Source organism: Oncorhynchus keta, chromosome 11, assembly GCF_023373465.1.
Source record: "Oncorhynchus keta strain PuntledgeMale-10-30-2019 chromosome 11, Oket_V2, whole genome shotgun sequence".
Taxonomy (NCBI): domain Eukaryota; kingdom Metazoa; phylum Chordata; class Actinopteri; order Salmoniformes; family Salmonidae; genus Oncorhynchus; species Oncorhynchus keta.
In genome coordinates, this window is record NC_068431.1 from 36,295,706 (window position 1) to 36,355,825 (window position 60,120).

Consider the following 60,120-nt stretch of genomic DNA (forward strand, 5'->3'; position numbering starts at 1 on the left):
CGGACACACGCGCGCGAGCGGTCTAGTCAACATGTTATACAGTAATAATGACAACTTCCAGGGAACGTCCTCCAACCCATCAGAGCTCTTGCACTCAATGAACTGACATATCCACCCAATCAAAGGATCAGAAAATGTATCCAGCACTGAAAGCATAAACTACAGCTGGGATAGCACTGCAGTGCAAAACATGTGGTGAGTAGTTGACTCAAAGGGGGAGAAAGACAGTAGACAACCGTTTAGAACAAATTAATTTCTTCCAAAATGAAGGAGTTTCAATTACATAGCTAGCAAATGCAGCTAGCTAGTTTAGTCTACTGAAACGCCCTGCTCAAACAAAGGGATGTTATGTTAGCTAGCTGGCTATGCCCATCCAATAAAACACTGGAACTCTTCCAAGTCAAGGTATGCTTTTGGTTTTACTAATTTATTGCAACTGGGGCCCACCGGTGTAACTGCTTACTGACTGTACACTGTACTGCATGATTGTAGCGGGTTTACTAACGCATTAGTTCTATTAGCTATGCTGACTACGACATTACTTTAGCTAATATGGTGACAACAATGTAGGCTGTGTGTAGCGGTTTGGCTTGGAAATCTTTTTTCGCCTGGTCACATACAGCTGATGTGTTGTGCACTGAAGTCCACAAGCAACTGGACAAGGTAAGAGGAGAGAGCATAGTTGCGAAAAGGAAAACAACGTGGCTACTATGAAAGTGAACTGTGTTTAAGTGTGATCAGGGGTGTATTCATTCCGCCGATTCTGTAGAAAAACGTTTCTTAAAACGGAAAACAAAATGGGGATAAACATACCTGAATATGTCCAATAGAAACTTGTTTGTAACTGTTGGACTAATGATTACACCCCATATCAAATCAAATCAAATGTATTTATATAGCCCTTCGTACATCAGCTGATATCTCAAAGTGCTGTACAGAAACCCAGCCTAAAACCCCAAACAGCAAACAATGCAGGTGTAGAAGCACGGTGGCTAGGAAAAACTCCCTAGAAAGTCCAAGACTTAGGAAGAAACCTAGAGAGGAACCAGGCTATGTGGGGTGGCCAGTCCTCTTCTGGCTGTGCCGGGTGGAGATTATAACAGAACATGGCCAAGATGTTCAAATGTTCATAAATGACCAGCATGGTCGAATAATAATAAGGCAGAACAGTTGAAACTGGAGCAGCAGCACGGCCAGGTGGACTGGGGACAGCAAGGAGTCATCATGTCCTGAGGCATGGTCCTAGGGCTCAGGTCCTCCGAGAGAAAGAAAGAAAGAGAGAAGTAGAGAGAGCACACTTAAATTCACACAGGACACCGAATAGGACAGGAGAAGTACTCCAGATATAACAAACTGACCCTAGCCCCCCTGACACATAAACTACTGCAGCATAAATACTGGAGGCTGAGACATGAGGGGTCAGGAGACACTGTGGCCCCATCTGAGGATACTCCCGGACAGGGCCAAACAGGAAGGATATAACCCCACTCACTTTGCCAAAGCACAGCCCCCACACCACTGGAGGGATATCTTCAACCACCAACTTACCATCCTGAGACAAGGCTGAGTATAGCCCACAAAGATCTCCGTCACGGCACAACCCAGGAGGGGGGTGAAATAGTGAATCAACCCACCCCTCCCAGGGACGGTATGAGAGCCCCAGTAAGCCAGTGACTCAGCCCCTGTAATAGGGTTAGAGGCAGAGAATCCCAGTGGAAAGAGGGGAACCGGCCAGGCAGAGACAGCAAGGGCGGTTCGTTGCTCCAGAGCCTTTCCGTTCACCTTCCCACTCCTGGGCCAGACTACACTCAATCATATGACCCACTGAAGAGATACGTCTTCAGTAAAGACTTAAAGGTTGAGACCGAATTTGCGTCTCTGACATGGATAGGCAGACCGTTCCATAAAAATGGAGCTCTATAGGAGAAAGCCCTGCCTCCAGCTGTTTGCTTAGAAATTCTAGGGACCGTAGCGTACGTGTAGGTATGTATGGCAGGACCAAATCAGAGAGATAGGTAGGAGCAAGCCCATGGAATGCTTTGTAGGTTAGCAGTAAAACCTTGAAATCAGCCCTTGCTTTGACAGGGAGCCAGTGTAGGGAGGCTAGCACTGGAGTAATATGATCACATTTTTTGGTTCTGGTCAGGCTTCTAGCAGCCGTATTTAGCACTAACTGAAGTTTATTTAGTGCTTTATCCAGGTAGCCAGAAAGTAGAGCATTGCAGTAGTCTAACCTAGAAGTGACAAAAGCATGGATTAATTTTTCTGCATCATTTTTGGACAGAAAGTTTCTGATTTTTGCAATGTTACGTAAGATGGAAAAAAGCGGTCCTGATGGTCTTGATATGTTCTTCAATAGAGAGATCAGGGTCCAGAGTAACGCCGAGGTCCTTCACAGTTTTATTTGAGACGACTGTTCAACCATTAAGATTAATTGTCAGATTCAACAGAAGATCTCTTTGTTTCTTGGGACCTAGAACAAGCATCTCTGTTTTGTCCGAGTTTAAAAGTAGAACGTTTGCAGCCATCTACTTCCGTATGTCTGAAACACATGCTTCTAGTGAGGGCAATTTTGGGGCTTCACCATGTTTAATTGAAATGTACAGCTGTGTGTCATCCGCATAGCAGTGAAAGTTAACATTATGTTTTCGAATGACATCCCCAAGAGGTAAAATATATAGTAAAAACAATAGTGGTCCTAAAACGGAACCTTGAGGAACACCGAAATTTACAGTTGATTTGTCAGAGGACAAACCATTCACAGAGACAAACTGATATCTTTCCGACAGATAAGATCTAAACCAGGCCAGAACTTGTCCGTGTAGACCAATTTGGGTTTCCAATCTCTCCAAAAGAATGTGGTGATCGATGGTATCAAAAGCAGCACTAAGGTCGAGGAGCACGAGGACAGATGCAGAGCCTCGGTCTGATGCCATTAAAAGGTAATTTACCACCTTCACAAGTGCAGTCTCAGTGCTATGATGGGGTCTAACACCAGACTGAAGCATTTCGTATACATTGTTTGTCTTCAGGAAGGCAGTGAGTTGCAACAGCCTTTTCTAAAATGTTTGAGAGGAATGGAAGATTCGATATAGGCCGATAGTTTTTTATATTTTCTGGGTCAAGGTTTGGCTTTTTCAAGAGATGTTTTATTACTGCCACTTTTAGTGAGTTTGGTACACATCCGGTGGATAGAGAGCTAGATATCAGCTAGATGCAGGCAAGAGTGTGCAAGGTGGTATTGAATATCACTGTGTCCATGTGTCACCTCAATTTTTCTCTTGTCCTGTGTGCACCTATGTTGTAAACTTTCATTCATAGGTTGTAGCAACCTCATGATGGGTATAGGTAACATTTGAGTATCATGTTGTAATGCTGTTACAACGCTGTTACATTGAACTGGGTGAATGGAATATGTGACACTCTTCCAATATGCTGTAATGGATTACATGTAAGGGATTACAAAAAAACTGTCATTTTAATACTTTACATTACCAGCAAAAATTGTGTAATCAGATTACAGATACTTTTGAAAAACTATTACTTCGAGGATAACTTTTATATTCAGAAAGCATGTTTGCAGAAAAAAATGACACTTCTATTTTCTCAATGACATTCAAATCAGCATTGAAAAAAGGCACAAGTTTATATTTGTTCTGCCTGAGGAAGTCTGACCTCAAATCAGGGACCACTATGATGACACACCAAATGTGTTTGATGGATCGCGGGAAAAGAGCAGGAATAGGCTTTTACAGGCCACAGTCCAAGCTATATTTTCCAATGGTGCAATTGATGTCGTCATCCAGTGATTATTCAATTTGCCAACTCTGGTTTTGGCACATGCGCTCTAGCCAACAACTCGCAGTGCGGGTAGGCTACCTACATTATGAGATTATTCTGGATAAAAACGAGATTATTTGTCAGAATAAGAACCTATTTATTGGAAAGCAGCATCAAACTCACTCACCACCCTGTGAAGTTCATCTGTAGTTTAATAATCTGCATGCGTTCGCAAGTCGATGTGCGAGGACCACACAACATATCATCGCGTGACTCCAAATTTACTTCGATATGATGGTTATTATATCAATATTTGCGCATAAAAGCGTTCCCACTGCCATTTCTCCATAATTGAATTTTACCGACACAAAAAGAGCCCACCATGTTGAAGAACAAATTGAATGTCGGCATTTATACAATTTTACCGGCATCTCATGTTTCCGTAAACCGAATCGTCAGTTTTTGTTCATGCGCCATGTAATTCATCTTCATGAAATTGTCGGATGGAAACGTGGTTAGTGACCTCCGAACAAACAAATATTTTCGTGGGCGAGAAAAACCTCTCGCTTCGCCTCTTTCGTCTCTGACTACACTCAGTAGAACGTTTGGTAGCGTTGTGACAGACGCTGTGTTCAGTCTAAATACATGCAAGTACTGACAAGGTTTCTTGCCAATTTTACGTTTTAAAATTATGCCAACAGCAATCGCAACCTCCAACAAGTCGTTTAAATACTTTCCCATTAGAACTTCAGAGTAAAGACGGCAATGGAAAGGTGGAATAGTCACGTGCGCGCTGGACTGTTCCAGAGAGATTGTACACAAAATGACCCATTCACTGGTGTCTTCAACACCTGTAAATTGTCAGAGTTATCTGTGGATTTATTACATTTGAATAATGAGTTATTTGTGAATATATTTGCCAACATGTTGTGATTGTCTCTTTTCAGTGTCCAAATTAGCAGAGTGGCTTGACTTAAGGGAGACATTTTGGGATGAGTTACAGAGACCCAGGTAGGAGTGCCAGCTGGAACAGAGTAAAGGTCAGACTAGGCTAGGAGATGGAAACACCTAGAGAAAATCCAGAATTGTGCAAATGTGTTGTAATGCAAACAATGCATGCTATTGATCTGGAAAGATCAACTGACATACAAACCTAATGTTTGATTTGATGTCCATCAGCATTCTCTGACCATATATCAATATGTTCCACAGTTCTGAAGGATATGGTGGAATGACAGATGACCACAGAGAATTACACCTCATCCTCAGAGAGAGTGAACATATAACAGAAAAGGTGACTGTCAATTATCTTACTGGATCCAGTCCCACTCAACCCATATTTCTTGGTCAGTTTCAAGATTCTTGTGCACTTTTCCATAGATTGTGGAAAGAGAGTTGTGGGTGCTGCTGCTACAATGGTTCCATTCAATGTCATCCAGTCAATTGGATTCTCTGATGTCTTCGCTTGTGCTGCATCTGGCAACCCAGCCCTTACATAGTGGCCTTGTACACAAGATTGCTTCTCCTTGCCTTTCCTGCCCAGAATATCTTATTTTTGACCTGCCCTTACCAGTCCAATCTTCCTCTTCTTCCTCCCCAGCTCTCTCAGACAGTTTCTGACCTGACCACCCTCATGTACCTGAAAGAAGCAGAGCTTCAATACTGCCACTCACAGTAAGTGATCAACCATTGAAATCTGTTCATACATTAATGTTATGGTACAGTCATCTATATGATTTAATAATGGATCCATGACATTGTCTACAAAGATACTGAAACTGAGAGGGATCTTAGTTGTGAGGTTGTCTGATATAAACTTACATAGACTCATGTCACCATCTTCTATTAGAGTCTCCCGCTATCAGAAGGAAGCTGTCACTCAAGCTCGGGGGGCCAACATTCTGCAGGCCAGCCTATCAGAGCGTTAGTTTGAATTGGAGACCCAATCAAAGGAGTTGGCAGTCCTGCGGTTGGAGCAGCGGGAGTTGAGGGGCTTGCAGCCTGGAGAGAGAAAGAGGGGCACAGGAGAGGTGACAGAGCAAGGGTTCTATAATTAGTTTGAATACTTAGAACATTTAAACTCCTAGCCTCTTCCCCTTGAGGTAAAGTAATATATCTAGGAGTAACCGAAAGGTTGCTGGTTAAATCCCTGAGCCGACTATGTGCTAAAAATCTGCCATTGTGCGCTTGAGCAAGGAATTTAACCCTATTTGCTCCTGTAAGTCGCTCTGAATAAGAGTGTCTGCTAAATTACTAAAATGTACAAATGTAAATGTGGTTGGGGCTAAGAGAGATGTGTGTAGTACTCGACGTGGATAGAGGTACAGTGATTGAATGTTTTCCCCCACCAGATGGCGTCGTTTCACCCATCTGCTCAACAAGCACCTCCGTAGAACGATGCTGCGACCAGGTGAGCAGACCAACTCCTGGATGACTGGTAGGCCTTCAACAGAACCAGTAACTGCCATACAGAGTAAGACTTCCAATAGCCTTAAATTATCCTCATTGGGGGGTTGCTATTGTAGTTCTGATTGCATACTCTAATCACAGTGACGTGTAGTGATACGTATGCATAACTGCCCACTGTCCATTCTCCTGTCTTTTCTCTGTAAGGAGACAAACAGACACAGAACACACAGCAGTGTCAGGCACTCGCTTGCGTCCCAACTAATATGCGTTCTCTAATTCTCTCCTTCTCTTTCTTTCTCTGTCTCGGAGGACCTGAGCCCTAGGACCGTGCCCCAGGACTACCTGACATGATGACTCCTTGCTGTCCCCAGTCCACCTGACTGTGCTGCTGCTCCAGTTTCAACTGTTCTGCCTTATTATTATTCGACCATGCTGGTCATTTATGAACATTTGAACATCTTGGCCATGTTCTGTTATAATCTCCACCCGGCACAGCCAGAAGAGGACTGGCCACCCCACATAGCCTGGTTCCTCTCTAGGTTTCTTCCTAGGTTTTGGCCTTTCTAGGGAGTTTTTCCTAGCCACCGTGCTTCTACACCTGCATTGCTTGCTGTTTGGGGTTTTAGGCTGGGTTTCTGTACAGCACTTTGAGATATCAGCTGATGTACGAAGGGCTATATGAATACATTTGATTTGATTTAGATTTGATTTAATATCAAGCTCTGCTTTGCCCAGAGGAGGATGGTGCACACTGCCCAGGGTGGACCTTGACACATTTTCCCAAAACTTCCTGTACTAAAACAGACCTTGAATGTGGCTCAAATGTTTTTTTTTACATGTTTATCTATTGAAAGATATTGATTTGAATCAATGTATCTATAGGTAAAGCTAATTATAAACCACTGTAATACTGTTGTGAATTTCAGATACTGTATGTACAGGCTTATTTAAGTGAGTACCTAAGACCTAACTCAATGTTTTATTTAAAATACTACGAGCAATAAAGTAAAACTTCTGTCATGTTTTTCACTTCACTTAGACACCACTCTCTGTCCTGTGACTGCTTTCTGTTTTTATGTGCGACCATCCTTTAATGGTCACTCACTGGCCCACAGAGGAGCTTACCTAACTACACATTTCTGCAAAGTAGGTATAAATGTGTCAGTGGCACTTTGAGCCCCAAATGGTGAAGCATGATGCCATTTTGATAACTTCTGACAAGCTACTGTGCAAAACAAATTTAACGCAAACACACATTGTAGATAAAGAAATTCAACTTCTGACGAGGAAGTCATCTGAGCCCATGTTTGGATACTTGACTTCATCAGTCAGATTAACTTCTCCTCCGTCTTTGGGTGTGAGACTTGATAGAACGTACACGAAAATGAGTATCTACTAGAGAATTTAATTCATTTTGCCTTTAATTTTAAAAAAAATCTGAAAAAAGGCAAACAAAAGTATTAAATGATTGAGAATAATCATAGTCAATGATACAGTAGTAATAATATTAATAGTTCTGTCATGTTCCATCAAAATCATATCAGCATACTTTCTGTAGACATTAAGACTCTCCCGCAGCTCAGTGGCAGCACTTTCAAATATTCACACTTAGAGCTGCAAACAGGTAACCCATAGATGCACAACAACAATCACAGATCATAGTTCACAACACTGCTGAAAAACATGCTCCATTGGTGTCGCTGTTGCTCTACAAAGCTCTGACACCAATGATGAATCTCAAACTGACCCCTAGCTAGCCTGTCACTAGGCACTTCTAGGATTGGATAGGTATAAATATTATAGTAATTGATTCACCCTGCCTTCTCATTGGCTAGTTGGAATTTCCCCACATTACTTATCTATCCAATCCTTTCAGATCTACAGGAGAAGAGCAAGGGGCCAGTTTGGGATTCAGCACAAAAGTGAATGGAATCTGATGTAGAAATTATTTGAAAAAGAATCTGATGAATGTCAGTGGTGCATTGAGATTAACTGACAATGAGGAGTATCACTAGGCTATACAGTGCAGGTCCAGTGTGTGCAAGTTTATTGTAAGTGGGAGCGTATCGTCTGTCCTTTTTATTGTAGAAGAGAGTGAATCATAGATACCTCTATTCTTCCCTTAAAACATGAAGGTTTTTACAGAATGAATGACAGGGTAGAAATTCAGGAATGTCAAGATGGGGCAGATGAAAGGGTTGCCTAAATTACATCACCAAACCAAAGTGTGTCAGTCTGTGTGTTTGCCCTTCTCTCGGTATGTTTACAGGTACTCTCTAAACCTCGTTTTATATCAATGATCAATACATGATCAATATGATCAATATTTGTAGAAATAATTACATTTAAATCACTATTGGTGGAAAAAGAGCGATAAAGCCTCCTTCCTTTTAATGGCACTCCCTCGGCGTGGACAGCCATGGCACATCATCCCTCTTTATGACATTTAAATCTACTTTTTATCCATTATAGCACTTATTACACCGCTCCTAAAAACTGCTGGCCAAATGACAACTGTGGATCTGTCAGCATTGCCATGGTACAATATTACATCAACATTTACATGGTGCTGGGTTTTCACTTGTGTTTGCCACCCCCATAACAACAACCACTGCAGACAGCGAGAACGCAAAACAGAGAACATGTACAAGAAAAGTGGCTTAAGCAAGACAAAAGAACACCGCAAGCAACATAGGGAAGACCACGAGGCCACCACACCTCTCCATCCACATGCCTTCATCCCACCGTGTGTGTGTAAGAGTTTGCGCAAGTGTGTGTGCGTGAGCTCTAACAGTCCTCATCGTCTGCCATTCCTTTGAGCCGCAGGCGGGCAAAGTCCTCGAACACAAAGTCGTCATCTTGGGAGAAACTACTGCAGGACGACAAGAAACAAGGAAACATGGCAGAAGTGTGAGTGTTTTAGATCTTTGGGAATAGTCTTAGGGTGTCTTTGGCTGCATTTACACCGGCAGCCCAATTCTGATATTTTTTTCACTTATTGGTCTTTTGCCAATAATTGGGCAAAAGATCAGAATTAGGCTGCCTGTGTAAACGGAGTAAAGAAGCAGTGATTACAATGGTCAGACAGACCAGATTAATACTCACTTTGATTCAAATTCTATCAGGTTGGTGTCGATGGGAGGGTCCGACTCCGGCACAGCTGTTAGAACACACAGATAATGACATGTCAGTGCGATGTCACCATGGCAACTCCATAGTAATTTACAGGCAGGAAATACCAGAGTGAGATTATGTATTTGATGTGCTTGTGTATGTGAGGGACTGTTGTTCCCTGCCCACAAGGCTGAACTAAACTACTGACAGATACTTCACAAGACTGTGTCCATTGTCAATTCCTCTTCACTTATAGGATAAGTAGAGTCTCCACTAATTCACTGCTTCCCAATCACACAAAAAAGCAAGCCCCTTGAGGGACTCTAAAGTGCTCATCTTCCTTAATTTGAACTGATCGGAACATTTGAATATGTGAATGTAACAAGGTGGAAGAATATGGTGGAAGCTTGCCAGAGGATTTGTTCAACTCTCAATTCACTGCAAATGAAGGGAAGGAGACGAACCCGAAATACTGAGATAAAGACCTGATAGTGGGCTTATGGAGAGGTGGTGGGAGTCTGTAGGTACCTGACTGTGGGCGGGATATGGGCAGTTCTGTGGGTTTGGGGTGCATTAAGACAAAGGGCAGCTCCACCGACACATCTCTGGAAAAACACAGAACATAAACAACATTTATTAAGATCAATAATTATTATTATGCATGCATATATATTATAAGACATTTAGCAGACGCTTTATTCCAAAGCGACTTAGTCATGCGCGCATACATTAAGTATGGGGGTCCCGGGAATTGTATATTTCCTGAGCTTTCTTATTAAACCTTATAATTCATTTTTTTTCTGTCTTTTGCCATTTATGAATATGTTGTTCAATGCGTTTCTATGGGCTTTAGTAGTAAAGGCCAAATTCAATACTTGTTTTATATTTATATGCAGTAATCGTTTTATACCTAAAGGGGTCCTACAATTCCAAAACAAATAGCTAAATTATCTATGTTATGACCACCGTAAAACAATTAAACATGTCAGCTTAGAACCGAGAAGATTAGGGTGTTTCTCAATTTTTCATACTACCGTGCTCCACACTCTCATAATCAAGAGTGTATTCTCAGATCATGTTCTTGTGAAGGCGAAAGTGTGGGAAAACCCCCATAAAACAATACATTTGAGAAGCACTCGCACTCTCCCTACTGTATTACCTCACACTTTACCTCTCCATTCACTGAACCTTCTTCCAGCCAGGACAATGGCAACAATAGATTAAACAAGATATATACACAAAGCAAACATTTCACTTCATAATAATCAACTAGATATGTGAATCGTAATAATGTAGTTAAACAGGCAAAATTGACCTAAAACTAATGTTATGCAAGGTAGATGTACATTTTTCATGGGTAGCTACCAATTCTTCATGGCTAGCTAGCCAGTTAGCCCTATTGACTTACCCATTCACTGAACTGTTTTCCAATCATGAAAACAATGGCAATAGAGACGAAACAAGATAAACACAAAGCAAACGTTTTACTTCATAACTAACAGCTAGCTATATGTGAATCATACTAATGTAGCTAACCAGATAGTTTAACAGTTGTCACTACAGTCCCTGGTTCGAATCCAGGCTGAATCACATCCGGACGTAATTGGGAGTTGGGCGGCGCACCATTGGCCCAGCGTCATCCGGGATTGGCCGGGGTAGGCCTCCGTTGCAAATAAAAATTTGTTCTTAACTGACTTGCCTCGTTAAATAAAAGGTTAAATAATCAAATAAATAAAATCAAGCAAAAATTACCTAAAACTAATATTATACAAGATAGATGTCAATTCTAGCTAACAATTCTTTGTGGCCATCTAACAGTACTAGTAGCTAGCCAGTATACGGTACATAGGCAGGAAAACATGCCAAAAGTAATACAGCATGTATTTATTAACATATCAAGATAAAATATTGTAGTCAGGAAATATATGAGATGTGAACAGGCAACATTTCATTCTGTCACTTCAGCTCAAATAATGCCCGCCATTGATTTCAAGAAATGTGGCATAATTTTTAACGTGGTTGCGTCATAATTCTTTGCATACTTTCCGTTGAAGCTTGTGTTGATGCATGCTTCAAAATATGTACAAATGGAGTACGCATTCAAGAAGTGCCCTCTGTGCTCTGTTTCACATACTTTGATTTGAACTCATACTCCGACCCTCAAGTGCTCCAATTTGCGTGTTTGGAGGTAGTATGTATTTTGAGAAACACCCTTAGACTGAGGTTTTTAAATTAAAAGAAGCCTAGTTAATATATGAAGTTTAAAAAGTAATGCGTAAGGAAAACACTGCAGTGTGTACCTGCACAGAACCCCCCCACAACAACGTATTGATATTGACCAGACTCATGTGGAACTCACCCTCCACGAGAGATGACCAGTTTTACTTTGACCCTGTAGGAGACCAGGATTCCAAGGACCTCCTTGTTAGTTACATCCTTAACACTGAAACACAAACATGAGAGAAAGAGAGGGTGGTGAAAAAGGTTCTCAGTAAGGGATGGGATCTTGCATCTTCTAGGGTGCTGCGTTCGAAAATAAATCAGAATAAATGCATTTATGAGCTCAATCACTCCCTTAGCATGTGTAAAGTCACATTCTGGCCAAGTTACAGTATATGTGGTGTGTGACATATTGCTGAGGCCAAGCTAGAGAGAGAGTAATTATTATCTAACATGGTTCTGGATGCCAGACTACAGTGTTTGTGTGTGTGAGTCATCATACATGGTGCTGGAGGCCAGGTTGGTGTCCTCATGTTTGAGCTTTCCGTCCAGGGCCAGGCCCCTCTTCTCACGGTTCTTGTCTAGCGTGGGTGTGAGGGTGTACACCTTACAGAACGTGGAGCTAGACGACACCTGGTCACTGAGGAGAGGAACACACACCTATCAGCACACCTGGGACATAACTGGAATATCAATAGATCTGGACGAGAAGGTATGGAAAAACACCTGATCACAAGCTAGAAGTTATTAAGAGATGCCTTGGAAATCTGAAAAATGATAATGGCATGAACAGGAAAGGAAAGGATGGGGGAGGGAGAGCAAGCCCGAGCCAGAACTGTACAGGAGCCATACTTGCTGGATGAGGCTGTGGGCCTGGAAGAGGACTTTTTAGCTAACTTAGCTATAAACACGATACTATTTTTCTTTCTTGCATGTATAAAATATTAAAGGTTAACAGAAAGCAAGAGGAAATTGGTGAAAAAACAAAAGAAGAAGTGAACAATATCTGACATGTGGGTTATCGTTCTGGCTTCAGGAATGGCGGTTCAAATCCACTCTCTTCCCTCCTGTTGCTACACTTCAGTTGGGCTTTGCAGATGGATGCCACCAACGCCACCGAGCAAGGCAGACACAGTCAAACTAGATCCGAGAACAATCTAAGATCTGCTACGTAGCCCCTGAGAAAGCTCCGACCCAAAGAAACACGCGCACACACACACAAGCTTTACACAGCGTCATTCCAGCTAACAGCAAATCCCCAGGTGCTACCAGCCACAATGCATGACTGGCTATACTGCAGTAGTTCAGAACTACCAGAGGATGGGGGATGTGCTCAGGGTAACAGACAGTGCTTCACCACTCTTTTTGACATACACAAAATTACAGGGTGTTTCTCTGCTATCTAAAGTAGCCTCAAATTTTTATGAACAGGTTACCAATGTAGGCTCTGCTTTGGGTACTTGTTGTTTCTCATTCCCACAGTTTCCATGTTTTGTCCTCTACCAGTAGCATAGAAGGAACTTTGTTTAGAATTCCAAACTCAACATTTTGTTGTTCCTTGCCAGACCAGGGTAAATGTTGTTTCAACATTTGTTCATCCTAAAATACTGGTATACAATGGCAGAACGGCGCCAGAAATCAAACATGGTATAACTAAACCTTTAATGCTCACCAACATAGTCTATATATACCATGCCGTCTGGTGCTGCAGCGGTCAGCAGGTTATTGTCATGCAAAAGACTGGCCGTCTCACAGACTGTTAATTAACAATCATGTTAAATTAACATCTCCAGGCTCCACTCAGACAAGTAGCCTACAAGCCTCTGACGCACACCTTTGGAACATCGACATTTTAAAAAGTTGAATAAAACTAATTGAATATACACCATAACAATAAATGTATTTATTTTAGGAAGGTCTAAAAAAAAACTAAAAACATTATGATTTGAAATAAATGCATTTCAGAAGAACAGAATATAAATTGGCCTGCTGTGTGTTATCTGGCTATAAAATTATTATTTTTTGAATTAAAAAATATGCCATAAGATGTAGGCTTGTTCATTGAGCAGACAATATATGCGTATAAGTCCCGAGAACATCATATGATTTTATAGTAAGAAGAATATAATTGAACTTAGCTGATAAAAATAGACTGGATAATATTCCCATTCCGGAGCGAGAGAGTGCGCATAATGAAGTGGCTATGTTGAGCGTAAAAGTGATTATTTGAAACAGGTCCTATGCGCTAGGTTTAGAGTTATTTGGCAACTTTAGTTGTGAATGATACAAACCTTAAAATGATTTAGAAATCAAAAATATATGGGCTGTATGATCCGACTATAGGCTATTGATGATTTGAGAAAGTCGCAACAACAAAAAAGCTTGAGTTCTGCTCATTACCTCAGGCTGCATTCGCTATTCTCTCATCAAGTGATCATATTTCCACCAATCAGACTATTCTGAATATGAACTCGTCTTTACTAATATGTCAAATTAGTTGTGATTTATAATAGCCCATTATCAAACAAGCAATACAAAAAATACATGTCATCCGTATGCACTGGAATAGCGAATGGAGGCCACTTTCCTGCCGGTCCGGTTTTCACTCATGTTGGGTAGACTATTCCAGTCATTTCGCTGCAACACAGGTGATATTCAGCCCAAACTCTGTGCTCTCCAACCCTGTTCCTGGTTTGGGAACATCGATAGTAACATGTTTTCACAACTAAACATACTTCATTAAACTGTTATAACAGCCCCTCTCTCTGCGCGCTGGAGAAAGGAATAAAGGAGAGGAGATTGAAACTCACGGTGGTGAGATATTTTGTAGCTCAAGGTAATGTGTCAGTCCATTATTATAATTTGTTTAAATTCCCTATTACTTGGCTACTCAAAATCTACAACAAATGTACTATAATTAGTCTAAATCTGAATTTCTTTAATTTAAGATACACTGATTATGTACCAAATATATAATGAATCAGTATTTATGTTTTTTCTGCCATGCATAATATGTAGTTGGCTATTTAATGGCACAATCTTTATTTAAATTCAAATCAAAATCAAATCAAACTTTATTTGTCACATACACATGGTTAGCAGATGTTAATGCGAGTGTAGTGAAATGCTTGTGCTTCTAGTTCCGACAATGCAGTGATAACCAACAAGTAATCTAACTAACAATTCCAAAACTACTGTCTTATACACAGTGTAAGGGGATAGAGAATATGTACATAAGGATTTATGAATGAGTGATGGTACAGGGCAGCATACAGTAGATGGTATCGAGTACAGTATATACATATGAGATGAGTATGTAGACAAAGTAAACAAAGTGGCATAGTTAAAGTGGCTAGTGATACATGTATTACATAAGGATGCAGTCGATGATATAGAGTACAGTATATATGTATGCATATGAGATGAATAATGTAGGGTAAGTAACATTATATAAGGTAGCATTGTTTAAAGTGGCTAGTGATATATTTACATCATTTCCCATCAATTCCCATTATTAAAGTGGCTGGAGTTGGGTCAGTGTCAATGACAGTGTGTTGGCAGCAGCCACTCAATGTTAGTGGTGGCTGTTTAACAGTCTGATGGCCTTGAGATAGAAGCTGTTTTTCAGTCTCTCGGTCCCAGCTTTGATGCACCTGTACTGACCTCGCCTTCTGGATGATAGCGGGGTGAACAGGCAGTGGTTCGGGTGGTTGATGTCCTTGATGATCTTTATGGCCTTCCTGTAACATTGGTTGGTGTAGGTGTCCTGGAGGGCAGGTAGTTTGCCCCCGGTGATGCGTTGTGCAGACCTCACTACCCTCTGGAGAGCCTTATGGTTGAGGGCGGAGCAGTTGCCGTACCAGGCGGTGATACAGCCCGCCAGGATGCTCTCGATTGTGCATCTGTAGAAGTTTGTGAGTGCTTTTGGTGACGAGCCGAATTTCTTCAGCCTCCTGAGGTTGAAGAGGCGCTGCTGCGCCTTCTTCACAACGCTGTCAGTGTGAGTGGACCAATTCAGTTTGTCTGTGATGTGTATGCCGAGGAACTTAAAAACTTGCTACCCTCTCCACTACTGTTCCATCGATGTGGATAGGGGGGTGTTCCCTCTGCTGTTTCCTGAAGTCCACAATCATCTCCTTAGTTTAGTTGACGTTGAGTGTGAGGTTATTTTCCTGACACCACACTCCGAGGGCCCTCACCTCCTCCCTGTAGGCCGTCTCGTCGTTGTTGGTAATCAAGCCTACCACTGTTGTGTCGTCCACAAACTTGATGATTGAGTTGGAGGCGTGCGTGGCCACGCAGTCGTGGGTGAACAGGGAGTACAGGAGAGGGCTCAGAACGCACCCTTGTGGGGCCCCGTGTTGAGGATCAGCGGGGAGGAGATGTTGTTGCCTACCCTCACCACCTGGGGGCGGCCCGTCAGGAAGTCCAGTACCCAGTTGCACAGGGCGGGTCGAGACCCAGGGTCTCGAGCTTGATGACGAGCTTGGAGGGTACTATGGTGTTGAATGCCGAGCTGTAGTCGATGAACAGCATTCTCACATAGGTATTCCTCTTGTCCAGGTGGGTTAGGGCAGTGTGCAGTGTGGTTGAGATTGCGTCGTCTGTGGACCTATTTGGGTGGTAAGCAAATTGGAGTGGGTCTAGGGTGTCAGGTAGGGTGGAGGTGATATGGTCCTTGACTAGTCTCTCAAAGCACTTCATGATGACGGAAGTGAGTGCTACAGGGCGGTAGTCGTTTAGCTCAGTTACCTTAGCTTTCTTGGGAACAGGAACAATGGTGGCCCTCTTGAATCATGTGGGAACAGCAGACTGGTATAGGGATTGATTGAATATGTCCGTAAACACACCGGCCAGCTGGTCTGCGCATGCTCTGAGGGCGCGGCTGGGGATGCCGTCTGGGCCTGCAGCCTTGCGAGGGTTAACACGTTTAAATGTCTTACTCACCTCGGCTGCAGTGAAGGAGAGACCGCATGTTTTCGTTGCAGGCCGTGTCAGTGGCACTGTATTGTCCTCAAAGCGTGCAAAAAAGTTATTTAGTCTGCCTGGGAGCAAGACATCCTGGTCCGTGACTGGGCTGGGTTTCTTCTTGTAGTCCGTGATTGACTGTAGACCCTGCCACATGCCTCTTGTGTCTGAGCCGTTGAATTGAGATTCCACTTTGTCTCTGTACTGACGCTTAGCTTGTTTAATAGCCTTGCGGAGGGAATAGCTGCACTGTTTATATTCGGTCATGTTACCAGACACCTTGCCCTGATTAAAAGCAGTGGTTCGCGCTTTCAGTTTCACGCGAATGCTGCCATCAATCCACGGTTTCTGGTTAGGGAATGTTTTTATCGTTGCTATGGGAACGACATCTTCAACGCACGTTCTAATGAACTCGCACACCGAATCAGCGTATTGGTCAATATTTGTATCTGACGCAATACGAAACATGTCCCAGTCCACGTGATGGAAGCAGTCTTGGAGTGTGGAGTCAGCTTGGTCGGACCAGCGTTGGACAGACCTCAGCGTGGGAGCCTCTTGTTTAAGTTTCTGTCTGTAGGCAGGGATCAACAAAATGGAGTCGTGGTCAGCTTTTCCGAAAGGGGGGTGGGGCAGGGCCTTATATGCGTCGCGGAAGTTAGAGTAACAATGATCCAAATTCAGGGAGATTTGGGGCTCATATATAGGCCTATGCATAAGCTCTAATATGCATATGTATGATTTGAATTCATCATCACCTTAGAAAGCGCTGTCCATTTTGTTGTGTTAGGCTTTGAAACAACATCCACAACGACCATGTTTTTCACTCAGTTTCAACCTATTGTTGAACTTCTTTCTTCAAATTGATCAAGCACAGTGAGGTAAGTTGTAAAAGCACCTTCTGTCTTGATGATAAGTGTTTGATGTGATTTTCGATTACATTTGCATAGATGTCAGAGTGGTTGGAGCAGTGGTTCCCAACCTTTTTTGGTTACTGTACCATCCATTTAATTTTGCTCTGCCCAGAGTACCCCCTCATGTAGATTTGACCAATCAGTCTTCCAGTACCCCCTGTGGATAGGCCAAGTACCCCCAGGGGTCCTAGTACCCCTGGTTGGGAACCGCTGGGCTAGAGGAACAATAGAGCCCTGAGTACCAGGCCATTAGCCACCTGATGATGGTTAGGGAGTTGGGTAAGCTACTACTAATGCATGTCCAGTGTGCATAAAAAGAGATTACCCTGACTCAACGTTCATGTAGGATTTTACTGTGGTCATGACTCATGACTGCCAGTGTGGCAGTAATACGTCACCGCAACAGCCCTAGGTGTGATGTATAAAAGGAAACAGGCAAAGTGGAAATAAAGGAACTGAGGAGTGATAGGTATAATAGTCAGGTAAAATACTCACTCTGCCTCCACCTGAGCCACTGGACACTTGTACTGAGCCGTACTGAACAGACAGATATCAGCATACTGTCGCACTGGGGAGAGGGAAAGAAAGAGTTAACCACACACATACAAAAGAAAACATACAAAAGAAAACAGAGGAGAGAAGAGCGAATAGAGCCTAGAGTCATAAAATAACAATTGATACAACTTTGATGAAAGACAGGTACCTGAGATTTTGACTCGTTTGACAGTCTTGGTGGAGTTGTTGGTGACGTGAACATTCACGCTGATGGGTTCTCCATGGTAGTAGAGTTCTTTATCCAGAGAGGCCTCCAGGTGTAGTGAGCGGTCCGACATGAGGAAGCTCCGTGTGGTCTCCACCATGGGCTGAGGCCCAGGCTTCTCTGGGGCATACTGCACCTTACGGATTACTAGCCGCACAGAGTTCCTACACAACACACACGTTACAGATCACCGCCGTTGCTGACTAACTAAAAACATAGAGAAATGCACAGACATGCATATCACATGTTTTCAAGGATTACAGACCCTAAAAAGCTCCTGCAGAAGACACAGAGTAAAATGGCTTTTGTACCGTTTGTGAATCTTCTCCTCTATCGATTTGGCACAGAACGCCCGGATCTCAAAGTCTACCCCACATGCCTAAAGAGGGAAAGGTGGAGGAAAGGCGAAGCGACATGGACATAAACGATCAAATCGGCATTATTAGCGTCATGTGGGTGTGTATTGTTGACTCTAAAGGTATGGAAATTGCTGAGTTTAGATATCCGTCATATAATGTGTAAGTTTGCATGAAGTGATGCTCAAGCGTCTTTACCTTCCCGGTGTCTTCTGGTCCTGGCTGTAAGGTGACTGAGCACGGCAGGTTCTGGGGAATCTGAGAGAGACACAAATTTGCCATATTTTACAGACTCAAAGTATATGTATGTTCATGTGTGTGTGTGGTTGTGTGTGTTTACTTGACTCACTGTGAAGTAGAAGGGGTGTGCCTGCTGGCCCAATTTCTTCAGTAGTCTTTCCTGCAAGCGACTGTTGGCTTTGCGTTCCTCTGCGATTGGAGGAAAGGCCTGGAAGGTGGAGATGTACAGATCCTTCCGGAAGGACAGGCCCAGCACATCCAGGTCCTCACGGCCATAGCGGAATGCACACGTCAGAGTCACAAACACTGGGGAGAAGGAGGAGGGGTTTGAACATCAGAAGAGGTTGATATAAAATGGCAAAAAAAATAGAGGAGACAAAACAGTGGGGAGAATGAGGAAGATGCCAACTCATACCTTTCCTTTCTTTCAGATAGTCGGGGTCCACTAGAATCACACCATCTGTGAGAAAGGAAAATGTAAAGAGGTAAGGTTTTGATTAGACAATATTAATTGTTTGAAACACAGAGTTTACGAACAATAAAATGAGGCAGTTTTATGAGAGTCCCATGATGCTCTCACCAGTAAACTCATTGACCATCCAGCACTTACCGACTGGGTCCACCTGGTCAAGGTGATCCACAAAGTCTCTCTTTCCCAGGTATACTGTGACCTGCAGAAAGGAGGGAGGGAAGTGGAGGACTTTATACAAATGTGAAAGTGTCACAATTAATAACATAAACCATCAAAGGATACAACTAGTCATGCAATACTCATGTCCTTTACCTTGCAGTTGGGGCTTGATTTCTTGAAGACTCTGACAAAAGGACACAGGAGATAGAAAGTGAGAGAGAAAGAAAGAAAGAGAGATTTGGTCAAGTAAGAAGCTATAGCCTATAAAGTATGGGGTGTAACTTTCACACCTCTGGTGTGTAATCATTAGTCCAAACAGTTGCAAAATGTAATGTTTTGCTACTAGAATTAGTGTTTTAATTGGACAAATTAAGGTAGGTCACTCCTCATTTTGTTTGATTCCATTTAAGAAACATTTAGCCACCGAATCCACATAATGAATATGCCCCTGGTGTTCGTCCAGTTTGTCCTCTATCCTGTCCCAGAGGTGTAGGGTTAGACCCAATATCCTGCATCTGGACAGGAAACTCTCTCCCAGCAAATAGAGGCCATTTCCTGCTGCCGACTGCCACAAACACAACAGGACAAAAAAAACTCCTTCCTCATTTCACGAGGAATATCTAGAAAGGAGTATTGATACATACTATGTGTACTCTTTACACCTATTACAGCATGCAGAAAAAAAATTCTGTTCAACAATAGTTTCTGAACTAAATTCTCAGAGAGCACTTTCACTATCACAGACTAGGCCTACACACACCCTATGCATACCTAACCTAGGTACGCAAACACACATACTTGTGAGAGGTTCATGGAATGTGGCAAGGTGTAACACAGTGTGTGCGTGCATATAGGAGGAAAGAGGATATTAACTGGCGAGCATTGAACGACTGTAGTCCTGTCATAAATGGGATATCTAGGCTAAATTTGCATAGAAACTCATCCCAGTGACTGCTGATAACTGATAAGGACAAGTCAACAACTCCTTAACATTAGGAGAATGAAGAGGGACCACTGACTACTAGTCCATTTCTGACCAGGACTAGTGGAGGAAGGTTAACACTTTATCCTTTCCCACCAGTGGTGGAGAACATGAGCACACTAACAGCATATGGTAGTAAGTTTGACTTGGGATATAATTTAACCATAGTGAGTGTGTAGTGGACACAGGACAGGGCATGTCTTGTCGCACATGCTCAGTTTGAATCTCATTGGCCTAGTGCTCTGCTGACTCTTCATTTACGAGCCAGTGCTACATTTTATACCTCCTGACTAGTTACCATCCAAACCCCTGACCCCTCAAAAACACCACGCCACTTGCTCACGAACATCCATCAGGAGGTCGTCATCACTGCTGCTGATGCTTCAGAAACCACAAGAGAAACACCTATTAACTTGCCCTTGACCCTAAATCTCAAAACACTGAACCTAAACACCAATCTGACCGTTTACGCCAAACCTTCTACATGAAAGTGACCCTGTCCACTGCACAATAACCAATAAATAAAATCTATGAAACATGTCAGTAGAGAACCATGCTGCATTCTCCAAATATATTCCACATTATTTATAGTCACTTGCAGAGGACATCGATCCAGAATAACCTAGTGGAGAAGTACAGCTGCTCAGAGTCAGACTGTACATACTGATGAAGATACAAGCAGCTGATTACCAAGAGCAAAATACTTTGAAGTTATCAAAGGTGTCAGGCCGGCAAGTGTATGAATAGCTGCATCTTTGTCCTGGCCTGATATGGACAGCACACAACAGTGGCTATACAACATGCCTATATACAGTAATCACGTGTATATGGCACATGGTATCAATAGCTGGATAGACTGTCTGTGTTTGTTTGTTTACATGCAGGATATTTATCTATGCATGAAATAACACTGGGCGATTAAAATGTACATCAAATAGATGTCACTGAGGGCCAAATAAACATACTGCTAATTAGCCAGGACTCAAAACAGTACATCAATCATGCATATCAGCTCATTCGTTCATTTTGAGCAAGCTACAGTAACGTTAGTTGTTGGATGCGAGTTGTACCTAAACCCACACACACCACGGGGGCCATCGTAACACCGTTTACCCCACCCTGCAGCTAGCTAGAACATGCTTACTAAAACTGTTGCAATTGAAGTGAAACTAGCTAGTTGTCTAGTTAAACTAGAAATTATGTTATCGTCATCAAGGTGTAGGTAAAACAGGGATATTCCGGTGGATTGCGAAGAGTCTTCCGCCCGAAGAGTTCTAGCTCGCTAACTACCTTTGCTAACATTAGCTAGCTAGGAAACATATGGGTCTGGCTAACAACAACACAAACACTGCTCTCGAAATCCTACGACTATGGTCGTTTTGGCTGAATGGTCTCTAACGTTTAATTAGATAGCTAGTTGCTATTCTTGCCTTGGTAAGTATGGACCAATCTGATGTTGATGTAAGGGGAACAGACTGGTCTCAAGTGCTGCTAAGATGCTAGCGTAACTAGCTCCCCGTGCTCGTGCCTTCACACACACAACAACACACACACTGACAAGGGAGTAGAAAATACGAGATTGCGGGGGAATGAATCCTTACCTGGTGCCCGCCTTGTCCCCCATCTCCTCGGCAGGCTTTCGGTATATAGGTGGCAAAAGAACAAGCCGTGTGTATTTCTGTGAATTGTTATCTGTTTATTTTATGGTGTATTTTACTCCACCCTTGCAAGCTATCTGGCGCTGGCTTCCGTTCCTTTTCGCTTCCGCAAAAGCAGGAACTCATCCGATCCGTGCAGTTCTGATAAAGACGCGCTTTTGGGAACAGTGCAGCATTGCGCAATAGCTACGCACTCTCAGAATGCCCTACGCCAAAATGGTACGCTTTTTGGGACGTAAAGTTAGAGCGTTGCAGATTGAATTGCATTGTGTATACAGTGCATTTGGAAAGTATTCAGACCCTTTGACTTTTTACATTTTGTTATGTTACAGCCTTATTATTTTACTTGTTATTTTACTACTGCTCTATAATTATTTGTTGCTTTTATTTCTTATTCCTCTTTTTTTAAACTGCCATTTTGGTTAGGTCTTGTAAGTAAGCATTTCACTGTAAGGTCTACAACACCTGTTGTATTCTGCGCATGTGACAAATACACTTAGATTTTTAATGTTTTTCCTCATCTATCTACACACAATACCCCATAATAATACTGTGAAAACAGGCTTTTAGACATGTTTGCAAATGTATCACAAATACAAAACTGAAATACCTTATTTACGTAAGTATTCAGACCCTTTGCTATGAGAATCGAAATTGAGCTCAGGTGCATCCTGTTTCCATTGCTCATCCTTGAGATGTTTCTACAACTTGATTGGAGTTCACCTGTGGTAAATTCAACTGATTGGACATGATTTGGAAAGGTACACACCAGTCTTTATAAGGTCCCACAGTTGACAGTGCATGTCAGAGCAAAAACCAAGCCATGAGGTCGAACGAATTGTCAGTAGAACTCTGAGACAGGATTGTGTTGAGGCACAGATGTGGGTAGGGCTCAGAAAAAAAATCTGCAGCATTGAAGGTCCCCAAGAACACAGTGGCCTCCAACATTTTTATTTTTTATTTTTTATTTAACCTTTATTTAACTAGGCAAGTCAGTTAAGAAAAATCTTATTTACAATGACGTCCTACCCCAGCCAAACCCGGATGACACTCGCCCAATTGTGCGCCTCCATATGGGACTCCCAATCATGGCTGGATGTGATACAGTCTGGATTTTAAATGGAAGAAGTTCCTAGAGCTGGCCGCCCGGCCAAACTGAGCAATCAAGGGAGAAAGGTCCTGGTCAGGGAGGTGACCAAGAACATGATGGTCACTCTGACAGAGCTCCATAATTTATCTGTGGAGATGGGAGAACTTTCCAGAAGGACAACCATCTCTGCAGCACTCTACCAATCAGGCCTTTATGGTAGAGTGGCCAGACGGAAGACACTCCTCAGTAAAAGGCACATGACAGGCCTCTTGGAGTTTGCTAAAAGGTACCTAAAGACTCTCAGACCATGAGAAACAAGATTCTCTGGTCTGATGAAACCAAGATTGAACTCTTTGGCCTGAATGCCAAGCGTCACGTCTGGAGGAAACCTGGCAAAATCAATACGGTGAAGCATGGTGATGACAGCATCATGCTGTGGGGATGTTTTTCAGCAGCAGGGTCTGGGGAGACTAGTCAGGATCAAGGGATAGATTAACAGAGCAAAGTACAGAGAGATCCTTGATGAAAACCTTCTCCAGAGTGCTCAGGGCCTCAGACTGGGTCGACGGTTCACCTTCCAGCAGGACAACGACCCTAAGACAACGCAGGAGTGGCTTCGGGACAAGCCTCTGAATGTCATTGAGTGGTCCAGCCAGAGCCCGGACTTGTACCCGATCGAACATCTCTTGAGAGACCTGAAAATAGCTGTGCAGTAACACTCCCCATTTAACCTGACAGAGTTTAAGAGGATTTACAGAAAATAATGGGAGAAACTCCCCAAATACAGGTGTGCCAAGCTTGTAGCGTCATACCCAAGAAGACTTGAGGCTGAAATCGCTGCCAAAGCTGCTTCAACAAAGTGGTGAATAAAGGGTCTGAATACCTATGTAAATATAATATTTCGTTTTTTTACTTGTAATTCATTTGCGAAAATGTCTAAACAGTTTTTGCTTTGTCGTTATGGGGTATTGTGTGTAGATTGATGAGGTGAAAAAACAATTTAATACATTTTAGAATAAGAGTGTAATATAACACAAATTTGGAAAATGTCAAAGGGACTGAATACTTTCCAAATGCACTGGAAGTTATAGAACAGACACAACTCCTTACACTACTTTTCTATATGAACATAGCTGCAGTAAGTGGGTGTGCTGAGGGTGCCGCAGCACCCCCTAAAAACTAAATAAATAAATAAATGCATTTATAAATATACAGTACCAGTCAAAAGTACTCATTCAAGGGTTTTTCTTTATTTGTACTATTTTCTACATCGTAGAATAATAGTGAAAACATCAAAACTATGAAATAACACATGTATCATGTAATAACCAAAAAAGTGTTAAACAAATCCACATATTTTTTATTTTTTTGATTATTCAAAGTAGCCACCCTTTGCCTTGATGACAGCTTTGCACTCTCTTGGCATTCTCTCAACCAGATTCACCTGGAATGCTTTCCCTACAGTCTTGAAGGAGTTCCCACATTTGCTGAGCACTTGTTGGATGCATTTCCTTCACTCTGTGGGACAACTCATCCCAAACCATCTCAATTGGGTTGAGGTCGGGTGATTGTGGAGAACAGGTCATGTCATGCAGCCCTTACACAGCCTGTAGGTGTGTTGTGTCATTGTCCTGTTGAAAAACAAATGATAGTCCCACTAAGCGCAAACCAGATGGGATGGTGTATTGCTGCAGAATGCTGTGGTAGCCATGCTGGTTAAGTGTCGCTCAAATTCAAAATAAATCACTGGCAGGGTCACCAGCAAAGTACCCCAACACCATCACACCTCCTCCTCTATACTTCACAGTGGGAACTACACATGCAGATATCAACCATTCGCCTACTCTGCGTCTCACAAAGACACAGCGGTTGGAACCAAAAATCTCAAATTTGGACTCATCAGGACAGATTTCCACTGGTCTAATGTCCATTGCTCGTGTTTCTTGGCCCAAGCAAGAGTCTTATTATTATTGGTGTCCTTTAGTGGTGGTTTCTTTGCAGCAATTCGACCACGAAGGCTTGATTCAAGCAGTCTCCTCTGAACAATTGATGTTGAGAGGTGTCTGTTACTTGAACTCTGTGAATCAATCATTTGGGCTGCAATTTCTGAGTCTGGTAACTCTAATGAAATTATCTTCTGCAGCAGAGGTAACTCTGGGTCTTCCTTTCCTGTGGCGGTCATCATGAGAGCCAGTTTCATCATTGCGCTTGATGGTTTTTGCGACTGCACTTGAAGAAACTTTCAAAGTTCTTGACTTTCAAGAATAATTGACCTTCATGTCTTAAAGTAATGATGGACTGTCATTTCGCTTTGTTTATTTGAGCTGTTCTTGCTATAATATAGACTTGGTCTTTTATCAAATAGGGCTATCTTCTGTATACCAACCCTACCTTGTCACAACACAACTGATTGGCTCAAACACATTAAGAAAGAAAAATTCCACAAATTAACTTTTATCAAGACACCTGTTTAATAGAAATGCATTCCAGGTGACTACCTCATGAAGCTGGTTGAGAGAATGCCAAGCTTGTGCAAAGCTGTCATCAAGGCAAAGAGTGGCTACTTTAAAGAATCTCAAATGTACAATTAACACCTTTTTTGGTTACTACGTGAATCCATCTGTGTTATTTCATCGTTTTGATTTCTTCACTATTATTCTACAATGTAGAAAATAGTAAAATAAAGAAAAACCCTTGAATGAGTAGGTGTGTCCAAGCTTTTGACTAGTACTGTACATTAACACCTGCACAGGAACACCTTTGATAGGGTTGTGTACACAATGTGAGATGATCTCTGTCTATGTACTGTAGTCTCCTCAGTGGTTTGTGAGTGCCCATAGAAGAAAAAAAGGCATTAGCAATACAGTAGAATGTTTGTTGGTGACAGTAATACTACAGTAGTAACAGTGTTGTGTTTGTCCATTTCTGTAGGCTCTGAGGCAGGCGGGGGGCAGGCGTTGGAGCCTGTGATGACACTGGAAGTGACGGTGGGGGAGGAGCACCTGAGCCTCGTGCTGAGTGACCTAGCTCATGGGCGAAGGGCCATCCGGGACATCCAAATTCGCCATAAAGTTGCTGTTGGCCACCGTGCCCCTGGCCGAGATGATGGTAGGTAATTCAATATCATCGTGGAAACATGTAGCAGTGAGAGACTATATACTCACACCAGTACAATGAAAGTAAATATATATATATATATTGCAGAAGTGTCATTACTGGAGACACCGTCAGGGTAGTTTACAATTGTAAAATTGACTGTTTCTGTTATCCTATTTTCTTTCCTCCTCCTCGGTTTCAGGGCTACTCCAACCCACTGCGAACTCTGACTTCCAGCACCAGAAGGCCCTGCTCAACAAGATGGCTGGTCTCGCCTGATGGCATCACATCCTGTTCCTGAACTAAAGGAAGTGGCTGCCTGGCTGCAGGACCTGCGATTGTTGTATGGGATTTGACAAATCTCTGCATCCAGTTCAAGTGTGGGATGGCCATGAGACTAGGATTGGATTAATGGATTTCCGTACCTAACTGAGAAAGGCCAACATTCAGTGGTTATGTTTCTGTGGTATGAATGGATTTTTGGAAAAGTAGGCCAGCAGGAATGTTCATGTAAATACTCCCGTGAGAGCGTTGGCTGTGCAAACAACATAAAACAAATCAGGTCAAGAACATGTGAGCATAGTGGAGGTATCAGTAATTAAAATGTATATCAATTATATGAAAGAACACTTTGCAATTAAATGTGTCCCAATGTGTCATTTCCATGTTAGCTGTATTTCACTTCGAGTGTCTGTTGCACTGTACACAGACAATTCACTTCGCAAAGGTTTATTATTATTATTCATTTTAATCATACATATATACATGTGACAAATAAAATATTATTTGTCACATGCACCGATTACAACAGGTGTAGTAGACCATACAGTGAAATGCTTACTTACAAGCCATTAACCAACAATGCTTTAAGAAGTTAAGAAAATATTTTAATTGTGTTAAGTAAAAAATAGAAAAAAGTAACAACTAATTAAACAGCAGCAGTAAAATAACAAGCAAGGCTATACACAGGGGCCACCGGTTAGTCAAGGTTATATGTACATATAGGTAGAGTTAAAGTCACTTTGCATAGATAACAAACAGAGAGTAGCAGCAGCGTAAAATAGGGGTCTGGGTAGCCCTTTGATTAGCTGTTCAGGAGTCTTGTGGCTTGGGGGTAGAAGCTGTTAAGAAGACTTCTGGACCTAGACATGGCGGTCCGGTATCGCTTGTCGTGCGGTAGCAGAGATAACAGTCTATGACTAGGGGGGCTGGAGTCTTTGACAATTTTTAGAGCTTCCTCTGACACCGCCTGATATAGACGTCCTGGATAGCAGGAAGCTTGGCCCTAGTGACGTACTGGGCCGTACACACACACTCTGTAGTGCCTTGTGGTCGGAGGCCGAGCAGTTGCCATACCAGGCAGTGATGCAACCAGTCAGGATGCTCTCGGTGGTGCAGCTGTAGAACCTTTTGACGATCTATATAAACATAAGATCAATGTGTGAGATTGCATGGAATGAGGATTGTTCTGGAAAACCTTATTAAAAATACACATTTTGGCTCATACTGTACCAGTGCATCAATGAAGTAATGAAGACAATCAAGTTTTATTTCTCTGTGTTACAAAAACGTAAGGCAGGGATTTTACTGTGAGTTTTCCCTTATCCCAAAGCTGTTGCTGGTGCTGCTGTTTCTCAAGTTGTAGTCCCACACACAGTGGTCTTCACCTTTCATACTTCTGTGTACTCATATGCACATTAACCTTTAAACAGACAATCAGCTGGGATACCACACCTAGAATCGCGTGAGAGAGAAGACATGAAGAGAGAGAAAAATACAGGAAGAACGTGAGGGTGACACATTATATACAGACTGAAAGAAAAACGCAACCTGTAAAGTGTTGGTCACGTTTGCAGTTCGGCGTAGTAACCGGCATCAGTGGACAAATGCTCACATTCAATGGCTACTGGCACACTGGAGAAGTGTGGTCTTCACGGATGAATCCTGGATTCAACTGTACCGGGCAGATGGCAGACAGCGTGAATCAACAGCCTGATCAAATCTATGTGAAGAAGATGTGTCACGTTGCATGAGGCAAATGGTGGTCAGATACTGACTGGTTTTCAGATTGTTTCATTTAACTGATCCTTTCCCCTACATTTTGTGAGAACCAACAGATGCATATCTGAATTCCCAGTCATGTGAAATCCATAGGTTAGGGCCTAATTAATTTATTTTTGATTGACTGATTTCCTTATATTATCTGTAACTCTGTCAAATCTTTGAAGTTGTTGTATGCTGCGTTTATATTTTTGTTCAGTGTAGCAATGGCATGTCTAGCAATGCCTCGTAAATTCACCAAAAGTATATATTAGGCTATCAATCAGTATGGTTAAACTATTCTTCATAGTGCCAGTGAATTGAAGTTGAAAATCGCCAACAGCATCAGTTTAATTAGGCCTAAATGTGCAATAAACACTTGTGCCTATAGATTATTTAATTAAACACTGGTTGGCTGTTGATGTCCTAGGTCAGGGCTCTCCAACCTTATTCTCTGAGAGCTAAATTCCTGTAGGTCTTCGCTCCAACCCCAGTTGTAACTAACCTGATCAGTTTATCAACCAGCTAACTATGGAATCAGACGCGCTAGATTAGGGTTGGCGTGAAAACCTAGAGCAGGGGTGTCAAACTCATTTCGCATCGTGGGCCACATACGGCCTAGGGAGATGTCAAGTGGGCCGGACCATTAAAATTATACCATACTCTGCTATAAATAACCAAAATATCATGTCTTTCCTTTGTTTTGGTGTAAAGAAGCACAAGAACATTAGGAAAATATTGAAATTTAATGAACTATCCTTTTACAAAACATTTCATGAAACACCTCATATTTCCTTAGACAAATGTGCAATTTACTTTTATCATTCACAAATATGCATTGCAACTGATCCCACTGATTGTACAAAGGCACAAAACTTTAATTGGTACTGAAAAATATAGTAATGCACTTTAAGATTAAATTAGACTTTTAAAGAAAGGAATTTTAAACCACTTACACATACGCATATAAAATCTAAATGTAATCCCTGCGTACACCTTACAAACTAAGGAGAGTGATTTTAAATGTGTAATGAAGAAAGTGTTCGCCTGTCCTGTAAATCTGTAAACTTCATACATGAAACATACATACACATACAATACATACTGAAAATGTATGGAGTTGTATGAACAGTAGAATTCCATCACACAACTTTTGTTTTGAAGCTGCTGACTAACATTAAAGTGCACATTTTTTAAATCACCACAGTAAGGATTCATCTTCACAGAGCTGTATTCTTTCAATGCAAACAGTATCTAAGGCAGCATTTTAAAGGTGTTAGTCTAGTCTGGACTTGTATTTGTACCTGAAACTTGGCATCTTTTGGCCTGTACAAGTGCATCAACACCAGGTGTCATGTCCTGACTAGCTGTCACTTTCAGAATGTCATTTAAGTGCTTGTTTGTGAGCCTTGAACGCATTTTTGTTTTATTGATATTCATCACTGAGAAAATTTGTTCACAAAGGTAGGTTGTCCCGAACATGCACAAAATTTTAGCAGCCAGGGCTGTTAATTTGGGGTACCCTGGTAGTAGATACTGATAAAATCAGGGCAGGGTTGCCATTTGCCAGTTGCATCTCCCACAAAGTCAGCTTCAACTTAAATGCATGTATGTTGTCAGAAAACTGTGTGACAACTTTTTGCGGCCTTGCAACATTTTGTTCAGATTGTTCAAGTGTTCAGTAATATCAACCAAGAATGCAAGGTCCCGTAGCCATTCCTGAGATTGTAATTCCAACACCGGTTTTCCTTTTTTCTCCATGAACTGTCATTTCCTCTCGTAGATCAAAGAAATGCCTCGGCTTAACCATCTCACTTCAGTGTGGTATGGCAGGCTGTGGGTAATGTTGCTGTCGCTGAGAAGTTTGTCAAACTGACGATGGTTCAGACCTCTGGACCGGATGAAATTTACAGTGCGAACAACCACCTCCATGACGTGGTCCATTTTCAGCGACTTGCAACACAATGCCTCCTGGTGCAAAATACAGTGAAATGTCCAGAAACGATCTCCTCCATTAAGGGCTTGTACTTTGTCTTTGAACTTTGTCGCGACACCTGCTTTCTTTCCGACCATGGATGGCGCGCCGTCTGTAGCCAGGCTGACAGCGCGGGACCAGTCCACTCCAACTCTGTCCAATGCAGCAAGGACAGAGCCGAAAATGTCCTCGGCTGTTGTGGTGTCCATCATTGGCACCAACTCAAGAAACTCTTCAGTAACAGTCAATGTCTCATCAACTCCTCGAATAAATATGGCCAGTTGGGCCACGTCTGTGATGTCAGTGCTCTCGTCAATTGCCACGGAAAATGCAATAAATGACTTGACTCTCTGTTTCAATTGACTGTCTAAATCTGCCGATAGTTCCGAAATCCTCTCTGCTATAGTATTCCTCGTCATGCTAATATTGGCAAAAGCTTGTCGCTTCTCGGGACATACAAGTTCAGCCGCCTTCATCATGCATCGTTTAACAAAGTCACCGTCGGAATACGGCTTCGATGCTAATGCTATTTCGCTAGCAATTAGGTAGCTGGCTTTTACCGCTGCTTCACTGACTTCTCGGCTCTGGATGAAAGTTGACTGCTGTTTCCTCAGACCCGCCAGCAATAATCTTATCTCTTCTCAGTTGTCCTTGCAAGCCGTCATATTTTTCGCTGTGATGAGTCTCGTAGTGGCGTCGAATATTATATTCCTTCAATACCGAAACTTGTTGCAAACACACCAAGCACAAAGGTTTTCCGTGCATCTCTGTAAATAAATAGGACGTGGTCCATTTTTCTTTGAAAATTCTACACTCCTTATCTACTTTTCTCCGTTTGGATAACGACATTTTGGCTAATGAGGGTGTAGTGGAGAGGTAGAGACATTAACAATCTTAACAACGTCGTAACAAGCAGCAGATGGCGCATTGATACCGTCTGCTGTTTTCAGTCTGTCTCAGTGATGCGGCTTGTCTTAAAAAAAAAAATATTAATTCCATGTCTTTTATGCATTTTTTTCCACTTTCAAATTATCCTGCGGGCCTGATCGAACCTCCTTGGGGGCCGGTTCCGGCCCGCGGGCCGTATGTTTGACACCCCTGACCTAGAGGATGGTAGCTACATCGCAAAGCACTATACTATTTCCGCAAACCTTTTTGGAAAAGGCATGTTCACTTTCTCATCCACAAACACAATCATGTGCAAATATGGTTCAGAAGCTCAAATCAGCAGGGTGGAGGGCATCGTTTTTAGGAAGGACATGGATCGTTAAAATAATGATTAGCCTATGATCGCACTTCATCAATTTAAATATTATGGGGAGACCTATACAGTTGGCAGCCAAATAAGAGTTATCAGTGTTGCCTATTATCGTCTAAGACATCAAATAGCTTTACGCCACAACAAAACCCTCCACGCTTCCGTCATAAGAGTCAATCCAATTAAAACATATATTGAATTACAGGGGAGTTTTGAAAAACAAATATTGTGTGAATCGAGCCGTGGAATAGCGCACATGCTTGTATAACAATTACAAAACCAACGTCTCTAGTAAAACCAGTCCGAATAGAGCTATACCAAGGCAAAAAATAGGTTTATCAGCAGAGTGTGCCGCATCATCCCATGGGATCCGTCAAGTCGGCACACTGCAGAAATATCACTGAAATATTTGAGTTCCTACACGTTACCTTCTATATTCAAACAAGATGCCATCCAGGACCTCTACACCAGTCGGTGTCAGAGAAAGGCCAGAAAAATAGTCAACAACCACAGCCACCCCAGTCAAAGATTGTTCTCTCTGCTACCGCATGGAAAGCGGTACCGGAGCGCCAAGTCTAGGTCCAAGAGGCTTCACAACAGCTTTTACCCCCATGCCATAAGACTCCTGAACAGGTAATCAAATGGCTACCCGGACTATTTGCATTGCCCCCACCTCTCTCTTTTACGCTACTACTACCCTCTATGCAGTCACTTTAACTATGACATTACATTCATGTACATATTACCTCACTTAGCCCGGCTAACCGGTGCACCTGATGATTACCTGGACTATTTGCATTGTGTCCCGCCACCCCCTCCCCCTCTTTCACATTTCTGCTACTCTGTTTATCATCTATGCTTAGTCACATTAAACTATACCTACATGTACATATTACCTCAAATTAGCCCAACTAACCGGTAACCGGTACACATTGACTCTGTACCGGTAACACCTGTATATAACCTCGCTACTGTTATTTTCACTGTCATTTAACGTTTTTTTCTTTACCTAATACCAATGTTTTACTTAAAAATTGAACTGCTGGTTAGGGCTTGTAAGTAAGCATTGTAACATCTGTTGTATTCGGCGAACATGACAAATACACTTTGATTTGATATAGGCCTTTTATAGGCTAAATGTATGAGAAATGGGTAGCATCATGCTCATGTCAGTCCTTTAGAACGCACATGTAGTCTTCCTAGTAGCAGTAGTGTGTATTCATCGATACCAAGGGTAGCCAGGCTCCCCAAAAAAGACCAAATCAAAAAATATAAAAACATAAATAATCTCTTTTAACTCTGTTTCATAATTTCCCTTAAATTCGCAAGAATGTGTGTTCTCACTGGAAACAGCGCCCCCCCCCCCTGTCTCTCTACGTGTAGGCCATCTATCTGATGATGTCTGGTCCAAACGAGTATGACATTGTTGCCGCCCATAGCATTGAAGGCAAGGGAAGACAGCGAGCATCTTACCACCCTTGACAAAAAAAGTATGAAAATTTAGCCAATCAGCATCGAGCTAAACTGAGCGAGTTTATTGAATGGTCCTGGTGCTCCACAAAAAAGTGTCAAGGGAAGCCAGCTTGGATTTGGCTTCACTCCTATCAAATCCCATTGAGAGCACACATCATTGACAGAAAAACTTGAATTGTTGCATCTCGTTGTGTTGTTGTCTAAATTAGCCATGGATGGAAATAGAGATTTGGACTTGTGGTTTTACTTCAAATCTCCGTACTGGCCAATGATTATAACAGCGATTCTGATCCAACCATTAATTCATTCATTGTTGTGCCCCTGAACTGAGAGGATGGAAGTTCAATATGTAGAAGGCTAATGTTAACTAGCTAATGTTGCCCATGAATGGAAATGCAAGCAAGCATTTTAGCCAGGTAGCCTGGGACAACAAAAAACAAAAGCTTGTATGACAGAGTGATAGACCGTTTCATCAAAATGAAAGAGAAGAGGATGGCATTAGCATTTCTCTACAAGTAGGGTGAGTCAACAGGTTTTTCCTACTTGCACGAAAGCGCACACACACACACACACACACACAGAGAAATTAGAACCATGGACAGCTACATCATATTTAACTTACGTTGATTGGACTAAATCGTTTTTGGTATAATTTTGTTGTCATTGTATTAGACTAAGCAGAGGTGATTTGATGTTGAAATGGTGCTGGAATAGTAGAGGCAACTCCTGTTTTCTTTGCGACTTGCGATAACTCTCTGTGGTTCTAAATCAATAGTTGTTTAGTGGTCCAAAAAGTCGTAAACATTAAACTACCTTAACCATGCTGTAGGTCATGTAACTGTTTGATACTGTACATGCAATTTGTGGACTTCAATGGACAGAGGTTGCTATCCAGTTGTGATAAAACAAAGGTGTGGTTGAATTTATTCTGCCTTCTTATGGTCTCTGCCTTTTGGCTTACTTGTCAGTCGCAAGGCATATGAATTAACAGGTTGTAGAGCAAACAGCGCTTCTCTAGTGATTTTACCCATATACCGCTACTGCCGAGTAGGACTCTGCAATGAGGTGCTGTATGCACATCTGTTTCAGCGTGTTTTGGGAGTTGAGCAAGAGTCGACTCCAACCACAGGAGTATGAGTCGACTCCAAAAATCCTGGAGTCATACACCACTATACAGCGCATTCGGAAAGTATTCAAACCCCTTCCCTTTTTCCACTTTGTTACGTTACAGCCTTATTCTAAATTTGATTACATTTTCCCCCATCAATCTAAACACAATACCCCATAATGACAATTTTTGCAAATGAGGTATGACGCTACAAGCTTGGCACACCTGTATTTAGGTTTCTCCCATTCTTCTCTGCAAGCTTTGTCAGGTTGGATGGGGAGCGTCGCTGCACAGCTATTTTCAGGTCTCTCCAGAGATGTTCGACCGGGTTCAAGTCTGGGTTCTGGCTGGGCTACTCAAAGACAATCAGAGACTTGTCCCGAAGCCACTCCTGCCTTGACTTGGCTGTGTGCTTAGGGTCGTTGTCCTGTTGGAAGGTGAACCTTCACCCCAGTCTGAGGTCCTGAGCGCTCTGGAGCAGGTTTTCATCAAGGATCTCTCTGTACTTTGCTCTGTTCAGCTTTCTCTCAATCCGGACGAGTATCCCAGTCCCTGCCGCTGAAACCCATCCCCACAGCATGATGCTGCCACCACCATACTTCACCGTAGGGATGGTGCCAGGTTTCTTCCAGACGTGATGCTTGGCATTCAGGCCAAAGAGTTCAATCTTGGTTTCATCAGACCAGAGAATCTTGTTTCTCATGGTCTGAGAGTCCTTTAGGTGACTTTTGGCAAACTCCAAGCGGGCTGTCATGTGCCTTTTTACTGAGGCGTTGCTTCCGTCTGGCCACTCTACCATAAAGACCTGACTGGTGGAGTGCTGCAAAGATGGTTGTCCTTATGGAAGGTTCCCCCATCTCCACAGAGGAACTCTGGAGCGCTGTCAGAGTGACCATGGTCGAATTGCTTGGTCACCTCCCTAACCAAGGCCCTTCTCCCCCGATGGCTCAGTTTGGCCGAGCGGCCAGCTCTAGGAAGAGTCTTGGTGGTTCCAAACTTCTTCCATTTAAGAATGATGGAGGCCACTGTGTTCTTGGGGACTTTCAATGCAGCAGATGTTTTTTGGCACCCTTCCCCAAATTTGTGTCTCAGCACAATGATGTTTCAGAGCTCTATAGACAGAATTCCTTCAACCTCATGGCTTAGTTTTTGTTCTGACATGCACTATCAACTATGGGATCTTATGTAGACAGGTGTGTGCCTTTCCAAATCATGTCCAATCAATTGAATTTACCACAGGTGGACTCAAGGCAAAGGGTGGCTACTTCGAAGAATCTCAAATATATTTTGTTTTAACACTTTTTTGGTTACATATGTGTTATTTTATAGTTTGATGTCTTCACTATTATTCCACAATGTAGAAAATAGTTCAAATAAAGAAAAACCCTTGGATGTGTAGGTGTTTTGACTGGTACTGTATATATACACACATACTTTTTATCTAGCTGTGGACCCCCTGCAGTACCTCTGCGGACCTCCAGGGGTTGGTCCTGGTTATTTGTATATTGATCCTGATTATCCCTGCATTACAGAAACTCAAATGTGCTGAATATGTTTTTATATACATTCATATACTTTCCTGAATGATTTCCCACATGACATAATATAATGACAATAGTGAAATGTAGGGGTAACTTTTTGATGTAGTAGATTTGTATTGGGTCACTCCGCCATATACAGAATAAACATTTGATACAAAAGTCCCTTGACGTTTTCAGGCAGTCAAGATCGGGGCTCACATCTGTACTGAGAGTAAGCCAGAGTCTGACTGATCAATGGTGTGTGTATGTACTGTATGTCCGTATCAGATACGGATGGTATACGAGTCTGAATGGGTTACATAGCGGACCCAGCGTTGCGACGGTCCAGGCTGTATCGGGGACAGGCGGAGGAATCTAATTTGCAGTCCTGTGCAGGTGTACTTCGGCAGCTCGAAGCTCAGACTGACCGGTCCCACTTCCTGTAACGAGGCAGCGCTAAGGCCAGAGACCTCCAGCTGAATGTACAGAGAGAGAGGAAGTGGTCAGCATGTTGGTCAATCATATACAAAGTAGTCTATCTACTATTAGGGGCATATAATGCACTTGCAAAGTTTCCACTAACGTACAAGACCAGTCAACATTTTGGACACACCTACTCATTCAAGGTTTTTATTTTATTTTACTATTTTCTAGATTGTAGAATAAATGTGAAGACATTATGAAATAACACATATGGAATCATGTAGAAACCAAAAAAAGTGTAAAACAAATCAAGATATTTTATATTTGAGATTCTTCTAGGTAGCCACCCTTTGCCTTAATGACAGCTTTGCACACACATGGTATTCTCTCACGTGGTATTCTCTCAACCAGCGCATGCATTTCAATTAAAAGGTGTGCCTTGTTAAAAGTTCATTTGTGGAATTTCTTTCCTTCTTAATGCGTTTGAGCCAATCAGTTGTGTTGTGACAAGGTAGGGTTGGTATACAGAAGATAACCCTATTTTGTAAAAGACCAAGTCCATATTACAGCAAGAACAGCTCAAATAAACAAAGAGAAACAACAGTCCATCGTTACTTTAAGACATTAATGTCAGTCAATCTGGAAAATTTCAAGAACTTTCTTCAAGTGCAGTCGCAAAAACCATCAAGCGCTATGATAAAACTGTCACTCATGAGGCCCGCCACAGGAAAGGAAGACCCAGAGTTACCTCTGCTGCAGAGGATAAGTTAATTAGAGTTACCAGCCTCAAAAATGGCCAATTAACTGCACCTCAGATTGCAGCCCAAATAAATGCTTCACAGAGTTCAAGTAACAGACATCTCAACATCAACTGTTCAGAGGAGACTGTGTGAATCAGGCCTTCATGGTCGAATTGCTGCAAAGAAACCACTACTAAAGGACACCAAGGGTAGCCTAGTAGTTAGAGCGTTGGACTAGTAACCGGAAGGTTGCAAGTTCAAACACCTGAGCTGACAAGGTACAAATCTGTCATTCTACCCCCGAACAGGCAGTTAACCCACTGTTCTTAGGTTGTCATTGAAAATAAGAATTTGTTCTTAACTGACTTGCCTGGTTAAATAAAGGTGAAAAAATAAATACATAATACATAAATAATAAGAAGAGACTTGCTTGGGCCAAGAAACATGAGCAATGGACATTAGACTGGTGGAAATCTGTCCTTTGGTCTGATGAGTCCAAATCTGAGATTTTTGGTTCTAACCGCTGTATCTTTGTGAGACGCAGAGTAGGTGAACGTATGATCTCCACATGTGTGGTTCCCACCGTGAAGCATGGTGGAGGAGTGATGGTGTGGGGGTGCTTTGCTGGTGACATTGTGTGATTTATTTTGAATTCAAGGTACACTTAGCCAGCATGGCTGCATTCTGCATCGATACGCCATCTCATCTGGTTTGCTCTTAGTGGGACTATCATTTGTTTTTCAACAGGACAATGACCCAAAACACACCTCCAGGCTGTGCAAGGGCTATTTGACCAAGAAGGAGAGTGATGGCGTGCTGCATCAGATGACCTGGCCTCCACAATCACCCGACCTCAACCCAATTGAGATGGTTTGGGATGAGTTGGACCACAGAGTGAAGGAAAAGCAGCCAACAAGTGCTCAGGATGTGAAAACTCTTTCAAGACAGTTGGAAAAACATTCCTCATGAAGCAGGTTGAGAGAATGCTGAGAGTGTGCAAAGCTGTCAATAAAGCAAAGGGTGGCTACTTTGAAGAATCTCAAATGTAAAATAACATTGTTTTGATTTGTTTCACACTTTTTTGGTTACTACATGATTCCATACGTGTTATTTCATACCTTTGATGTCTTCACTATTATTATACAATGTAGAAAATAGTACAAATAAAGAAAAAACGTTGAATAAATAGCTATGTCCAAACTTTTGAATGGTACTGCATGTTAACCATTCGATGCTGTCTGCATATGCATCATTGCTCTATGCGAAATGGCTCATGGATTTTGAGAACCTGATCTGCACCTCACAATCTGATCTACAGCAAACACGTGTGCAGAGAGGTGATTCTTCCTGATTGATAAGAAGTTCCTGATTTCCTAACATCATAATCATTGAAACTGGCCTATTATACCCTCACACTACCAGTATCTACTATTTCCATGTTTCCCATTGTTGTTTGGATATGTTTAGTCACCTTGAACAGGGCGGACAGCTGTGCGCCCCCAGGGAAGCGAGGGATCTCCCAATGGACAGCCTTGTTTTTTGGCTGCAGCTCAGCACTCTGGTCTGGGCTGCTCAACTCCTGAGAGAGACTGGAGAACAAAGAGGGTGAGAAAAGAGAGAGGAGGGGGAGCTTGTTATGTAGTGTGTGTGTGTGGGGGGGGGGGGGGGTTACACATAGTGAGAGACAAAGCAAAAGATGGAGGGAACATGAGATAGAAAAAGGAGTTTCTTCTCACCGAAGCGAGCCCTTGGGTACCGGTATTGTAATAGAAACATTAATAGCAGCGCTGTAAGAGAAAAGAGATTACCTCAGTGACAGAGGGACCTAAGTTGCAGCCCAGTCAGAGAAGGCAAGGACAATCACACTGACAGACTACACGATCATATGTTATTAAACTATTATAATGTGCATCATACAACATGATAAAGTGTTCAATGACTACCACATATGCTCCATGCAAACTCTACATTCTCAACATACAGAAGATGCATATCAGCAAATAAGCATTTCCTGTTAATGGAGAACTGACCTCTTTGGGGGCAGGTCACACCGCAGCTTCAGGTACATCAACAACCTACAGGGGAAGAACAAGTGTGTGTTAAGGGTGGTGGTTGGGTTGTTTAAAGACTTGATTTCCCAACACTCAAGTTAGTAAAAATGGGGAAGTTAAAATGACTGTCATCAAAGAGTAAGGGAAATCTGTGTGTTCTACATATTTTGAGATGGTTCTGGTAAAGGGTTCTCTACCCAACATGAATGAACAGGGTTCTGTACCTGCCACCACTGTCCCTCTCTATAGAAGGGAATAGACGGAATGGAGGGGCTGTGGGCAGGTCATCACACAACTGGTATTGCATCACTGTTTGCTAGAGAAGGAAAATGTTTGTAAGAAACTGTGAGAGAATAAATTGGTTTATATAACAGTGAGATACAAGTTTTGTTGTAGTGTTTGTGTGTGTGATTTAGTAAATTCCATGAGCACCTCTCCTTGGCTGGGACACACTTTCAGAATTCTATAGGTATCAAACTCATCCAGCCTGACAGCCTGGTGGAAGCTGCACTCATCCACACGAACAGCTGCCCCATAACCTGAGAGGAGAGAGGGTGGGGGAAGGGAAATTACATTTGGAATATATGGCAGAATCCTAATTTGAATAAAAGTTGATATCAGACTTTTGTGTAATGCCTTGATGTCAATGAGAGAGCTGAACGAGAATGTGTGCAAATATGAATCCATGGGAATTCAGCCCATATTGACTGTGCTCTTCCACAACATGGATAAGAGTACAACTAAAGGTCAATAACATCCATTATGACAATCAATGCCGTGGCAGGGAATCATACGTTTTAATACAATGGCCTCATATTCATCTTATGCAGGACTTTACAGGAAGTGTAGTAATCATTCAGGTCACCCATACAGTCAGCACAGTGACTGCTGATCTTATAAAATTGACTAATATTGCCAGTGAAGATGTAGTATTTGCAAAGGGATGGTACCAACCGCTCAGCTGGGACTTTCCTATGCTGAACTCTTCATTCAGTCCAATCCGCATCTCTATCAACAGGGTGAGGAACAGAGTAGAGGGGGAAAGGGAGAGAAAGTGATGAGAATTTGACACGGAGGAATTTGGATTTGTACTTGCCCTCTATTTACCGTACCTACTCTGGCAGCTTATCATTCAAAATGAAGACTTGAAACACGAAAACTCACCTGAGCAACTTGGCATGTAACACTTCACTCTGATCTCTCCCTCAATGTCTGCCTTCATCAGAACTCCCTGGAGAACAGTGAGGGAATTAATTGCTTTGAGAGAAATGGAAAGGACAGAAAGTAAGTATAGGTTAAAGTGCAACTCTGCCCCTTTTCAAGCTCATATTCATGATCTCCAGCACCAAGCCAGAGATGTGAAAACAGCGCATTTCTATGCCTTGAAGAAAAAAAAATTATAACATAATATAGTTATATAATAATATAATTGGTTCTACCCAATGACCTCATCAGAAGTTACAACAGTGATTTTCAAACGCTATGAGATGTGTGGTGACTTGGAGAGCAAGAAACTCGTTACAGGTTTTGAAAATCACAATATTTTAAAACGTTTAATCCTACCCTATGATATCACTAACTACGTTTCCCTCCACAGTTTTTGGGAGTAAAGTCATATTGTGTAAAAAATGCAGACATAATTGTTTTGTTATTCTTGTTTTTTTTTGGTGAGAAATGGAGGTTGATACGCATTTATATGCAAATATTGATGTAATAACCATCATATCGAAGTAAATTTAGTCATGCGATGATATGTGGTGTGTGTGGTCCTACTGCGACTCTGGAAACCATGCAGTTTAGTAGGCTATCGATTACGCCATGCCTGCTCCTGCTCTCCCTCTCTAGCGTTCGAGGGTGCCAGGCTGCCCTTCATTATGTACACCTGTCACCATCATTACACGCATCAGCGCTTACTGGACTCACCTGGACTCCTTCACTTTGTTAATGGCCACCCCATCTATATCTGTCTGTTCCTCCGTTGGTTCCCCGTGTCAGCATGAATGTTATTATGTTTTCATGTCCAGACGCTGTCCTGTCCCGTTTCATGTCTGTGTTTAATTAAATGTTCACTCCCTGTACATGCTTCTGGTCTCCAGTGTCTGTCCTTACAGATTAACTCATTTATGATGAGCTTCACAGGGTGGTGAAAGTGCACTGTGATCTTGATGCTCCTTTCAAATAAATATTGAGGGTCTTATTCTGGTGACATGATGATCAATGCTTGACAAATAAAAATATTTTCACACTTATCCATAATAATCTCACCATGTAGACTAGCCCACCTGCACTGTATCTGCAAGCTGTTGGCTAGAGCCCACTTGCCAAGACCAGAGTAGTAGGCACATTTGCTATTGAAAACTTAAGCTAAAAAGTTAAATTGTGTGCACTACATCATCACGCACTGACTTTTATCCCGCAACATGTCAGTTTGGTAGAAACACGGCCTCCCAAGTGGCCCAGTGGTCTAAGGCACTGCATCGCAGTGCAAGCTGTGCCACTAGAGATTCTGGGTTCGAGTCCAGGCTCTGTCGCAGCCGGCCGCGACTGGGAGACCCATGGGGCGGCACACAATAGGGGAGGGTTTGGCTGGCAGGGATGTCTTTGTCCCATCGCGCACCAGCGCAACCTGTGTTTCGGGGGACGGACAGCTCTTGACCTTCACCTCTCCCGAATCCATACAGGTGTTGCAGCAATGAGACAATACTAACTACCAATTGGGGGGAACAAACATTTGGTGGAATCACACCACTGGTGGGAAAATGCACATATTTTCTTTATGCAGATTTTAGAATATTCACATGAAAATCTGTCGCCAATTGGATGGACACCTAGCTACAGAGCAGCATTTTTTTAGGACCGTTCTTCTTATCCTCTTAACTACGGATCAAATGCGCCATTTTCACATATGTAGAGAGACTTGACCTTTAAGGAAGAGATACTGATCATATGCATGGCTCCACCATGTAATCAGTGATACTTACATTGGCACCAATGACTACAGACATCCTTTCAATCACATCCACAAATATCTCGTTTTTGCATCCCTGAAGACAGAAGGGAAAAAACAAGGTGTTGAATACATATATACAAAGAATTAATACATATCTGTACATCTTCAGCAATCAACACACTAGCACATAGAAATAGCCCATAACATCCAGCAGTAGACACATTCTTTACCTGTTCTCCTTGACTTGACACAATGGGCCGTGTGGCAGCTGCACTTGGGGCCACTTTATTCTGCTGGGTGTCTGCTCCAAACTGACCAGGAGGTAAAAGAAAGTGGAATAAAAGAGCTGAGTAAGTAGGGCTCAACATGTTAAGGTTAAAAAGCAGATAACCAGGAAAATGTTAGAAAATGGGACCCAGTGCACTTATTTTCAGGGCAGCCCCAAGAGTCAGTGTGATTGTGACCATGCATTGGTGTCTTACCAGCCCCACGTTACTAAGGTCAAACAAGCTGAAGGGTTTGGAGCTGACCGCTTCAGTCTGGATGAAGTTCTTCAGGATATCAGTAGAGGTCGTCTGAATGTAACCAAAGTCCTGATGGGGATAAAGTGAGAGAATGGTGGGACGAGAGAGAATGAGGAAAATAGATGACAGTGGGAATAAGGAGGAACGGAGATAGGCACGGATAACTAGGACCAAATATAGAGAGAGAATACTCACCACTACCTCATCCAACAGCTCATAAATGAGAGCAAAGTTCATCTGGACAGACTTCTCTGACAGACAACCACAGTAGTCCTTAACCAGGGCTGTTAATCTGTGACACACAGTAAGCAAAACATTAATGCACACACACACACACACACACACACACACACACACACACACACACACACACACACACACAGTAGAGACCAACCTGTAAATCAGGTTGTTGTGGAGAGACTGATGCACACCAAATTAGATATTAAATACACAGAAAGCTACTTGTAGAATACATTCCTTACAGACACAATTACCTATTTAGGAACTCGATGATGGTGAAGGGAGAGGCATCAGCTTTCGTCGTGGCAACCCAATAGAGCCCTCCCTGTCTGATGTGAACAAAATGCAGCTCCTTGTGTTTCTGTGGGCAACCATGGAGGGAAATCACATTACTGTTTGAAACTATGATTATACCGTAATAGACGGCTGATCAAAACCCACACCATGCCTATTTGCCAAACCCTTCAACTTACCATTACAACTGGAGGTTGGCCACCAGTCAATGCAGTGACCATCTCATAGAATTTGTTGACAGCATCTTTTCCAGCTTCACCACGGACTGACAACTCAGGGTTAAGGCCATTCATTATTCACAGCATTTCCACTGACAACTCACTGGGAGAAATGCCTGAAGATTAAGGATATGTGTAATAGGGAAAGGTAAGATATTATGATGTAGGATACAGTCTTTGTAGATGAGATGATCTCCTTTGGAGGACAATATGAACACCTGGGATATCATCTTCCTAGAGGGAAATAAAAATAAATATGCATGTTAGACCCCTAACATCAACCGAAGTTAACTCCAACTAACATTATAACGAGCATGACATCGACAAACCCACTGTGAGCTCTGACTATCAAACATCAGCATTTCAAATGTTATTCAGTGTTTATGAGATTTACGTACCAGCAGCCAAATAGCGATCTACTTAACGTTACTTGTCTAGGAATCGTGCCTCCAATCGTGTCTGCTTTCCTACAGGATGATTGCTTAGCTACTTGATAATACAAAATACCAAAATCCCTACGTTGACAGAAATGTAAACTCGAAGAAGATAGGTATCACATTATTCGTAACTAGCTGGCTAGCTAGCCATCGTTTATTTACGCGTCAATTCTTATTTGGTGTTTGTTGACTGGCAGCTAAATCAACCTCGAGTTTCACAGCGCCACCTAGGGAGATTATTTCAGTTCCTGCACTTTCAATTTCACAACAGCTGGAGTTGTATTTTTGCATCATAGAATAGCTAGCTATATATTTTATTGGATCAATGCATTTACAGTAAACGTGTATATTTTATAAAGCCCCCAAATAATATACAATAAAGCTAAGTGTCATGAACGCGGTGAACCAGAGGGTGGCGGTACTATATGCATATTGATTTTATCTTAGTACGGCTGTGCGGAAGTGGATGGGCGGGGTAAGGGTCAAACGTGAAAATGGCTTCTCCGAAAACTGTTCCTAAAGATGCACAGGTAGGAGTAAACCGTCTAAGGTACAATTTCTGAGATGTCATAGTTCATTAGTGTAGCTTCAGTGGTGATGAGTGTTTAGTTAGATATCTTGTATGACAGCTGAATTAAAGTTTCTAGTTTTTGCAGGATTGTGTCAAAGTTCGCTAGCTAGTGAGCTCGCTAACGTTAGCTAACTACGGTAACTAGCTAGGTAATTTAGCTAGCTTGTTATTTATTTGTCGGCTAGCTAACGTTAGAACTAGAATAACAGAAGCTCTTCATTTTAAATGTGCATTTGTAGAGTAGCTGTCCAGCAATATAACTCCATATCATTCTAACGTTGTTTTTGTATAATGGCATCTACTTGCCTATTGGGAATGGTAACTAATAGCTAGCTTGTTAGCAGGACAAGCTAACGTCAGCTGCTGACTGTTATTGTTGTAACTAGCTAGTGCAGTTGATGACAACACATGGAAATGTTACTCTACTTCATGTTTGTCCATGCAGCCACACAGCATACTGCATTTCTTGTTTATGTGCTCATATTTTTCCATTGCAAAGGTTATGATCCAAATCCTCAAAGACATGGGGATAACAGAGTATGAGCCCAGAGTTATTAATCAAATGCTGGAATTTACCTACAGTAAGTATACATTCAACTCTCTCAGGTTAGTTATGCTCAGTGTGCAATATTGCATGTTTAGTAGTTACAAGACACCAACGTATCAAGACAATGAACAGCTGTCCTTATATATCATTTGATTTTACAGGATATGTGACAACTATTATTGAGGATGCCAAAATCTATGCAACACATGCCAAGAAGAACATTGTGGATGCTGACGACATAAGACTTGCAATCCAGTGTCGAATGGATCAGTCCTTCACCTCCCCACCACCACGAGATGTAAGATTTAAAACTAGTGCCAAGACAGACATTAATTTTTTTCTGATGTTCATAAATGATCTAGACTAACTCCTGACAATGTTGTCTTTGTGTAGTTCCTGCTGGATGTAGCTAGGCAGAAGAACCAGACCCCTCTGCCCTTGATTAAGCCATACACTGGGCCACGCCTGCCCCCTGACCGTTACTGTCTTACTGCTCCTAACTACAGGCTTAAGTCCATACAGAAAAAGGTAGCCTTATGTTCTGCTTTGCAGATTTTACTGCACTTGCAATCAATGTTTATTGTATTCTATTCCAGTATGTTCTCTTTTGTGAATCCTTCTGACTGTTCCTCTTCTGTGCAGGTGTCCTCATCTGCGGGGAGAATAACAGTGCCTCGCCTCAGTATAGGAGCTGTGTCCAGCAGGCCCAGCACGCCTACCCTTGGTGAGGGACCATTTTGTGCAATCTATGTTTTCACTCATACCTTGTCATTTTATTACATGTTTTTTTTAAACACACTGCTCAAAGGCCTTATTTGACAGTGGGATGTGGGTTTGCTTCCTGGTGTGCAGACCTGTTGCTACCATATCTGTTGTTTTTGTAATGAAACAGAAAATACATGTACTCCTTCCTTCCTGCATGTTTCCAGGCACTCCCTCAGTGCAGACAGTCACAACCAAAGTGGGGACGCCAGTGTCACTGTCGGGGCAGCGCTTCAGCGTTCAGATCCCATCCTCACAGACTGCAGCCTCCAAGTCCTGTAAGACTAACCTTAATTTCACACTGCTAACTTGCTTCAGATTGCTGGTGAAGGAGTCTACTGTAATCTTATAAATGGTATACTATGTATTTACATCATTAGAGAATGTCGCCGGAGGAAATGGTGGCCGGTTTACGAGCTCCTGACCAATTGTGCGATCTCTAATATTAAAGACGTCTCAAGGTTCTTCTCACCTTAGCTAGTATGGATTACAGACTATTATGAGGTATTCTACCTGTATTTTTCGTAGCTGTTTATTTACTGTCACAAACTGGTGCTGGCACTAAGACCTTAATCAGCGAGCTGTATAGGACCATAAAAAAAAATGAATTCCATTTTACCTCGTTTCTACCAGCGCCCCGGTGCAGGGTAAGATGGTGCCGGAGCAGAAGGCAGACGTGCCCCCAACTGATTTTTTTTGTTCGTTTATCTGCATTTGTAACTTGCTGCTACCGTCTCTTATGACCGAAAATAACTTCTAGACATCAGGACTGCAATTACTCACCATGAACTAGCAGAATCCTTTTTCTTTCACAACTCTGACGAGCCCGAGGCGGAGGATATACAGCTCCCTCGGGAGCAGGCCCAGACCCCCATGATCTGCGTGGAGGTGGAGAAAGAGAGGCCGGAGAGCGGGCTGCCTTCTGAGAAGGCGATCGAATAAACCCCCACTTCCCTCAATTCTGCTAGCAAACATGCAATCTTTGGACAATAAAATCGACGAGTTACGGGGAAGATTAAACTACCAATGGGACATTAAAAAGAGTAACATCTTATGCTTCACGGAGTCGTGGCTGAACGACGTCAATATCAACATACAGCTGGCTGGTTATATAATGTACCGGCAGAGGCTGCACTCCTAAACAAGAAAACGCTCACACAGAGGCTGCACTCCTAGTAGCCGGGGACTTTAATGCAGGGAAACTTAAATAAGATTGACCAAGTTTCTATCAGCATGTTAAATGTGCAACCAGAGGGAAAAGAACTATGGACCACCTACAGTTGAAGTCGGAAGTTTACATACACATAGGTTGGAGTCATTAAAACTCGTTTTTCAACCACTCCACAAATTTCTCGTTAACAAACTATAGTTTTGGCATGTCGGGTTAGTTTCCACAAGTCTGGTTCATCCTTGGGAGCAATTTCCAAACGCCTGAAGATACCACGTTCATCTGTAAAAACAATAGTACGGAATTATAAACACCATGGGACCACGCAGCCGCCATACTGCTCAAGAAGGAGACACGTTCTGTCTCCTAGAGATAAATGTACTTTGGTGCGAAAAGTACAAATCAATCCCAGAGCAACAGCAAAGGACCTTGTGAAGATGCTGGAGGAAACCGGTACAACAGTATCTATATCCACAGTACAACGAGTCCTATATCAACACAACCTGAAAGGCTGCTCAGCAAGGAAGAAGCCACTGCTCCAAAACCTCCATAGGAAGAAAACAGACTACGGTTTGCAACTGCACATGGGGACAAAGATTGTACTTTTTGGAGAAATGTCCTCTGGTCTGATGAAACAGAAATATAACTGTTTGGTGATAATGACCATTGTTATGTTTGTAGGAAAAAGGGGGAGGCTTGCAAACCGAAGAACACCATCCCAGCCGTGAAGCGCGGGGCTGGCAGCATCATGTTGTGGGGTGCTTTGCTGCAGGAGAGACTGGTGCACTTCACAAAATAGATGGCATCATGAGGTGGGGAAATTATGTGGATGTATTGAAGCAACATCTCAAGATATCATTCAGGAAGTTAAAGCTTGGTCGCAAATGGACGATGACCCCAAGCATACTTCCAAAGTTGTGTCAAAATGGCTTAAGGACAACAAAGTCAAGGTATTGGAGTTGTCATCACAAAGCCCTGACGTCAATCCTATAGAAAATGTGTGGGCAGAACTGAAAAAGCGTGTTCGAGCAAGGAGGCCTACAAACCTGACTTGGTTACACCAGCTCTGTCAGGAGGAATTGGCCAAAATTCACCAAACTTATTGTGGGGAGCTTGTGGAAGGCTACCTGAAACCTTTGACTCAAGTTAAGCAATTTGAAGGCAATGCTACCAAATACTATGTAAACTTCTGACCCACGGAGAATGTGATGAAAGAAATAAAAGCTGAAATAAATCATTGTCTCTGTTATTATTCTGACATTTCACATTTTTTAAATTAAGTTGTGATCCTAACTGACCTAAGACAGGGAATTTTTTTACTAGGATTAAATGTCATGAATGCTGAAACTGAGTTTAAATGTATTTGGCTAAGCTGTATGTAAACATCCAACTTCAACTGCGTACTCCACACACAGAGATGCATACAAAGCTGTCCCTCGCCCTCCATTTGGCAAATCTGACCATAGTTCCTTCCTCCCTGATTCCTGCTTACAAGCTAAAATTAAAGCAGGAACCCCCAGATCAATAAAAAAAGTCAGATGAAGCAAATGCTAAGCTACTGGACTGTTTTGCTAGCACAGACTGGAATATGTTCTGGGATTCTTCCAATGGCATTGAGGAGTACACCACATCTGTCATTGGCTTCATCAATAAGTGCATTGATGACTTCGCCCCCACAGTGACTGTACGTACATACCCCAACTAGAAGCCATGGATTACAGGCAGCATCTGCATTGAGCTAGAGCTGCCACTTTCAAGGAGTGGGACTCTAACCCGGAAGCTTATAAGAAATCCCGCTATGCTCTCCGGCGACCCATCAAACAGGCAAAGCATAAATACAGGACTAAGATCGAGTCGTACTACACTGACTGACGCTCGTCTGATGTGACGGGGCTTGCAAACCATTACAGACTACAAAGGGAAGCACAGCCAAGAGCTGCCCAGTGACACAAGCCTACCAGATGAGCTAAACTACTTCTATGCTCGCTTCGAGGCAAATAACACTTAAACTTGCATGAGAGCGTCAGCTGTACCGTAAGACTGTGTGATCACGCTCTCCGCTGCCGATGTGAGTAACACAGATCAACATTCACAAGGCCACAGGGCCAGCTGGATTACCAGGACGTGTACTGCGAGCATGCACTGACCAACTTGCAAGTTTCACTGACATTTTCAACCTCTCCCTGTCCGAGTCTGTAATACCTACAGTGGGGTAAAAAAGTATTTAGTCAGCCACCAATTGTGCAAGTTCTCCAACTTAAAAAGATGAGCGAGGCCTGTAATTTTCATCATAGGTACACTTCAACTATGACAGACAAAATGAGAGAGAAAAATCCAGAAAATCACATTGTAGGATTTTTAATGAATTTATTTGCAAATTATGGTGGTAAATAAGAATTTGGTCACCTACAAACAAGCAAGATTTCTGGCTCTCACAGACCTGTAACTTCTTTAAGAGGCTCCTCTGTCCTCCACTCGTTACCTGTATTAATGGCACCTGTTTTAACGTGTTATCAGTATAAAAGACACCTATCCACAACCTCAAACAGTCACACTCCAAACACCACTATGGCCAAGACCAAAGAGCTGTCAAACCAGAAACAAAATTGTAGACCTGCACCAGGCTGGGAAGACTGAATCTGCAATAGGTAAGCAGCTTGGTTTGAAGAAATCAACTGTGGGAGCAATTATTAGGAAATGGAAGACATACAAGACTACTGATAAATCTCCCTCGATCTTGGGCTCCACGCAAGATCTCACCCCGTGGGGTCAAAATGATCACAAGAACGGTGAGCAAAAATTCCAGAACCACACGGCGGGACCTAGTGAATGACCTGCAGAGAGCTGGGACCAAAGTAACAAAGCCTACCATCAGTAGCACACTACGCCGCCAGGGACTCAAATCCTGCAGTGCCAGACGTGTCCCCCTGCTTAAGCCAGTACATGTCCAGGCCCGTCTGAAGTTTGCTGGAGAGCATTTGGATGATCCAGAAGAAGATTGGGAGAATGTCATATGGTCAGATGAAACCAAAATATAACTTTTTGGTAAAAACTCAACTCGTTGTGTTTGGAGGACAAAGAATGCTGAGTTGCATCCAAAGAACACCATACCTACTGTGAAGCATGGGGTTGGAAACATCATGCTTTGGGGCTGTTTTTCTGCAAAGGGACCAGGACGACTGATCCGTATAAAGGAAAGAATGAATGGGGTCATGTATTGTGAGATTTTGAGTGAAAACCTCCTTCCATCAGCAAGGGCATTGAAGATGAAACGTGGCTGGGTCTTTCAGCATGACAATGATCCCAAACACACCGCCCGGGCAACGAAGGAGTGGCTTCGTAAGAAGCATTTCAAGGTCCTGGAGTGGCCTAGCCAGTCTCCAGATCTCAACCCAAAATAAAATCTTTGGAGGGAGTTGAAAGTCCATGTTGCCCAGCAACAGCCCCAAAACATCACTGCTCTAGAAGAGATCTGCATGTAGGAATGGGCCAAAATACCAGCAACAGTGTGTGACAACCTTGTGAAGACTTACAGAAAACGTTTTACCTCGGTCATTGCCAACATAGGGTATATAACAAAGTATTGAAATCAACTTTTATTATTGACCAAATACTTATTTTCCACCATAATTTCCAAATAAATTCATTAAAAATCCTACAATGTGATTTTCTAGATTTTTTTTCTTCCCCTCATTTTGTCTGTCATAGTTGAAGTGTACCTATGATGGAAATTACAGGCCTCTCATCTTTTAAAGTGGGAGAACTTGCACAATTGGTGGCTGACTAAATACTTTGTTGCCCCACTGTATATGTTTTAAGCAGACCACCATAGTGGCTGTCCCCAAGAAGGTCAGAGACCTGGAAGTGTGGTGCCAGGACAACCTCTCCCTCATCGTGGGCAAGACAAAGGAGCTTATTGTAGATTACAGGAAACGGAGGCCCGAACACACGCACATTTACGTCAGGGCTGTAGTGGAGAAGGTCAAGAGCTTAAAGTTCCTGTGTTCACATCACTAATGACCTATCGTAGTCCAAGCACACCAACACAGTCATGAGAGGGCACGACAATGCCTCTTTCACCCTTAGGAGGCTGAAAATATTTGGCATGGGCCCTCGGATCCTCAAAGTTCTACAGCTGCACCAATGAGAGTATCTTCAATTGCTGCATCACAGCTTGGTATGGCAACTGTTAAGCATCCGACCACAAGGCACTACAGAGGGTAGTGCATACGGCCCAGTACATCACTGGGGCCGAATTCCCTACCATCTCGGACCTCTATACCAGGCAGTGTCAGAAGGCACTGAAAATGATTTACATTGACCTCCCATTTATTTATCTTAATTTAATTGTTTTGCACTGACTCCCCTGACTGGCACACTCACTAGACTCTATCCACACACACACTACACTGACACTCCAACACACACAGTACATACAACACACAAACACATATGCTTATTGATGCCACACACGGACACAATTTCACATACGCTGCTGCTATGATTGTTCTATATCCTGATTACCTAGTCACTTTTACCCCTACCCCTTGATACTGTATTACCTCAACTACCTCGTAGCCCCGCACATTGACTCCGTACTAGTACTCATTGTATATACCCTTGTTATTGTTTTTGTTATTGTTTTTATTGTTAATATTTCATTTTTATTTGGCAAATATTTGTATTTTTTTCAACTGCAGAAGTCTACAACTGCAGAAGTCTGTTGTATTTGGCGCATGTAACCAATATGATTTAATTGAATTCAAGTCTCTCAGACGCTTCAATTCAGTTGTTTATTCACTTAATAAAATGTGCATTTTAAATGTTCATAATAAATCCTGATATTTTTGTCTTTTGTTCTCCGACAGCCACACCATCCACCCCAATGGTTCAAAATGTCCTCATCAACCCCTCCCTGATCGGATCCAAAAAGATCCTCATCACCACCAACATGGTGTCACAGAACTCGGCCAGCGAATCGCTGAAGAGGAAGCATGAAGACGACGATGACTATGATGCATTATGACCTCATGGATAATCTGATAAAGGAGTCAGCTAGATGAAATCAAGAGTGTGCTGTAAATATAGTAGAAGGTAGTTTTGAGGTTAGCCAGCCAGCCTACAATTCCCCCATCATTGTTGTGGACATTTAGTAAGTGTAGTGTCATGCCTGTTTGCCACTAATTTTTGTATATAAAAATAAAAAAGTGTGAATAAATGTAGTCTATGAAATGTATTTTATGGAACACTAGTTGGACACATTACCACAGTGCAGGATTTAGCTTGAAACCAAGTTAAAAAATATATATTTATAAAACTTCTAATGGTACTTCAAATGCAGAAAGCAAGATATGAGTGAATACAATAGGATTTTTACACTTCAGTCTGGTAATAGTTTAGAGGACTTGTTCCACTCAGTTGCTAATAGAGGGAGACGTCAATCTGATGACTCCATGATCTGATTATTTTTATTGGGAATATACACTTGAATATCAAATCAGTAGACTTGCGCACTTTTTGTCATTGTCCTGAGATGAACAGTAAGAAACTGATTATCCTGTCAAAACTTCCCCAGCTACTACAACAATCAGATATTGCGCATTAATAACGGAGTAACATAAGTATAGATGTACATTAAGACATATGGGTTTAAATTCTTCTTAACTGGATTAGTGATGGATGTATGGTCCAAGAAACGGACCAAATCAAAGTTTATTGGTTGTGCACACAGTTCTCCTTTTCCCAGTCTCTAATCCCCATGTCTCAAACTGGCCACCATCATTCCTGTTCCCAAGAAATCTAAGACTACCTGCCACAATGATTACTACCCTGTAGCACTCACATGTAAGCATGAAGTCATTTGAAAGGCTGGTTATGGCACACATAAACTCCAACATCCCAGACACCCTAGACCAGGGATCATCAACTAGATTCAGTCACGGGCCAATTTTTTTATTGAGTGGATGTTCAGGGGACTGGAAAATAATTGCAAATAATATGTACTGCAAATTAACCGCAGGAAACCCAAACAGGTCTATTTGACTAAAACATAATTTCTTGCTTACTGTATAGGATCACATACACTGAGTATACAAAACATTAGTAACACCTTCCTAATGTTGAGTTGCACCCCCCTTTGCGCTCAGAACAGCCAGAATTCATCAAGGCATGGACTCTACAAGGTGTCAAAAGCATCCAACAGGGATGTTGACCCATGTTAACTCCAATGCCTCTCACAGTTGGCTGGATGTCCTTTGGGTGGTGGACCATTCTTGATACACACAGGAAACTGTTGAGTGTGAAAAACCCAGCGGCGCTACAGTTCTTGTTACACTCAAACTGGTGCGCCTGGCACCTACTACCATATCCCATTCAAAGGCACTTGCAACCTCTGAATGCCACACATACACATTCAAAGTCTCAATAATCTCAAGGTTTAAAAATCCTTCTTTAACCTGTCACCTCTCTACACTGATTGAAGTGTATTTAACAGGTGACATCAATAAGGGATCATAGGTTTCACTTGGATTCATCTGGTCTGTCTGTCAATGAAAGAGCAGGTGTATATCTCTGTTAGCATGGGAATACTTTGGAACAGATTAAAAAAGTAAAATCATAATTATTTGAAAGAAAACTTGGGGGGCTAAATAAAATCACCCATGGGCCACCAGTTGGGGAATCCTGACCTAGACCCACTGCAATTTGCATACCACCCCAACAGATCCGTAGACTATGAAATCTAGATTGCACTCAACACTAACCTCACCCACCGAGATAAGAGGAATACCTACAGTGCATTCGGAAAGTATTCAGACCCCTTGACTTTTTACACATTTTGTTAGGTTACAGCCTTATTAAATAATTTTTCCCCCTCATCAATCTACACACAATACCCGATAATGACAAAGCAAAATAAATTACGGAAATATCACATTTACATAAGTATTCAGACCATTTACTCAGTACTTTGTTGAAGCACCTTTGGCAGTGATTACAGGCTTGAGTCTTCTTGGGTATGACGCTACAAGGTTGGCACACCTGTATTTGGGGAGTTTCTCCCATTCTTCTCTGCGGACACTCTCAAGCTCTGTCAGGTTGGATGGGGAGCGGCGCTGCACAGCTATTTTCAGGTCTCTCCAGAGATGTTCAATCTTGGTTTCATCAGACCAGAGAATCTTGTTTCTTATGGTCTGAGAGTCCTTTAGGTGCCTTTGGCAAACTCTAAACTGGCTGTCATGTGCCTTTTAATGAGGAGTGGCTTCAGTCTGGCCACTCTACCAACTCTGTAACTGTTTTAAAGACACCTTTGACCTCATGGTGAAATCCCTGAGTGGTTTTCTTTCTCTCCGACAACTGAGTTCGGAAGGAGGCCAGTATCTTTGTAGTGACTGGGTGTATTGATTCACCATTGAAAGTGTATTAATAACTTCCCCATGCTCAAAGGGATATTCTGTGTCTGCTTTTCTTACTTTTACTAATTTACCAATCGGTGCCCTTTTTTGCAAATCATTGGAAAACATCCCTGGTCTTTGTGGTTGAATCTGTGTTTGAAATTCACTGATTGACTGAGGGACCTTACTGATAATTGTATGTGTGGGGTACAGAGATGAGGTAGTCATTAAAAAATCACGTTAAACACTATTTTTGCCTACATTCAAATGTATGCCTACATTCAGATATAACTATCTCTGCTCAATAGCGCTTACCCTTCAATTTCTTGACCAGTTGTCTGAGAGAGGAATGTTGTTTCGATGTGCCAATGCGTAAGCAAGTTCTCTGCATTTGAGGCTACTTAGCCCATGAAACCGGTACTCAAGATTCTTAGCAAGCTCAGACTCCGTGTCATCAGATAAGACCTTGTCTGCCTCTGATACTCTATTATAGCCAGTCCTTCGCGCAGGTATGTGTTTGTTATCTTTTTTTGTCAATGCACTTCACTATATATTTGCCATTTATCAGACGCTTTTATCCAAAGCCACTTACAGTCATGCTTGCATGCAGTTTACGTATGAGTGGCCCCAGGCATCGAACCCACAATCTTGGCGGTGCAAGTGCCATGTTTTACCAACTGAGTCTATTTTTCATCCCCTGCTTCTGCAGTGGCGTATATTCATGGCTGCCAAGGGAAGCCAGGCTTCCAACAACATTTTTTTTTCTAAAATTCAATGTAAACTTATAATATAATGTATCTTGCGTCTCTCTGTGTTTCACAATTTTCCTTCAATTCGCAAGAGGCTAAATGTATCTCACAGGAGAAAGCATCCGAGTGATTGAACCAGCAACCCTCTGTCTCTCTAGGTGTCGGTCATCTATCTGATGCTGTCTGGTCCAAATGAGTATGACATTGTTGCTGCCCATAGCATTGAAGGCAAGGGAAGCCAGGAGGCATTTAGCCACCCTCGACAAAAAATGTATAAAGAATGTGCCAATCAACTTTGAGCTAAACTGAGCGAGCTCAATTGTGCAATGGTCCTGGCACCAACAAAAAGTGTCAAGGCAAGCCAGTTTGGATTTGGCATCACTCCTATCAAATCCCATGGAGAGCATAAGTCAGAAATTTGAATTGTTGCATCTGGTTGTGTTGTTGTCCTCCGGTGGCTAGTTAGCCAGCTAGCTAAAATCTAACCATTAATTCATACATTGTTGTGCCCCTGGCCTGAGAGGATGGAAGTTCAATACATAACTAGATGTATAGTTAAAGTAAAACATTTAAAAATAAGCCTAATGTTAACTAGCTAACGTTGCCTATGAATGGAAGATAGGCCAGCGAGCAAACATTTTAGCCAGGTAGCCTTGGACAGCAAAACATTTAAGTGTATACTGTATGACAGAGTGATAGACTGTTTCATAAACATTAAAGAGGAGGATGGCATTGACATTTCTCTACAAGTAGGGTGAGTCAACATGTGTTTCTACTTGTACGAATGTACACACACATACAGAAATCAGAACCGTGGACAGTCACATCATATTTAGCTTATGTTGATTACAGTGACAATTTTAGCATGCCAATCTTAGTGGGGCAAACAAACAAACAAAATGTTGGTGCATGCCAGCAAAGCCACAACACTAAACAATACATTAATAGCTCTATAACGGTGACAAAGGGCGCCCACAAACTGTTAGGGCCAACATAAAGCTGTCCCAACAGCATAACTTTCTTTTCAGCACCATAGAGTGAATCCTTACCAATGCTACACCTGGCTATCAGCGGAGCCTTGTCTGGCAGGGAATGATCATTCAGCCTCATTTACTGCCTTTAAAAAAACATAGCTGATATGGCTGACTTGCTTAAACAAATATGGTTTCTGCTGACAATTGAGATGTACAAACTATGGCATAAGCGGATAAGAGGCGAACCGTAATTTCAATTAAGACATTAATGAGCGAGCTAGGAAGTTAATATAACTATTTGTTCAGCACCTTTGAAATGTACAGCGACATAATTCAGAAAATGGGCCGTTCTTACAGTATTCTCCATGTACACCAGGTCAGAACCGTAGGATAAATAAAGGGGGCATATAAGCAGATGAAAGCTCTTACAATATTCGATGAGGACATTTCTCTAAAACAGGCTATTTAGAGAAATGGGCTACTAACAGCTTACTACACTACATACACTTAGTATTACCTTCTTAGCTACAGAATACATATCTCCCTGGCATATTACATCATTAATGCAGCAGCATACAATACATTTTTGGACTCACCGTTGTTGTGCTGTGCTCACTTGAACAGTAAGGTGGCGCGGCGGTCCTACATGGGCAAATTTTGTCATCAAACTTTGTGATCAAGGTCTGGCATTCTCTGGATTTATGGTGCTGTCAAGACAACTGGGAACTCTGAAAAAAAACAAGGTCAAATCATGCCATCAGTGATGTTCAGGTTGGAGCTTTAGAAAGAGGCCCGAGTTCTCGAGTTGGAATTCCGAGTTGGATGACCGTTCAAAACATATTTTCCCAGTCGGAGTTCCCAGTTGTTTTGAATTCACGGAAGTCTGAGATTTCCCAGTTCCGAGTTTCCAGTTGTTTTGAATGCGACAGACGTCATGTTGGATTGACAGCATGGCCAATGTTGAATGTTTATCGTTTTAAGCTTGGAAAAGAGACCTTTAAACCCAGACTTGGACCACACACTCACTCCACTGAATAGCAGGTTAGTGATTGCTTTGCAGCGCTTGCAGTTAGCCTGATTCCTTCCAAACCTCTCATTGTTGAATTTGCATTTTCCAACTTGTTGTGTAATGTTTATGTCCAATGGCCGATGAGCACCAATACATTTTATCTATAATTTCTCATCATCATTTCTCTTCACATGACAAGGCTTGAAAAGGATTTGCCAGTAGATTGTCGACTTGATTCATGATGACTGCTAGCCTGATAAGATTTTGAAAGTATGATGTTGACATGATCAGTTCAATCAAAGCTACTGTAGATATAGCATAATATGACATCATTTTATCTGTGGCCAATGACCTTGAGCCTTCTTAGATGGGCACTTCTAATGTAACTCTACAGCAGCACCCAAGGTGTTTGAATTGTTGCGCTCTCCCTGTAAATTTTGTGTTGACGTAATGCCCCCATGAGTGACAGAACACTGAGCCAATCACGGCGCAACTAGAGAACATTACCAACCCCTACACTCCATATTTTCTGCTAGCTGCCCCACCACCACAGAAAGCACTGAGCTAGGCTAAAACATCTGTATTTTGGAGCTGCCCTAGTCAGTGATTTTACCCACACACCGCTACTGTGCTGCTGCTCAAATTGACTTCTTCTCTTCTATCACTTTCTTGGCTGCTCTCTCAGGAACCTCAAGGGGGACTAAACCCTTGCATGTTTTACATTTTCATACACAGGGCATGATGATGTCTGCTATGTAACCATAAAAATGCACTTGAGTTGAATCTTGAGTTCGTATGAATCACACATTGCAAACATACTATGCATAGGTAATCAAAATGTAATCATTTGTATGGTATATGGTGGCCATTGTTACGTCCGTTGATAGAAGGAGACCAAGGTGCAGCGTGGTAGGCGTACATTTGTCTTTATTAAAAATAACACAGAAAAACAACAAAATACAAAAACTAGATTCTCACAACTGAAGGTGGGAAAAAGGGCTGCCTAAGTATGATCCCCAATGCCTATTTCTTTGATGGTCGGGTATGGTTCCCAATCAGAAGCAGCTGTCTATCGTTGTCTCTGATTGGGAACCATACCCGGCCAACAAAGAAATAGACAAACTAGAATGCCCACCCAAATCACACCCGACGTAACCAAATAGAGAAATAAAAAGGCTCTCTAAGGTCAGGGCGTGACAGCCATTGGCTCAATTTACCCCAAGGCCAACATTTTGACGATATTAGCCACACAGCTACAATGATGCACTTTAATGCTTGGCTTAGGACCTCATATTGTAGCTTATAGAGACCCCACAATATCTTAAAACAATCAACTTTGGTTTAGATACAACCATCATGACACAATACATTAATTTGATTTTGTGAAAATCTGTTTTCTTTCACAAAGTCAAACTTGCTTACCACTTTTTCCATCACAGACGCAATGAAATGAAGACCCCTTCTTAAATATTTAGTTGTATGATTCATTTTGTGTATGGTTTCCTAGAAACGAGGGGTGGCTCAACTAACCCTTTGGTTAACTAACCCTTTGGTTCAACTTACCCCACTCTCCCCTATTGTGAATTTTATGACTTTGGACAGGGATGGGGTTTAGGTGGTATTTTGGGTCGGGTAGATGGGATGAGGGCGGTTAGTCGGGATTTATGCTATTTTATCAGTAAAGGGCTAGGTAGGAGAATATACTGTAGGGTAGTAATATGAGGCCGGCCTCACTCTCCAGGGCAGTAGGTGGCGGTATATGCATCTGAAACGTTGGTTGGGCTCCGCCAATAAATATTCAAAGAAGATGACTACATCAAAGATTTTACACTGAGGTAGGTTCTAACTGTGTGTACTCAATTGACATATGGAGAGTTAAAAACCCTGTGGAGAAACAATACACGTGGAAAAATAGAGATTGTTCACTGCAATCAAGAATTGACTTGTGGGTGATAACCTTGAGCCCAACACTCTAGAGGTAAAAATACTGCCTGCAGTCCTGACGGATCATAAAGTCATATGGTTGGCTGTAAGAATGTGCAGTTATGATGATAAGAAATACTCTGGTGGTTATTGGAAATGAAATAACTCATTGCTATTGCATGATGATTTAAAAAATGTGATTAAGAATCAAATTTCTGTTCACTGAAATTTAGCTACATCTAATGCAGAATATGGGAAATATTGGGAACTGCTGACATTTTGTATCCGCTCAGCCTGTATTACTTCTGGAAAACGGCTTGCTTTAAGAAGGAGATGTGAGGTAGCTGAACTCTCTAAGACACATATGTCAGAGTCAAGGCCCGCGGGCCACATCCGGCCCGCGAGAAGGTTTTTTACGGCCCCTGGGATGATCTTGATTTATTATTAGAACCGGCCCGCAGACCGCAGCAAGCCGGCAGCCCGCAGATCTTTTACACGCACCAATACTACATTTCCCACAATGCAACGGTGACGCACCGAGCAGTAGGCTGCTTCATTTCAATATTTATTGGCACAGCAGTTGTCAGCATCACAGTAAAATTAACTTTCAGATACCCATCAAAAATGGCAAAACGGAAGGTGGACACTGAGAACCGGGGTTTCAAACAAGGTGGGAGTCGGAGTATTTGTTCACGGAGGTAGCTGGAAAACCTGTGTGTCTTCTGTGTGGAGAAAGTGTGGCGGTACTGAAAGAGTATAATCTGAGACGACATTATGAAACGAAACACGCGGACAAAAACAAGAATATGGACATGGAACAAAGGCTACAAAAGGCAGAGGAATTAAAACGAGGCCTCAAATCTCGACAGGCTCTGTTCAAAAAAGCCAAATCACAAGGCCAGGCTGCTGTCAAGGCCAGTTTTATTTTGGCAGAAGAGATCGCTAAATCAGCCCGGCCATTTACGGAGGGGGATTTCATCAAAACTGCATGATTAAAGTTTGTGACGAGTTTGCCCAGAAAAAGGCAACTCTTTTTAAATGTGAGTCTGAGCAGAAACACCATTGCCGAGAGAGTAGACCAGTTGTCCATCAATCTAAAAGAGCAGCTTGTGAAAAAGGGAAAAGATTTCATTGCATATTCCTTGGCTGTGGATGAGAGCACCGACATTTCTGACATTGCCCAGTTGTCAATTTTCATCCGCGGAGTGGACTCCAGCCTAAGCGTGACAGAGGAGTTTTTGGCTTTACGTCCTATGCATGGCACAACTACGGGGCATGATTTGTATGAAGAGGTGTCAAGATGTGTAAATGAGATGGAGCTGCCTTGGGAAAAACTCGTGGGTTTGACAACCGACGGAGCACCTGCGATGTGTGGACACAGGAGCGGACTGGTGGCGAAGATACGGGAAAAGATGCAAGAGGAAAACGCGACAGGTGAGCTGACAGCTTATCATTGTATCATACACCAGGAAGCGTTGTGCGGTAAAGCCTTGAAAATGGAGCATGTAATGAGCATCATCACGCGCACAGTTAACTTTATCAGAGCCAAAGGTTTGAATC

At 42.3% G+C, this 60,120-nt stretch overlaps 4 protein-coding genes and 1 long non-coding RNA gene across 7 annotated transcripts; 3 read left to right on the forward strand and 2 right to left on the reverse strand.

Annotated features, from left to right (window-relative positions):
• The first annotated feature begins 4,717 nt into the window (after window positions 1–4,717).
• On the forward strand, window positions 4,718–7,203 carry LOC118390157 (uncharacterized). Its single transcript, XR_004826917.2, has 5 exons — window positions 4,718–4,791; window positions 4,993–5,074; window positions 5,381–5,454; window positions 5,630–5,810; window positions 6,132–7,203. It is a non-coding gene; the product is annotated as an uncharacterized LOC118390157 (long non-coding RNA).
• Window positions 7,204–7,578: 375 nt separating this feature from the next.
• On the reverse strand, window positions 7,579–22,182 carry LOC118390144 (arrestin red cell). The gene is made up of 14 exons (XM_035780409.2): window positions 21,973–22,182; window positions 19,543–19,573; window positions 19,369–19,429; window positions 19,174–19,218; window positions 18,868–19,064; window positions 18,717–18,776; window positions 18,474–18,541; window positions 18,106–18,326; window positions 17,898–17,970; window positions 12,026–12,163; window positions 11,663–11,746; window positions 9,832–9,908; window positions 9,295–9,349; window positions 7,579–9,061 (listed from the first exon to the last, which is right to left on the reverse strand). Exons 1-14 carry the CDS (start codon window positions 21,993–21,995, stop codon window positions 8,977–8,979), a joined length of 1,218 nt encoding a protein of 405 aa, XP_035636302.1. The 5' UTR covers window positions 21,996–22,182; the 3' UTR covers window positions 7,579–8,976.
• Window positions 22,183–25,961: 3,779 nt separating this feature from the next.
• Window positions 25,962–26,798, forward strand: LOC118390154 (ribosome-releasing factor 2, mitochondrial-like). The gene is made up of 2 exons (XM_035780425.1): window positions 25,962–26,227; window positions 26,418–26,798. Exons 1-2 carry the CDS (start codon window positions 25,990–25,992, stop codon window positions 26,492–26,494), a joined length of 315 nt encoding a protein of 104 aa, XP_035636318.1. The 5' UTR covers window positions 25,962–25,989; the 3' UTR covers window positions 26,495–26,798.
• Window positions 26,799–35,700: 8,902 nt separating this feature from the next.
• Window positions 35,701–43,669, reverse strand: ap4m1 (adaptor related protein complex 4 subunit mu 1). The gene is made up of 16 exons (XM_035780407.2): window positions 43,428–43,669; window positions 43,202–43,263; window positions 42,991–43,076; window positions 42,772–42,878; window positions 42,473–42,569; window positions 42,236–42,346; window positions 41,984–42,064; window positions 41,785–41,847; window positions 39,968–40,034; window positions 39,758–39,811; window positions 39,236–39,342; window positions 39,028–39,119; window positions 38,783–38,827; window positions 38,489–38,539; window positions 38,224–38,341; window positions 35,701–36,065 (listed from the first exon to the last, which is right to left on the reverse strand). The coding sequence occupies exons 2-16, from the start codon at window positions 43,257–43,259 to the stop codon at window positions 35,874–35,876; spliced, it is 1,329 nt and encodes a 442-aa protein (XP_035636300.1). The 5' UTR covers window positions 43,260–43,263; window positions 43,428–43,669; the 3' UTR covers window positions 35,701–35,873.
• Window positions 43,670–43,866: 197 nt separating this feature from the next.
• taf9 (TAF9 RNA polymerase II, TATA box binding protein (TBP)-associated factor) lies at window positions 43,867–51,736 on the forward strand. Of its 3 annotated transcripts, none has more exons than XM_035780415.1 (7): window positions 43,867–43,996; window positions 44,537–44,618; window positions 44,746–44,882; window positions 44,978–45,112; window positions 45,227–45,308; window positions 45,514–45,624; window positions 51,383–51,736. In XM_035780415.1, exons 1-7 carry the CDS (start codon window positions 43,961–43,963, stop codon window positions 51,538–51,540), a joined length of 741 nt encoding a protein of 246 aa, XP_035636308.1. In that variant the 5' UTR covers window positions 43,867–43,960; the 3' UTR covers window positions 51,541–51,736. The 3 variants fall into 3 exon arrangements, with proteins under 3 accessions (XP_035636308.1, XP_035636309.1, XP_035636310.1); XM_035780416.2 differs by having other exon boundaries at window positions 43,936–44,016; XM_035780417.2 differs by lacking the exon at window positions 43,867–43,996 and adding an exon at window positions 44,051–44,186.
• The last annotated feature ends 8,384 nt before the right edge of the window (window positions 51,737–60,120 follow it).

Excerpts from the sequence above, each read along its gene's own strand:
- ap4m1 (XM_035780407.2), bottom strand. The coding sequence starts at position 43,259 with ATGATATCCCAGGTGTTCATATTGTCCTCCAAAGGAGATCATCTCATC. Across the intron at positions 42,347-42,472 it reads AGCTGTTGGATGAGGTAGTG|GACTTTGGTTACATTCAGAC; the intron begins GTGAGTATTCTC and ends TATCCCCATCAG. Across the intron at positions 38,540-38,782 it reads TGTGACCTGCCCCCAAAGAG|CGCTGCTATTAATGTTTCTA; the intron begins GTCAGTTCTCCA and ends TTTCTCTTACAG.
- LOC118390144 (XM_035780409.2), bottom strand. The coding sequence starts at position 21,995 with ATGGGGGACAAGGCGGGCACCAG. Across the intron at positions 19,574-21,972 it reads GGGGACAAGGCGGGCACCAG|AGTCTTCAAGAAATCAAGCC; the intron begins GTAAGGATTCAT and ends TCCTTTTGTCAG. Across the intron at positions 18,542-18,716 it reads GACCAGAAGACACCGGGAAG|GCATGTGGGGTAGACTTTGA; the intron begins GTAAAGACGCTT and ends TTCCCTCTTTAG.
- taf9 (XM_035780415.1), top strand. The coding sequence starts at position 43,961 with ATGGCTTCTCCGAAAACTGTTCCTAAAGATGCACAG. Across the intron at positions 43,997-44,536 it reads CTGTTCCTAAAGATGCACAG|GTTATGATCCAAATCCTCAA; the intron begins GTAGGAGTAAAC and ends TCCATTGCAAAG. Across the intron at positions 45,113-45,226 it reads TTAAGTCCATACAGAAAAAG|GTGTCCTCATCTGCGGGGAG; the intron begins GTAGCCTTATGT and ends TCTTCTGTGCAG.
- LOC118390154 (XM_035780425.1), top strand. The coding sequence starts at position 25,990 with ATGTTTGTTGGTGACAGTAATACTACAGTAGTAACAGTGTTGTGTTTG. Across the intron at positions 26,228-26,417 it reads TGCCCCTGGCCGAGATGATG|GGCTACTCCAACCCACTGCG; the intron begins GTAGGTAATTCA and ends CCTCGGTTTCAG.